Source organism: Amphibalanus amphitrite, unplaced genomic scaffold, assembly GCF_019059575.1.
Source record: "Amphibalanus amphitrite isolate SeventyFive unplaced genomic scaffold, NRLGWU_Aamphi_draft 001045F_arrow, whole genome shotgun sequence".
Lineage (NCBI taxonomy): Eukaryota > Metazoa > Arthropoda > Thecostraca > Balanomorpha > Balanidae > Amphibalanus > Amphibalanus amphitrite.
Window position 1 is genome coordinate 1 of NW_024882539.1, and position 56,557 is coordinate 56,557.

General features: G+C 46.9%; 1 protein-coding gene and 1 long non-coding RNA gene across 4 annotated transcripts in view; both read right to left on the reverse strand.

The window, feature by feature from the left end:
* Positions 1-1,416: 1,416 nt before the first annotated feature.
* On the reverse strand, positions 1,417-8,356 carry LOC122369517. Of its 3 annotated transcripts, XR_006254416.1 has the most exons (6): positions 8,051-8,068; positions 7,752-7,938; positions 5,288-5,350; positions 3,337-3,393; positions 2,580-2,662; positions 1,417-1,605 (listed from the first exon to the last, which is right to left on the reverse strand). It is a non-coding gene; the product is annotated as an uncharacterized LOC122369517 (long non-coding RNA). The 3 variants fall into 3 exon arrangements; XR_006254414.1 differs by having other exon boundaries at positions 1,427-1,605; positions 7,752-8,356; XR_006254415.1 differs by lacking the exon at positions 1,417-1,605 and adding an exon at positions 1,667-1,769 and having other exon boundaries at positions 7,752-8,356.
* Positions 8,357-53,766: 45,410 nt separating this feature from the next.
* The window catches only part of LOC122369523 (GTP-binding protein SAR1b-like), a 20,993-nt gene continuing 18,202 nt past the window's right edge, over positions 53,767-56,557 (reverse strand). Inside the window, exon 6 of the mRNA XM_043344319.1 lies at positions 53,767-55,484. Within this exon, the coding sequence (XP_043200254.1) occupies positions 55,368-55,484 (117 nt within the window). The 3' untranslated portion in view covers positions 53,767-55,367. The remainder of the gene's footprint in view (positions 55,485-56,557) is intronic.

The following is a 56,557-nucleotide window of genomic DNA, read 5'->3' on the forward strand; positions in this document are numbered from 1 at the left end:
GCGCCTAGCTCCTTTAACCAGCGCCCCGCTGGGGATCCTGGATTTCTACGCCCTGCTGGGGGGGGGGGGGGGTTGAACACCCCATTCTAACTCGGCTCCTGGACCACGTTAGTGATACGCGGAAGGCGCGTTCGAAAGCGCGCCAAAAATAATGAGAAAATCACTTCATCACTTTTTGGTCAGGTCAAAGGTCAGGTCAAGGTCAGGTCACCAGAGTCATTTGAAGTCAAAATGTTCGCCGATTTTCAGGTCGATGTCGACAATTTCCAAATGCCAAAGCATAACTCGGGAAGCAATAGAGCGCCGCGGAAAGCGCATTCGATAGCCCTATGAGCGCCATTTCTGAGTAATTCTCAGATTGACTAGCTAGCGTCAACGGTTTTGCCTGCAGGGGCAAAAACTGCCAAATAGCCTATTTTTTTCGGAACAGTTTTTCTGTAATACTTTGCCCAAGCTTGCACTAGCTTACTTTTACCGGCATCGTGTTCCTCTCGTCAAGCGCATCGAATGAACCATAATTTGACCTTGGAAGGTCAACTTGAAAATTTGACCTCAGGTCAAGGTCATGACCTGACCGGAAAGGGTCATGTTGCATATCAGTCGATCCGTATCGTCGAGCTGAACACATCTAAGGCGTTTTCATCGCCCTATCATGCTTCTATCAAAAGTTATTCGCGAAAAACTGTTAGATACCATTCGTGACCTGAGATGACCTCAAGGGCATAAACAGGGGTCATGGATACCATTTTAATGCTCAGTGTGTCTAAGTTCCTTGTAATTCAGTGTTCGGTAGTGTTTATAATGGCTTTCGTCCAAAAGAGGCGCCTTTCAATTTTTCTCCCATTGACTTATGATGGGGAGGTCGCAAAATTGACCTGACCTTAGGTCACCGATATCAAAATTCCGAGATATACATTTTATACATACTACTGATCTTAGGAATCGCTGAAAGTTTCAAAGCGATGGGTCACTCGGTGTAGCTGTGGCAGACATTGAAACTTTTTATGAGGTGAGGTCACTTCAAGTGATTTGGTGACCTGACCTTGAACGACCTTGGTCTGAAATTTTTACATGTGTAGAATTGATGTATGATAAGGTGTGCCAAAAACGGCGGCGATGTTCGCGAAAAACCACAGGGGGGAGGGGTGTTCAAACACCCCCCTTGTACATACACAATCACAAGGCACAAATATAGGTACACAGTACACACACGGCAATTAATGATTTTGGTTTTAGGGGCACCCGACTGCCACATCATTTGGCTCATATGACACGCAATGGGCAGACCAGTCACACGCCCTGGGGAAACCACCCACTGACTTTCGCAGCGTTCAAGAAAACAAATCGCATCATAAATTGATGTAGAAAGCTCTTATAAAGGATGGAGTCCATCAAAAACCAAACATGGGATAAAGCACAACAAAACAAGCAACGACTGAAAAATTAAACGCTCTTTTAAGTCACAATTGCATGCACCTAAACCCAATAAAAAACACAAGCCGTAGATTTGTTTAGCTAACTGGAATGCATAATGTATGGCTCTTACCGTGGTACTTTTGAAGGATCACAGGATTCAGGTTCTGCGCTGGCTCCCACGTAGGCATCCTTTGGAAAAGGAAAGGATGTCAGAAGGCCAGCTTAACAAAAAAACAAAAAAAAACAATCAAGTAGAAGTGGATTATCTTTGGAAGCTAGATGGCTTCTTTCTCGCGGCGTCGCACCGTAAATGTTCCATGTCACCGGTATCTCGGGATCTTTAGCCCCATTCCCTGCGAGTGGGGAAAGATTCCGTCATCCTCAGGTTTTCAATGGAATCCTCCATGGCAAGACCCCTAGCACAAATGCAAAACACAACCTTCGGCCCGCGACACCCAAACAAGGCGTCGCCCTTAGGTAGTTGAATTATGTCGCGAGTGTGTGCGTGAAATAAAATAATGTGAGTGAATTATTTCAATTCTAAACCCATAAATTTCGACCAGTTAACATGCTAAAGAATGTCTTTTATTCACTACTGGTTAGGCAGAATGCAGTTTCTGTAGTTTTAAAAGGAACCTAATCAATAAAATAACTGATTTAACGTAAAAGCATATCAATGTCCTTTTCACAATGACGTTTCCAACGGGTTCAGAGGCCTATTCGGTGATTCCCAAACCAAGGAATGAATGACCCTAGCCATCAGACCGATCAATGAATCGTTTTCTTTTTTAACCCTAGTGCACACAAAGTGTCGAGGCTACCCGCATCGACACAATATACTGCATATGTTGAAACAGGGGCCAAGAAAGACCATGCTATTACTGCGATAACCACCAGGACATTCCAGCAGGATGACGCAACCAAACGCCCACTTTGAACAACCATGGAAAGAACCAGAAGGCCTGGTCCCTTTATCTCAAGAGCCAGCGGTCCCACCGCATTCCCGGGAATAGATACAAGTACATGATACGATGAAGTCTGCACACCAACGGAATTCATGAGAAAATATGCAAAAACAAAATTGTTTGTCCAATCGGTCACTAAGATATTGAAGGTGTCCCACTTCTCCCGCGTCCCAGTTATCCCCACTCTCCAACGCTTACCTGAAACCTTGCCACTTGATGAGGTACATCATGTTGCCGTCTTTCCACTGGTGGGCTAATATTCTTTCCACAAAATAGAGATCCTGAAAAAATCGATTCCGTCAATTACCTTTTCTTCAATTTAGCTTAACTAATTGGTAAGTTCGCCCCCCCCCCCTCCACGTGTTCCTAATGCACTGTTAGCTTTAGTGTTCAGCCTGCAAAAAGAGGCTGATGATAGGTAATAGTGGCGCGTCGTCTTATCGATATCAGCTATATAAAAGAGAAGTTAAAAACTAATCTTTCAAAATCCGAAATTAAATCGTAATTGTTGATGAAACATTTTGCCTTATTTTGCTCAAGGCAACATTTGGCCATCAATCATAACTTGGCCGTTTTATCTGTAACTTGGCTCATTACTAATTGCTTAGATTATAACCGATTAAGAGCAAGTACGCAGGAGAAATTAAACATTACGTTCAATACAATTTTAGCGTCTCTTTAAATTAATACCACAAGAGATAGTCCCGACCAGACACACAAGTAGGTGCAAGTGAGGCGCCATTGCATATTGTGTAGGCGCTACCTGGCTGCTTCCGCGGGACTTATCCCTTTAATAATGCCCTCAGTAAAAGTTGTATCAGCAAACCAGGTTTGACCCACAGTAAACCTTCATGAAATTGTCTGCTAGCTAAGCATTAACAAAATGAGAAACAATTGTGGTGCTTACGAAATATGAATAATGTCTTTCGCATATGGATACTGAACGAACACTTACCTGAACAGTTTTCGCCACTTTCCTCCTTCGTCCAGAAGTAACAGCTGCTGGTCGCTTCTAAAAAAAAAAGAAATATTACCTCACTTCAATTGACACACCATGATTTAAAAAAAAATAGAAGGGTTATCATGGTAACACGCAATTCATCATTCATAATTCGGGTAGAAAGGAATGATTAATTCATTTACATGCGCCCCCTTAACCTGCGCCCTGCTGGGGGGGGGGGTGTTTGAACACCCCCCTTATGGTTTTTCGCAAATATCTCAAAAACGGCGCTCGTTTTTTGTACGCCTTATCACACATCAATTCTACACATGTTGTGAAAATTTCAGACCAAGGTCATTCAAGGTCAGGTCACCAGGTCACTTGAAGTGACCTCACCTCATAGTTTCAATGTCTGTCATAGCTACACCGAGTGACCGATCGCTTTGAAACTTTCAGAGATTGCTAAGAGCAATAGCATGTACAAAATGCATATTTCAGAATTTTGATATCGATGACCTAAGGTCAGGTCAATTTTGCGACCTCCCCATTATAAGTCAATGGGAGAAAATTGAAATGCGCCTCTTTTGGACGAAAGACATTATAAACACTCCCAAACACTGAATTACAAGTAATTTATACACACTGAACATGAAAATGGTGTCCATGACCCCTGTTTATGCCCTGAGGTCATCTTAGGTCACGAATGGCATCAACAGTTTTTCGCAAATTACTTTTGATAGAGGCATGCTAGAGCGATAAAAACGCCTTAGATGTGTTCAGCTCGACGATACGGATCAACTGATATGCAACATGACACTTTCCGGTCAGGTCATGACCTTGACCTGATGTCAAATTTTCAAGTTGACCTTTCAAGGTCAAGTTATAGTTCATTCGATGCGTCTTGACGAGAGGAACACGATGTCGGTAAAAGTAAGCTCGTACAAGGCTTGGGTAAAAAATCATTGCAGAAAAACTGTTTCCGAAAAAATCGGCTATTTTGCAGTTTTTGCCCCCTGCATGCAAAACCGTTGACGTTAGGTCAAATCTGAGAGAATTATTCAGAAAGGGCGTTAATAGGGCTATCGAATGCGCTTTTCCGCGGCGCTTTACCTCTATTGGTTCCCGAGTTATGCGTTGGCTTCATGGAAATTGTCGACATTCGACCTGGAAATCGGCGAAATTTTGCCTTCAATGACCTCTGGTGACCTGACCTTTGATTTGACCAAAAAATTGACCGTAGTGATTTCGTCATTATTTTTGGCGCTCTTTCGAACGCCGCCTTCCGCGTATCGCTACGTGGCCCAGGAGCCGAGTTAGAAGGGGAGGGGTGTTCAAACACCCCCCCCCCCCCCCAGCAGGGCGTGGAAATCCAGGACCCCCAGCCGGGCGCGGGTTAATGTAACTCACTCACTCACTCACTCACTCATTCACTCCCACTAATCCGCGCCGAGCCGGGAAGGGGCGTCTGGACCAGTCTGGACGGCCAACCCGTATTTTTTCTGAGCTGAGCGGAAAATTACCGTGCGTAGCGCCGCCAAACTTTGCCTACGTTTTCGGCCGTTCCTCTCAACAAAAGTTAGTTTTACTATCCTGTGTTAGTTAGTTTGTTAGTGTTGGTTACCCTGTGATGATCTACTCGCATCACCTTGAATTTAAAAATCAATTTTCTGTCCTTCACATACGTCTCGAAAGGGAAGGGAAATAATTAACAGCTCAAAGAACAATGGGTCTTTTATACGCGCAACGAAGGAGAATGATGGTTAACCCTACTTCCCCATTCCCACTTTAATTTAAGGACATATTTCTAACTTTTGAGGCAGTGAAACTGCCTCTCACGATTCACAGGCACGGCAGAAGTAACTCAATACAGAATGGTTCTTTCGAAATAAATATTACTTTATTTATTTGGATATGGAGATTGTTAAATGCAGACACATAAAACAGATTGGATGACCCCACATCTTACCTTGCGTACATTAGTACCAGACAGCATCTTGGACTATCAAAGTGGCCTGAACATCCAAGCTACCTGAAAAGAAAGCCTGCATGTAAGATAGCTAACAAGTCACCTGGAAAGAAAGCCTGTATGGTGAGATTTTTCTGTAAGCATTTATCTTTCTTTAGCCGCTTTTAGTAACTAAGGCAGAAAGAAGACAATCTGTATGGCCAACGGGCATGCAGCAGGTGACTCATAATTTTTGTTGCCACTGCAATTTTCCAACAACGAATTGAATTAAAAGGTCAAGAAAAATAGACTTTCAAACAAGGTATTAACGGTTCCTAGTACAATGCACTCTAGAGCTGGCCTTTACTCCTCACTTGAAAACCTTACATTGTTGACCTTCTCAACAACACACTTAGGTATATAGGTACCATTATATTTTATGAGGCAACTGGCATTATGCCTTCAATCGCTACATTTAAATGGCTGAGATGTGTGCAATTTGCAGTGTTATACACAAATGATGCTAAAAGGTCAGTTGTATGGTTGAGTACGGCATGTTGGGCAACTTAAAAAATAAAAAAAACTGGGCAAAGGACACCGCTGTATACAGTATACACCCTTAAACCATATTCCGGGCGGGCTCTGAAAGGTAAGATTCCGGGCAGGCAGGGCAGGCTTATCAGCCCCCCGTTATTTCTCGAAAACCACGCATCGACGCAGCAAACGGCGTTTGATAGGTCGGTCAAAGAGCTACAACTTTTAAATAAAAATGCGTCAGGTCAATATTGAGGTCACCAGAGGTCATAAAAATAAAATGTTATTGAAATAGTAACCTAAGTATAGTAGATAAAACTTTTGAATAAAGACATAAAATTGACACCATTGTGCTTCTCTTGTCGAGGCGATTCGAAACAAATACTTGATGACCTTCATTAAGGCCAATTTAAAACTTGACCTCTGGTGGGGGAGAGGTCATGACCCAATAGGGGCGGGGTTGATACGTCACGTTGTATAGCAAACGACGCGTGACTTGGCAAGGCAAGCAGTTTGGTGCCACTTACATGTCTTTAGCGCCAATTTATCATGGTTTATTGACAAGCAACTATTGATGACCTCGCACGAACTCAGATGACCTTTTCCTGTCTCTGTCAGTAAATGATACCTGGATCGTCATAGATGATTCAATATGTCAAAATCCTGAAAGACTTGAGTGGTTTTGACTCGTTTCCACAAAGCGGTGCGCATTTCAAATTTATCCATAGGCTTGTAATGTAAAGATAATGAATCTGACCTGACCTTACCTCAGGTCATAGATATACAAATTCTGAGATATACAAAATGGACATAACGGTAGGTCATTGGGGGACCCACCCATAAGTTAAGGTCATAAGGCCAAAGTGGGTCTTAATTTCATTAAAGGTGACCCATAAGATAACAAAATGCTAAAACTGAGCTGAAAACCATTTGGGATTGAGAGACTCTTCAAGCTTTGGCCTATTGACAATACACTAAGAGGTCATGACCATAAAATGTCTTTGAATGACCTAGTTAGGCGCGGGAACCGGGGGGGCTAGCGGGGGCTGAGCCCCTCCAACTTTTCGGCTGGGGGGCTCATTATGTATTTGAGCCCCCCCCCCCTCCTCACAGCTGGAGGAATCAAAATCGGAAATCTACCAACATAATTTCATAGATTCATACAGAGGCACAGGAACCGGGGGAGGGGGCAGTGAGGGAAGCTTGCCCCCACAACTCTGGGGCCGTGGGAGCAGTGCCCCACAACTTTTCATGAGACCAGGAACTATTAGGGCAGCTTGTCCTCCCCAAATTAGGGGTAAAGTTAGAAGGGCTCAGCCCCCGCTAGCCCCCGGTTCCCGCGCCCGGCGCCACTGCCCAAAACCTACACTTATAAACATGGTGTTTTCCCCTAAACTGGATTCAGATTGGGATCCTGAACACAAGTACATACTTCAAACAGGTTAGTGCACAATGTAGGGCAGCCCTGCATTTTGTTGAATTGATCCGGAGCCAGAGTACCTACATCATTAATTGACCCCGAGGCCTGAGATCTTGTAAAGAAATAGCAAGTAGCGGCTAGCCACATTTCAAGGGTAGTCGTAAAGCAGGCGTAACACTTCTTTTAGCAACCAAGGAGAGGTGCTGTAGGTTAGGTTGTAGGTTGTAGGTTTTAGGTGGTAGGTTTTAGGTTTTAGGTTGTAGGTTTTAGGTTGTAGGTTTTAGGTTGTAGGTTTTAGGTTGTAGGTTGTACTGGTTAGGTCAGGTTTGGTTAGGTTTGGTTAGGTCTATTTTGGTTTGGTTTGATTAGAAAGCATCTCTGGGTATAGTGACCATCCGGCCCCGCTCCTTGGTTGCAAAAAGAAGTTGAAGTGTGACGCCTGCAAGTCCGGCCCAAACAATCGCATGGCAAATCGGTACTCTGCAATACCAGTATCCAACAAATAGATGTCTACAAATAATTTCCACTTACCTCACAGACTTCAAAAAGCTCCCAGCACAAAAAAAAACACAAATTAGTACCACCCAAAGCTTTATCTCTTCCAAATCCCAACACTGACACCGCCACGTGGTGAGCCGTGCCGCGCCGATAACACCGCAACAAAAAACAGTGTTGTTGCAACTACACAAAACTTCATCATACTCTAATTCACGGGTTTCTAAGATACATAATATAATTAATTTATTTTTACACTTTTTTAAAAATAAAACAAACGTCTATTTTGATCGCTTCACATTCCACAGACCACACTATAAATCATATCATGTTACGTTTTTGCTGCATGCCCGCGCTAGCCCGCGCTGATCAAGGCGTGCGTTTCCGAGCTTCAACACAGAGCCAGCCGATGGTGGCGCCGTCTGTGGCAGATATTGGAACTACGAACCATCAAATTTTTTAGTTTAGAGATAGATGGCGCCTAAGGTGGACAATTTTTGAGTCCACCGAAACAGACTTGTTCTTTCGGATACGTTTACGTCCAGCTAAAAGGTGTTCTGTGCGTTTATTTTTACGTGGACTTTTTGGGTCCACCAAAACAGAATGTCCACAGTAAATCAGAAAAAAATCTTGAAAAGTCCACCTAAACCAGAATTTGGAAAGCACACAAATGCCAACAAAGTAATTTCCAAAAACAATTGGATTGAAATAGTTACCAAACACCAAGTTGGTATCGGTTCGGAATCGGTACCTATATACTTTCCCATGGTTTTGGTTGCTACTTGTTTGGGTATCGGTTTCCCAATTATCTATATTTGACATCACTATCAGTAGGTAGGTACTGTGCCGTGTGGAATGGGTACTGCACAGTGTGTGTGTGGGGGGGGGGGGGTCACTGTGCAGATTGGAGTGGGCACTGTACAGTGTGTGTGGGGGGGGGACTGTGCAGTGGGGGGAGGGTCCTGTTCACTGCAGCCCACCCCGCCCCGCCCCGCCCCGCCCCGCCCGCCGCCGGCTCCGCGTCGATACCGTGCACTATATCAGTGCTCAGCTAAGACGAGAGACTATTCAGGCTGGCTGCAGAGCGGGCCAGAGGGCAAGGTCGGGCCACGCAGCGGCCACAGCCGGGCCGGCGACCCGGCAGGGCGCAGCGAACACGAGCACATGAGCTGAGTGGAGGAACCCAAACAGATGGAAAATGGATAATGAGCGAGCGTATTGAATGTGCCAAACACGCTGGAAGTGGAAACTACCTGACACAGTACCGGTAGTGTGCTTGAAATACATATCTCGATCACAGCAGATTCTTTTTTTAAGATGTGTGCTAAAAATCGGATGCTAATTTGGGCAGCAGCAAGACTTGCATGCCTGCATCATCCTTTTTAAAACTTCCATTATTCTACCCACACCCTTGCCAAACATACGTATCTTCCTAATTTAGCTCATTCAGCTCCAAGTTGAGAAGGGTTAACCCGCGCCCCAGTGGCGGTCTCAGCCAACTTCGCCCTAGTGGGGGGGCATATGTTACCACCCACCTCTAGCTCAAAAACTTAAGAGGGCTAGAAAGACGCGGTAAATAGCAATCGATAGCTCTCAATGCGTACGTTTGAAAGTATTTCGGTCATTTTTCGTCTCAGAACAATATTGGGGTCACTGGAGGTCATCACAGGTCAACATTTGCCAAATGTCATTATAATTTTCCGAAAACATGCATTTATCTCAGAAACTATGATAGCTAGAAAAGCACATGGAAAAGCAATCGATAGCTCTTGAACTCTTCTTTCGATAAGGACATTATCAGAATTGACCTCAGGTCAACGGTTTAGCCTCCAAAGGGCAAAAACTCCAAAAATAGCAGTTTTTACGAAAAGTGTTTTTCGCCAATAACTTTTGACTAAAAAAAAAGCCACGACATTTCTATTGCCAGAATCGTGTTCCTCTCGCTGAGACGCATCGAATGAACTATGATTTGACCTTGCAAGGTCAACTTGAAAATTTGACCTCAGGTCAAGGTCATGACCTGTCCGGAAAAGGTCATGTTGCATATCAGTCGATGCGTCTCGGCAAGACAAACACAATGAGACCATCCCCAGCGTTCTATCTCTTTCCAATCGAGAGTTATTGACAAAAATCTGTTTGTAGCCTCAAATGACCTTGGATGACCTTTCTAGAGGCTATCAGCAAAAACGCCACCTTGGTCGTCACGGATGGTCCAAATCATTGTGATTCTGAAATATTTGGACTGTTCCTATGCGTACACACGGATCTAGAGGCATTTTCATTTTTCTCCATTGACTTATAAATTATAATGGTAAGGTCACGCCACTGACCTGACCTTAGGTCACGGATATAAAAAAAAATCCGAGATATAGGTACAAATTGTAGGCGCCCATAACATCATGCAATCCACAAAGTTTAAAACCATTCTGACTAACACTGCAGGCTGGACAGTGGACATGATTGCAAACTTTTTTAGGCTTGGTCAGTTAAAGGTAGTGTGCCAGCTTTCCTGGACCGTATGGAGTTAACCCGCGCACCGACGGGGGTCTGCGCCAACTTAGTACCGACGGGGGGGGCGGATGACCGCCCCCCCCCTGAGATCTCGAGAACGAAGCAAGATAGCGACAAGCGGTAAACGGCATCGGATACGCACGGTCAAGATCTACAATTTTTACTAAGGTCATTTTCAGGTCAGGTCAAAGATGACGTCACAGGGGTCGAAAAAGTCAAAATGGCGGCGCTAAATATGGAGAGAGTTTTTCTCGAATAACTTTCGAACTAGTCAAGATAAGAACAAACTAAGGGCATCATCGTGATCCTCTCGTCAATCCGCATCGAATGATATATATGTTGACCTCAAAAGGTCAAGGTCAAAGGTTGACCTCAGGTCACGTGACCTTGAGGTCATCATGTATATCATTCGATGCGTCTTGACGAGCTGAACACAATGAGACCATCCACGCGTCTGTATCTTGTTCCTGTACGGAGTTATTGGCCAAAAACCTTTGGTGACCTTTGATGACGTCACATGACCTCACAGCTGCCCAACAGCAAAACAGACCTCAAGGTAGTGAAGGTTGATCGTATATGAAGTCATGTATGGTATATGGGGCCATTCCGACCCGTTTTAGTGGTAAAAACAGGGAGTTGATTTTTCCCCCATTGACTTATAATGGGGAGGTCGCGAAATTGACCTGACCTTAGGTCACCGATATCAAAATTCCGAGATATACAAATTGTAGCTACTAATGACCTAATAACATCCTGCGACTTTCAAAGGCCTCCGACATCTACTGTAGCTCTGGCACGGTGACAAAGTTGCAAAAAAGTGACTTGAGGTTGGGTCATTCAAAGTGACCTGGTGACCTGACCTTGAAAGGTAGGATGTTCAAACTTGCACACCATGTGTAAAATTGATAAAGGAATAGTCATACCAAATTTCGCGGCGCTACGCGCCGCGGTTTTCCCGCTATTCGCGAAAAACCTCAGGGGGGGGCGGATATCCGCCCCCCCCGTCGGTGCGCGGGTTAATGGCCCAGATAAGGAGAACCGGATTTTTAGAACTTATCCATACCTTCAAAACTCATGGAAACGTCTTAAATTCTTCAAATTTTGAGTACCCCAGTGCGAAATTCGCCCCGACGGGTTGTCGGTCGTACCCCAACCACATTTCACACCACTATGAACAATAAATGCACTCACTGAAATCGCTATTACCGATATGCTCATCCAATCAAGTTTCGATAAACCCGTTCATCATCAGCTCCTGCGGTTTCGAACACGCCTGTTAGGTGGTGCGGTAGACCGCGCCCAAAGCCAGGGCCCCGGTAACGTGAGGTAGCCGAGTCAGGGCAGCGTGCGCTGACCCAAGCCGGAGCCGCGCGTCCTCCCGGTGTCATGTGATAGCCCGGGGCTGCCCGCGGGGATGCGGTAGACCGCGCCCAAAGCTGCGGCCCCGGCTTGGGTCAGCGCACGCTGCCCCGACTCGGCTACCTCACGTTACCGGGGCCCTGGCTTTGGGCGCGGCTTCTGCTCATACTTTGTGGTGCGGTGGTGGTGCGTCGGGCTGCGCGCTCTGACTTCGGCCAAGAAAAATGCGTCAGCTGATCATTGTCATTACTGCCACTTGCGTGTGGTGAACTGGGGTCATAACTTATGAGACGGCTTTTTCATATCAATTATTTTACATAAAACCATATTTCAAACCATAAATAATGTTCGACAGCCAAATAAAAGAAACAATACCAATACAGGCTTACAGTTTAAGGCTCGACATTGTGTTGTCTACGATTAGACAGCTGATAACTCATTCCCGTACGTCGTAACACTATAATGACATTTGCTTATTGTCACATGTGCGCCGCATTCGCGATTGTTGGCGACGCCTGTTTGCAGGTGAGCCCACTACAGTTGTTATACATATCGAAAAACCGATAAACTTTTAGGCGAAAAAGGCACTATTCCAGGCCCATTTTTGATTTTTTTGCGATATTAGGTAAAAACAGAAGCTTCTTATCCTAGGAAAAATAAAATGGGAAATCTTTCAAAGGTGGCACACTACCTTTAACTTGACCTGGTGACCTGACCTGACATGACCTGGGGTCAAAAATTTCACACATTGTCCAAAATTCGCTACGCGCCGCGGTTTTTTATTCACACGCGAAAAACGCGACAGGGTGGTAACATATGCCCCCCCCCCCCACTGGGGCGAAGGTTTTAACCCGCGCCCGCTGGGCTATTCAGCCATACGCGCCCTGCTGGGGGGGGGGCAGATTCTGCCCCCCTGTCTAACTTCCGAACCGATGGTCGTAGAAAGACGGGGAAAACGGCAATCGAAAGCTCTCAACAAAGCGGATCTTAAAAGCCCAATTTTTTTTGCTTACGTAGGTCAGAGGTCAGGTCAAGGTCAGGTCAAGGGTGCAAAATGCAAGTGTCTACAGTATCGGCCTTGCACCGTAGTTGCCGAAGAATGGACAGAGACTGATTGCCCAAAACGTGTTCTTAGGCTACCAAGATAATATTCGTTGCATACAATATCATGCAAAGGTCAAGGTCAAGGCCAGGTCAGGTCACCAAAAACGAAATATAGAAAAGGGCATTTGCGACACACGTTATATGGGTCATTTTATTCATAGAATTCAATAGGCACACTCAATAAGTGATATGGACCACATCTGGATGAATTTCAGGTCGAGGTCAGGTCAAGGTCAGGTCAAGTGAGGTCAGACACCTATTTTTCACCTATTTTACACGCAAATTTTCAGGAAAAGTCTTAATTGATGTATTATAAGGTACTAAAAGTTTGACGTCGCTGGCGTAACGCGTTTAGAAGTTATTGGCGAAGAACGGGAGGGCGCAGATTCCCCCCCCCCCCAACGGGGTGCGGGTTAAGAGTGCATTTGCAGGCTTCGTGTATGCAAAACATTTCCAGTTTTAAGCCTATTCGGTGCCTACCTATAATAGGCACATTGTGAACAGCGAGACAGCAATATGCCCCCGGAGGTTCTTTCTATCTCTATTCACAACACTCGAGCTCGGGTAAAGTACCGCTGTCCCATTTCCCAGGTCTGACAAAAACTGCCCAATGTCGCGGGCTCAGTACCGCCCCTCCCGGTCCGCTCACAGCAGATCGGCCGCCGCCCCGGGGCTATCTAATCACCCCCGCCGCAGTAGGGGAGGGGGGGGGGTGACCTCAGCGGCCAGATAGGGCCGGTGTCGGTCTGACGATAGAGTGTGATCGTCCCAATCCGGTCGGAGACGGTCCCGATACGGCCGGACACGGTCCCGATACGGCCGGTGTCGGTCTGACGATAGAGTGTGACGATAGGTCCTCCCCCCCCCCCCCCCCCGATACGGCCGCTGATCAGGGATTACTGGCCGTCAGGCCGGCTCAGGTCAGAGATCCGCCCTTTGTCCGCGCTACGCCACCGCTCCTTTAGCGGCCGGACGAGGACCGGGGCCCGCCGCTGCAGAGTGCACCTATCGGCCGGCAGATAGCCCCCATTGACGGCCGACAAATAGCGTCTATCGCAGCCCGTGCCACTGATATACCTACTCGGCCACCGAATACTGGCCGATCAGCTAGTCCTGTGGCTGCAATCAGTGCTACATTCAAATGAAGATATGTCGGAACAGTCGGCAGTCAATGCTAATTGATAATTATTACATGACCTATTGACGTACATATAAATTACAGCCAATCACACAAATGCCACGAACAATAAGCCTTCCATGACGATGCCCAAATAAACATCAATCGCGCCGTTACAGTACCTACTTTCATTGTTAGCCCGCGTCCCAAATGATATCTGATTTCAACTGATTTCTGATTTTCAGCTGACAACTGAGTAACTAATTTCTGATTTCGGATCCCGGATTTCCACGCCTTGCTTGGGGGGAGGTTTTTGAACACACACGGCTCCTGGGCCACGTAGCGATACGCGGAAGGCGGCGCTGAAGAGCGCCAAAGATAATGACGACATCGCTTAAAGGGACAGTATCACCGAAAAAAATCAATGTATGGAGCTGATTTTTTTTTACTACCACTTCTTATTTTTCTGAATCAGAAAAACATAGTTTGAGGACCGAACTCGGTGAAAAATATTTTTTCATGAGCGAGTCATTTTCATGAGCGAACCACCACTACAAGCATAGCCGCCACTTTGGAAGCCTGCGAAATTACTACAGAACTGGCGCAGATAATACATTATTGACGCTACACTTACGCGGCCGCTCTTCTGATTGAGTTGTCGTTAGGGAAAGGCAGCATTAGGTATTGCCCAGAAGATATCACGTGACAAGCTGAAGGAATTCCTTCAAGCTGAAGGAATTCCTTTGTTGAGCCGCTAGAATCCGAAGGAAACAGCGGAAATTGCCTACGACTAATTAAAGGGATTATCAGGGTTTAAAAATTGAAAGGAATCGGCATAAATTTGCAATCAATGAACTCCCCAGACTCTGCCGATTCTAAAGATATGCATAAAATGTAAATCGGTACCAAAATTTGCGAGATATAGCCGTTTCAAAATTGACAAAATTGTACTTACTCACGCCAAACAAGTACTTGGGCGGCCAAGTTGGCCCATCGCTAAAATGTAAACAAAGAGCAGCCTTGGGAAATTTCGCCAAGGCCGTCGCACCGCACTGGCGATTTCCACAAGACGACGGGCCTTGTCTGTTTTGTTTTTGTCTGTTGTTTTTAGGGCCTTGCAACAAGATTTCAGTGCTTGGCATTGGATTTGGATATGAACAAATTGAAGATTTGCTTTTCAATAAGACAGCAAGAGCTATCAACATTGCCAAAGTTATTATATGGGTGTGATTTGAATAGCTTGTTTGCTGATCATCAAAATCTTGATGTTAATATCATTTAAATGTCAACAATTTTCAAGGGTAAATTTGAGTGTTTTATTTCAATAAATTGAAATGTAAGTGCATCAGGCACAAGAGCTAAGTTTCAATCTGATTATTTTGTCAAGAGTGGTGAATCTAATGTAACGTCTTGCGAGAAAGCTTACCTAAGTGACTCAGACTGAAGAAAGCGCTACAGTTTTTCAAGATCTATGTTGATCTGTTTTTTTTTCGAACAACAGGTCGTACAACATGATGTTGTGACATGACCTCTGTGCCCTGTACGTCTTCCCTGCTGCTGCAGCAGAGCCCCGGCTTCAACTATAGTTTGTTATGGGTGGGCTCTCCGTGAACGTCTTTGTGCGTTTCTACACATTGTTGCTGTGAAAGGACGGTACATGAAAAAATATGTAACTTGTATGTTTTTTATTGCCCTGGTACCTACTTAACCCTCGCATGTGTGCGGCGTTTGCCAGCTTCTAATGTGTAGGGGGGGGGGGGGTCGGTTGGACCCCCCCCTTGCCGTTTGGCCCCTGATCGAGCTAGAGCTTCGCGGAAAAAACGAGCGTGTTGCCCGTGACGAGAGGAAGCCGATGATACCCAATTTTAAGGTCCTAGGTCATTGGTTGACCTTCCAGGTCAGGTCAATGACCCAAAGTCGGGAAAATCGGGACCTGTTATAAAGTCGTAAAGTGTGACTGCTAAGGGGTTTTTCGGGGTGCTGATCACGAATATCGTGTTAGTTTTGATCACAGATGATGTCTTGAAGCATTTAGACCAGGTCGGGTCAGGTCAGGTCAGGTCAACCAGTAGGCGTCGTGACGGGTATTCGTAGTACGTGTCAACCGCCTCTGACAGCTTCGTAACATGTTACGAAGGCACCAAAACTACTTCGTAAATGTTCAAATGGTTGCTAAATTCGAATTCAGCTCCAAACACTAGCCTAGAAACATGTAAAACTCGAAAAAGTGAACCGAGGTCACCCGAGGTCACCAAAGGTCAATGACCTGACCTGACCTTCAGGTGACCTTGACACACACGGGAGTAACATCATATCACATGTTTGAACGTTTGAAACCACGAAAAGCTTGCAAACACGCGGCTAGTGCGAGCCGACATACGCGAAATCGCGATTCCGGCCAAACATGGTCTCGGAAAAGAGGTCACAGGTCAAAGGTCATTTGGGTCAGGGTCATGAAATTTTCAGGGTAGGTGTCAAATTGATCAATGCGAGGGTACTGAAAGTTTCGTCGCGATCGGCCGCTTTTTACGCGAGTTATTCGCGAAAAACCATGGGGGGGGGGTCCATCCGACCCCCCCCCTACACATGCGAGGGTTAATATATATTTTTGTTGTTTATGAGTGATAAATGAATATATTTTGAGGAAAATTGAGGCATTTCAATTTTAGTTTGTGGAACAGAACAGAAGAAGCTGCTGAGTGCGGATCATGCTTCAATTGAGAGAATCATCTTCAGTTATCTACATATAAGCATGCTTTGTAAGCTCCTTGCATTTTGCCAGCTTCTACTTGCTAGTCAAAGTTGTAAGAAGGGTTAGGGAGAACAATGGGTACGCATGCCACCATGTGCAATCACCAAACGAATGAACGTGAGGGCCAAGTCCTTCACACAGCATGGATACTTATAGGTACTGCGCTAATGTATAATGTTAATTATGTTCATATTAGCAACTCACCCAGGCAGCCTGCCTTGTGGTATTTCTGAGTTTAACCCTCGCCCGTAAACGGCGATCTGCCACCTTCGCCCATGCAGGGGGGGGGGGTTGGTGCGACCCCCCCTTGGCGTTTGAAAACGGAGCGTCGTAGAGCTTAGCGGAAAAGACCAACGGATTGCTCTCGCCGAGATCTCGCGATTGGTGGTATATTTTTTGGTCCTAGGTCAACATTTGACCTACTTTTGACCGGTCAAAGGTCAAATTTTCGGAAAAATAGACTTTTTTTCAACTTTCCGCGGCGATTGCGGCAAAACGGTCGGAGATATCGACTTAAAACCTTCACTATCGTGTTCCTTGATCAATTCTCTATCGTTTGGTATGTATTTCGTTTCCCTAGCTCTAAAAATGGCGCGTTGGGAGCGCCGGAAGTCGGCAAGTTCACAGTCGGCGGCAGAAATTCGAAAAATCAAAATTTAAATTTTTGAAATCTGATTGTATTTTTGGATTTGGAAGGTCCATTTGCTCCCTATAGAAGCTAATATTGCTGCATATTTCCATTGAGGTGACAAGAATTAGCAAAATAGTGGTTCGGGCGCTTTTCAAAAATAGTACCGGACGCTGTTCCTCTTGTGACGTCATAGCTCCGTGACCTGACCTGACCCGGTCAAGTTTCTTATACCATATGATAGCCAATACTTGCCCCAACATGCATGGGAAGTTTCATCACGATCCATCAACCGATGTCCGTACCACCGGCAGGAAACCTCGGGCGTTGGCACTCAGTTTGTGAAAATCCGGCCGGAGGCTGTTCCCTTTGTGACGTCATAACTCCGTGACCTGACATGACCCGGTCAATTTTTTTTATCAAAAGATGCGCAAGGTTTGCCCCATAAGGTACCCAAAGTTTGGCGGCGCTGCGCGCCGCCGTTTTTGCACTATTTCCGAAAAACCTCAGGGGGGGGTTGCACCAACCCCCCCCCCCTACATGGGCGAGGGTTAAGATTTTGTAAGACTCACACTAATCAATAAGGTAAATTATATTGATATGTATGGATGAACAATGTGCAAAGGGGTCGCACGTGCCTGCTCAGTGCTCAGCCATGGATGCACGTGCCTTCTCAACAATGGGCGTGCTGGGACGAACAATGTGCAAAGGGGGGGGGGCGTGACTCCGCGGCCGCCTGTTGGCTCAGCCCCTGCTGCTGCTTGGCGCCGCTGCTGAGCGCTGTCGGAGACGCCGCTCGCTGCCGGAGCTGCCGGAACAGTCACCGGAGCTGCCGCCCGCTGCCGGAGCTGCGGGAGCCGGGCCCGCCGCCAATCTGTCAGGACCGCCGACGGCAGCACGCCCGTCTGTCAGGGTCTGTCAGTGCCGGCAGTGGACGCGCGCGGGTGCGGGCCGGGACCGGGTACGGATGCGCGCGGGTGCGCGCCAGGTACGGGTGCGCGCCGGCTATGGACGCGCGCGCGCTTGCGTGCCGACGATGGGCGCGCGCGCGTGTATGCCGCCCGCTGCCGGAGCTGCGGGAGCCGGGCCCGCCGCCCATCTGTCAGGACCGCCGACGGCAGCACGCCCGTCGGTCAGGGTCTGTCAGTGCCGGCTGTGGACGCGCGCGGGTGCGCGCCGGTGCGTGCCGGGTACGAACTCGCTTGGGTGCGCCCCGGCTGTGGACGCGCGCGGGTGCGCGCCGGTTACGGACGCGGCGTGCGCGCCGGGTACGGACGCGGCGCGCGCGCTTGCGTGTCGACCAGGGACGCGCGCGCGTGCGTGCCGACGCACACTGGGCCGATCGCCAGGTCTAGCACGACATGGGTAAAAAAATCAAACTTTGTAGATGTGCAATGATACCTATACCAATTTGTTCAAAAATGATCATACTACATTGCTGTGGTCTTTGTTTTCCAACACAATTGCTATTTCATGGCGAAAACTCAGCTTAAACACGAACTTCGGAATCGTTTGGACAATACAATACAATACAATACATTTATTTTTCAAGAATAGAAGCAGAACACAGGATACAAACGCATAATCAGATTGGTGCAAAAGAATAAAATTCTTAAATTAAAGCACCTCTCTGCAGAAACGATAGCCAATACTTAACATGAATGCAACATAAACAACGAAATAAAATAACACTTTACAATGTCAAACCGCCGCCGCGGCGCACCACACCCGTCACCCGCCCACCGGGTCACTCATAGCCTGCCGCCCCCAGGGGGCGCCACGCACCGCCCGGTCCGTCGTCCGCCGCTGGGCGCAGTTTGGTGGAATCGTTTTGTATTGATAAGGAAATTTTGAAAAAGAGAAGCTATTTGGATGCCGTCTTTCAAACTTAGATCGGTACCTTTGAGAAGAATGTCAAGCTTCTTTGAGTTGTTTGCTTGCTGGAACTTTGAGGTTATGTAAGAGATTTGACGAAAGAGTTCAGACCGCAGCATGTTGAAATAGGGACAATTTAGTACGAAATGTGCTACGGTCTCTTTTGGGCTCCCGCAATCACAGTAAGGAGAAGAGGCTTTTTGAATTTGGAAAAGATTATCGTTTAGAGTTGATGCATTGAGTCGTAAACGTGTGTGCAAAGTGTTGCCAACTTTACAGCCAGCGCTGTTAAATTTGGATGCAGGCTCTGTGCCGAATAGGGAAAATATCGCTCTCTTAAAGGATTTCAGGTTAGGTTCGGTTGTTATTGTTGCTGGGAGGTTGTTCCAATCCCTTGTAGTTTGGGGAATAAATGATTTTTGAAAAAGGGTTGTTCTGTTGTTAGGGAGGGAAAGTGTGTCAGCATTGCGAAGTGCAAGTCCTGTATTTTCATGTCTTGTGTGAGGTAAGATGTCTTTTATGTATTGAGGAATGTCTGCAGATGGGTTTAAAAGTTTGTGATAAAAAATAAGTCGCTGTTTAAAACGTCTTGTCTCTAGAGTCTCCCATCCCAATTCTGCTAAGAGTTTCTTGTGTGCCGTAGGAAATAATGTGCCAGTCACTAGCCTTGCTCCTCGCATCTGAAGCTGTTCAAGTCTCAATTTGTCTCTAGTTGTTATCAAACCGTCATAAACGATACCTCCATAGTCGAAAATTGGTAAAATATATGTGTTGTATAATTGTAAGAGTATGTCACGAGGTAAATACTTAGCAATAGGGTATAGGGGACTGAGTGCGATGTTGACTTTCTTGATAACGATGTTTATGTGGTCATGGAATCTTAGATCGGTTGACAGTGTAAGACCTAGATGGGTGTGACTTTTAGTAGGCGGCACTGGGCGTTTGTTGAAGAACATGATAGGTGATTGTGATGTTGTCGCGTGGGTAAAAGTGATTTGCTTGGTCTTGTCCGCACTGAAGTTAATATGCCAACTTGTTCCAAAATCTGAGATAATGTTCAAGTCATTTTGTAATGATTTGCATGCTGTGTTAAAATCTTGCTGGTGCATAGCTTGCTGTGGAGGCTTGGTAATGGATTGTCTCGAGTATGAAGTGTATAGTGAAGTGTCATCGGCATAAAAGAGTGAATCGTTATGAGTCTTGCCAGCTAGGTCATTTAAATAAATTAGTGCGAGTAATGGGCCTAAAACACTACCCTGCGGGCATCCTGCGTTGATGAGTAGCGGTCTAGAGGTACTGTTTTCCACACATACTTTAATACTTCGATCAGTTAGATAAGATTCAAGCCAGCTGTGGAGTGATCCGGTTATCCCGAAAAGAATTTTGCATTTATGTAAAAGTCCAACGTGCCAGATTTTGTCAAAATATTTGCTTATGTCTAAAAATATTGCAGTGAAGTCATTTCCAATGTCGAGTGATTTGTACAGATTGTGAGTTAGGTAAAACAGCTGGAGTTGAGTGCTATGGTTCGGTCTATACCCGCTCTGTTTGTCGGTTAAAAGATTGTTTTCAGTAATGTGACTATAGATGTGGTTGAATATTATCTTTTCGAATATTTTGGAAACGCAGGGAAGGAGACTAATAGGCCGATAATTAGAGGGGTCAGAGGCAGATCCTTTTCTTTTGAAAATTGCGTGTACTTTTGCTTCCTTCCATGTTAAGGGGAATTTACCGAGACTTAGTGATTTATTAAATAATTTTGTTAAGGGCGAAACTATTAAAATTGCCGTAAGTCGTAATATTTTCGGCGGGAGATTGTCTGGGCCGCACGACTTATGGATGTCAAGAGAATTAAGAAGTTTTAAAACTTCTCGCTCCGTTATTACAATTTTGTCTAATTTTGGTACAATGTTGCTTGGTGGCTATACAGGGTGTCCGGAAAGTCCTGGCGCTTCTTTTGGACGCCGTGTAACGCGCGCTGTGATTATTGGACATTCAGCCAATCATCACAGACATGACCCCTCGTTGATTGCTCAGCCAGGGGTCGTGTAAATATGACCTTGAAATCGTTTTCAGTGATGGGTAGATGGGCGAAGATGCGCCTTGTCGCTGAATGCCTGCGCGCGGCGGCCGGGTGCGACTTGAACGAGGCGCGAGTTGCAGCGCGATGCGGCGTTTTTCGATGAATGGTTTAGCAGGTAAAGGTTTATTTCGACTCGGGAATTCCTTAAAAAATATCCTCAGACCGTTTCGAACGCGATATGGGAACGGAGCAGCATTTCAACGCGACAATCGAAGAAAGTGCGGGGGTCTGATGGACAAAAATGTCCCATCATCTTCGTCAATGTCGAATAAATGAATAACAGGCTGGCCCACGAGGGGTTCCTGGACAGCCACATCAACCCGAGGGTCAAGACGACATGCCCTAAGGGTCACTTCGCATTTCAACAGCACAGAGCACCCTCCAACAACGCCGCCGCCATTCAAGCTAAACTGACAGAGGAGCTTGCCGGGCCAGATCACCGTGGCGAAATGAGATTAGGCCGCCTTATTCTCCTAACCTGACCCGCTCGACTAAGGCGTGCTACGCGTTTTGTAGAACAGGATCTAGGCCATTTCTCACCCCAACCTGGAGTCGCTGAAGACTCGCATCATGACAGCATGGGAGGACCTGGAAATGCCCCGCATCGTCAAAACCCGCAGACGCTTCCTCCCCTACGTCGAGGCCGTCGTCGGCGCCGACGGTGGTTACATTGAATGAGCACGTAGCGGAAGCATGTGGCTTGGTGTCCCTGGTCATTGTTTTGATCCATTGATTAGTATCTATGAACCAATGGCATTTGTTTTAGAAAATGTTGAAAAGCGCCAGAACTATCCGGACACCCTGTATATCGGGCGCCCCTCTGTTTCCTGTGTTGAGTCTCGACTGATTTGCAAAGTGGTCGTTAAGTAAGTTCGCTTTGGCATGTTCGTCGGTAACAGTTTCACCGTCTGGTTTGATGAGTGGAGGTAATGCTTTGAGTTTTGGTTTTCCCTGTCATACTTCTTAAAATTTGATGGTATTTGTGTGGGTCATTTTTAGAAGATAAAAGTTTTTGCACCTCGTTTGTTCTGTACTTGTCTTTGAGATATTTATTGAGCTCGGTTGTTTTGTTTCTTTGGTGTTTCCAGCGTGTCCAACTCACTTCTGTTTGTTGTCTGAGCGCTATTCTAAAATACCTGTCTCGTTTGCGTGCCTCCCGTTTGATTTCGTTCGTGTACCATGGCTTGTCATTGTGCCTGGATCGTATCGTTCGGGTAGGTATTGCTTTGTCAGCTGCGTTAAGAATGGCGTCAGTAAAATCTATCGTGGCTTGATCTTTTGCCGGTCCCGTAGCTCAGTTGGTTAGAGCGTTGGACTCCGCGTGGTGAGAGCACGCGTTCCCGGTTATAACAGTCCGGGTTCGAAGCGCGACGGGCGCTCGGCATTTATGGGCCTCCTGACAGGTATGGTTGCGGTTGGTGGCAGGCCGTAGCCAGGCGAAGTCAGCGAGGGGACCGGCCGTGCGCGGCTTTGTGCGCACGTTAAACTTTGGACTCTAAATTCTGCCATAGAATCGGAATTGCGCGATCGGAGGGTAGAGGGCAGGGTCATCGCAACAAGCTTCGCTTAGCGGTGGCTCTGTCCTTGTGAATCCTTCCCATCAAAAAGGTTCGGACAAAATTTATAAAAAAAAAATCTATGTCCTGATTAACCCTCGCGGGCCCGGGGGGGGGGGGCGTTTTTCGCCCCCCCTGGCGAATATTTGCGATAACTCCCGAACGCTTAGGGATAGGAAGGCGAAACTTTCAGTACCTTTTCTCCCATCAATTTGACATCTTCTGAAGTAAAAAATTTGGACCTAGCCCCCTTGATGACGTCACAAGGTCCATTTTTCTAGACCCCTGCACGGCAAACTTCGGCGTCACAGACGCAAACTTCAAATAGCTGCTAAAAATAGAGTTTTAGAGATAAAGACAAATTACGAACACGGCTGTGTAGAGTTTGACCTAGAGAAAAATAGAAAAATAGTTTTGGTGACCTGAGGTCAGAGGTCAGGTCAACGACCCCGAAATGTGGTTTTAGTTTTTCGCAAATAACTTCGACAAAAATGGTCCTAGAGCTACGGCAGTGGTACCATCGCATTCGCCTTGTCAAGCCGCGTCGAATGATATATATTTTGTTCGGAAAAGGTCAAGTTTCATGTTGACCTCATGTGACCTCGAATGACCTCTGGTTGACCTTGACACATGAAAGGTCGTTTATGATGGATTTGTACCCGCTGATCACGAATCTGGCATCTATTTTGCTCTAAGCCTTCATTTAGAGCTTCCGGATGGCAAAATTGTCTTATTTATTATTACTAACTTGAATCAGTGAAATAGCCTCTAGCAGGGATACTCTTCTGTGATCTTGACCTTTGAGCAGCCTTGTATCGTAAGATGAACCACAAATAGGGAACTGATAAGCCTCAAAACATTTCAAAACATCTTGGAAGTTAGCACGCAAGATGTGCGAAAAAGTGCCAAGTTTGAGGTCAATTTTGAGCGTGACCTTGACCTTGACCTTTAATTTGGAGCACATTTTCAGAATCCTAAGATTCTCTTCTTTCGTGTGACACCCAATTTTGCCGGTTTGATGCAGCCTGCCGTCCTCTAGAAGGCTTACTTTGAGATCACTACACATGTGCCGGTTTTGGCCTTTGACCTTGACCTCTGACCTTGAAAATTGACCTGAGGTCAAAAATTTTAGGTGCATTAGAATCGTCTCGTAAGGACCTTTCGTTTGGTATCACTTTTGTTTCCGTAGCTCCCTTATTTACGGAGTTAGACAGGGGGGGGGCGAAAAACGCCCCCCCCCCGGGCTGCGGTGGTTGGGATTACCCCCCGGGCCCGACCGGGTTAAGAATGGAGTCCCAGTCAGTTTGAGTTGGTCGGTGAGTCGGTCTGCGTCTAAAAGATGATAATCGCGTATGGTCTTAAAACTAGTTGTCTTCGTTGTTGGTTTTCCGATGTTAATAGTTAAATAAACTGGGTAGTGGTCAAGTTGAGAGAAGGGAGAGGCTATGCCTTTGTCAGTCACTAGATCAAGGTCAGATACGTAAACTAAATCTCTTAGGTTGGCAGTATTGGCGTTTGGTCTGGTTGGTTGGTCAATTAGTTGAGTGAGCCCAAGAGTAGATGTTGTGTTGTCTAATTGTTGGTCAAATTGTGTTATTCCACTGTGATTCTGAAATTTTTCGTCGAGATAAATATTGCCAGCGTTGAAGTCCCCAAGTAATACAATTAGTGAAGGATTGAACACCCGCGCAAGCATTGCACTTTCGGCGAGCAAATCAGTAAATTCGATTAGTTTCTCTTGAGGTGAGTTTGGTGGAATGTATACGCAACATACTATCATAGTTTTGTTCTTAATTTTTGTTAGTGTCCAGATCCATTCGATGCTACCAGTTTCTAGTTCGGGTAACCGTTTTGCTGCTAAAGTTGATTTGAAATAAACTGCAACGCCTCCCCCGTGCCTTGAGCGATTTTTAATATAGGGTTCGTGATAGTTGTGTAATTTATATAGGCTGGGGTGTACGGTGTCGTCGAGTTTCGTTTCAGTAAGTGTGAGAATGTCGATGTCAGAGCTCTCAGCGAAGTCTGATAGCTCGTCAAGTCTGTACGAAGATGTGATGCTATTTATATTGATATGTGTGATTTTTAGGTTCTGGTTATATATAACGGGTCCCCGATTTTGTTCTACCCCCTCTCTTAAAAGTAGGATGCTGATGTCCCAAAAAATGTTAAGTTTCCACCACTGAATATATGATTTAGGATTGAAGGATGGGCGCTTAGGATGGGATTATCTGACTGGGATGGAGACAGTAGGAGAGCGATATTTACCCGAGACAGCATGACCAATGTAGGAGATGCACTTGTAGTGGTCAGTTGCGTTGAGAGTTGCCGATTTAGGGAGCCCAAGAAGTTTTATAGCGCCTGGAGAGTTTGTCAAGTCGCACCAGCTGGTGAAGTCTGGACGGGCGGCGGCGAACGCAAACGCACCTGAGGGCAGCGAGGCGTACAAAGTTAGTGGATGTGACGTGGGTCCGGGTACGATACGCGTGCGGCGACCGGAGTGCACAGCAGTGAGTTGGTATTGAATTAACCAAGGCTAAGGCAATTAAGAAAGCTGATTCGATACGTAAAACGAAACATAATGATAAACCGAAAGTGACGTTGGCTAGAAATGAGTATAAATATAGTTATGCAGACACGAAAGCAAAAGTGCAGCAATTACAAAAGATTACCGGCGAAGCCAGCGCTGAGATAAAGCTGCAAATTGCAGATAGGCTCATCTAGAAACCACCTGTCTGCGTCAGACAGAGACAAAGACAGGGAAATTGACAGAGACCATGAGAAATAAACAAAGCGTAACTGAACACAATATGATTAAACACGGTAAAAATGACGCGTGTCCCAATGCCCACTCCCGATCACTCCCAGTGCCCCAGTGCCCCAGGACCGAACTCGTCCCCCGCACTCTTCGACAACGTATCTTTGATCCACGAAAACAATCACAATTTGAGGAGGAATTCCGCATTTATGTACATCAAACGATAGCTCCGGGTCTGCAGAACACACATAACCACATGAAAATGGCGAACTCGTACTTGGTTATGATGTATTGGCACCGCAAAGATTTAAAGACGAAAATATAATTTCACATAATTGATGTCACAGACAAATAGACTTTTAAAAAAAAGTACCGCGGAGTACCGCTTCGAAAATCTCGCTACATGTCAATGATTCATTGCACTACAAGATCCAACAGTCATTTTTTGCGAATTTATGCGACTTTGGATGTCGCAGCCAAACATCAACCCGCGCCGGACCGGTGCCCGGCGTCAAACGCGCCGGGCCGGGAGATGTTGATTGAACACTCCCCTTCTAACTCGGCTCTTGGGCCACATAGCGACACGAAGTAAGTGGCATTCGAAAGAGCGCCCGAAATTCCAGATGGAGTAATTAGTCATTTCTAGGTCAGGTCAAAGGTCACGTCACCAGAGGTCATCAAAGGTAAAATGTTGCATATATCAACATTTCTCGAAAACCGGCCCTTACCTCGGGGACCAATAGAGCTACATCGTCGCGGAAAAGTGCATTCAATTGCTCTTTTACCGGTCTTTCTGAAATAAGCCCTCAGATTTGGCTTAACCCTCGCCCCTAGAAGTGTTTTTCCAGCCGCGAACGTATAGAAGGGGTCCGTTGGACGCCCCCCCCCCGCCGTTTCGCCCCTGATCGAGCTAGAGCTTCGCGGAAAAGACGAGCGTGTTGCCCGTGACAAGAGGAAGCTGATGAAACCCAATTGTAAGGTCCTAGGTCATCGGTTGACCTTCCAGGTCAGGTCAATGACCCAAAAGTCGGGAAAATCGGGACCTGTTAGAACGTTGTAAAGGGTGGCTGCTATGGGTTTTTTGGGTGCTGATCACGAATATAATGTTATTTACGATCATAGATGATGTCTTCATACATTTAGGCCAGGTCGGGTCAGGTCAGGTCAGGTCAACCAGTAAGGGTTTTGCCGGATATTTGCAGTAGGTGGCAACCGCCTCTGACAGCTTTGTAACATGTTACGAAGGCACCAAAGCTACATAGTAAATGTTCAAATGGTTGCTAGATTCGAATTCAGCTTCAAAAACTAGCCTAGAAACATGTAAAACTCGAAAAGTGAACCAAGGTTATTAAAGGTCAATGACCTTACCTGACCTTCTGGTGACCTTGACGACCACCCTAATGCATGGGAGCAACATAATATCCCATGTTTGAACGCTTTAAACCAAGAAAGGATTGCAAACCCGCGGCTAATGCGAGCCGACATACGCTGAATCGCGATTCCGGCCAAAAATAGGGTCTCGAAAGAAGGTCACAGGTCAAAGATCATTAAGGTCAGGGTCATGAAATTTTCAGGTTAGCTGTAAAAGTAGTTACCGCGAGGGTACTGAAAGTTTCGTGCGAGCGGCCGCTTTTTACGCGAATTACTCGCGAAAAACCAAGGGTTCCGTTCGAAGATTCAGGCCCCGTCGCGCTAGAATGGCATATCGGCCCACTGTGCGACGATGGGCGCGCGCGCGTGCATGCCGGCCATGGCCGCTCGCGTGCGCCCCAGCCATGGACGCGCGCTAATGCGCGCCGGCGATGGGCACGCACGTGCCTGCTCGGCAATGGATGAGCGACGAGCGTGCCTTCTCGGAAGTCGGAAATGAGTATACATGCAGACATCTTCATGGATGGACGCTTTCAATATGTTCAATGTGTTGAGACGGACCTGAGTAAATTGGAGAGAAACTAGGATAGTTTTAGTCCTGCTCAACTGGTTCTGCCAATAAGTACCAACACCACCCTGCTGCCAACTGCTTACCAAATACCGCATCTGTTGTACCCTTGCATGATGCATATGTACATACAGAAAAAATTACAGTCTGTTGAAATCTGAAAACATGCACTGCTGAGCACTGTGGATGAATCTGTATGAACCGTGTGGCCCAGCGAAACCTTCTGGCCCAGGTTATAATTGACAGTGAATTAGGAATCAATCCTTGCGAAGAGAAAATAGATGATTGTGCTTTAGATGAGCATAATGAAGAAGCGTTCCTGAAGTTGAGTTAGTGGCTTTCCATCATCCATGCCAGATGGTCAAAACACACCATTTCAATACTGTCCCAAAAATATATTTCAAAACACTTATTGCATGGCTATACACACCAGCTTACTCGGTCACCACACTCAAACCAAGGCCATATAATGGTAGTAGTATAGCAGGCGTCACACTTGTTTTTTTTTTACAACCATGAACGAACGGAGAGAGGCGCTGTAGGTTAGGTTGTAGGTAAGGTTAGGTTTGGTTCGGTAGGGTTGGATGAGAAAGCATCTCTGGGTATAGCGCTTCTCCTTGGTTGCAAAAAGAAGTGTGACGCCTGCTTTATGACTACCCATATAAGTAGACTCAAACACAATCTACTGATACAAACGCCACTGGTCTCAAGTCTGTGCTCAATGCACCAGCTGTACACTACTCACTGCAATACCTATGTAAGGACTCAATGTCAGCCACCAATTTTCTACATCAAATTCACATCAGGTTTTCAAAGTAACAATGTATGTGCCACTTCTGTACTATGTGCTACAAATACAGAATAAATGATATCAGTCAGCAATGCATTGCTCATTGTCAGCCAGTCTGCAAAGTCAGTCCGCAGGCTTTGCAAGTAAGTGCAAAGTCTGCGGAGATCAGTTGCTTTACACACCACCAATATCATGCTGCAATGTGCTCAAAATATGCCCATACACCAACAACAAAGCACAACCATGAAGCACCACTGATAACACTTAACCTCAAAGCACACAACATGATAATTTATTTATTTTGAGTACCTACAGAAACAGAATGTCTCAAGGCCACTCGTGCTCACTCCGAAATCTGCCAGTCGCTCAGCCTTGAACATTGACATTATTTCATCTGAAATCTATTTTCTTCACTTGATCAAAGTTGATCTGCGTCATACATCTTACAACGGATGTCTCGAATTATTGGTAACGTTCAGCGCTTAGCATTAACATTACAAATGAATAGGTAACTTTGATTCAACGTTCCATCCAAGCTTCTTCATTGCTGGAGCTATATCACTTTCAAGTTTAATTGCTTGAACTAAGACATTCTTGAATTACACTCGGGGTGAGCTTAGTTTGAAAGCACACAACATATTTTTTTAATTATTTTGATAACCCACAGGATATCTAGAAGCTACACGCACTGGCTACAAAGCCCACATGTCTTGAACATTCAAATATGAATAGGAACAGCTTTGTTTCGCACAGATTTCGCACATGGCGGGATGGCGCCATTCCGTCCAACTCATGCAGCCTCAGAAATTACAACAACACACTCAACTTACGGAATATCCGTCAAACAAATCTTATTTACGACGACACGAGCCAGCTAACATCCCTTGCCAGTTGCGCTAGAGATATTGGAGTGGAGACGTCAGAGAAAAAAGTCTTTAGATTTCTCCCATTTCCCCACGTAACGTTGAACGGCCGTTGCGGCCTTATCTGGTATGCGACGGCCTTATCTGGCATAAAAATATCTCTAGAAGTCTCTAGCTAGTGTTAAGCCTATGGACTTATAGGGAAATGTATCCGAGTACTTGGTACTGCCTCCTCCAGGTACTGGCTGGCAGACGGATCAACTTTGGAGGCCCACCATTTGGAAATTAGGCAATTCTGAGACGAATGACTTCGGATTGGGGCCTCAGCCACCTTCTTCTACACGTTTCACTGAGTAACTCCGAAATTTCGGAAAAAAAAACCCTGATAATACCTTTAATGAATTTGACGGTGATGAATAAGTGCGAAAAACGTTTTGGCTTTATAAAATTTGATGAAATGACCAGGGTGAAAGTTTTATTACTGGCGGTCAATTCAAAACGGCGCAAACATTTAAACAGTGAAGAAAGTGAAGCACGATTCAAAGTGTAGTACACCTTTCGTACTTTGAGCGGCGATAGCGGGATAACGGTGTGGAGCTTCGAGGATCGGTCTTCAGTTCCCGGACCAGAAAGGTGGGGCCTATGCAATGTCAAATTTCATCAAAATGGTGATACTGTCCCTTTAACCAGCGCCCCGTAGAGGGAGGGGGGGCGAAACGGTCCCCCTGTCCTTTTCCGTGGATATCTCCTAAACGGCTGCAGATATCGCCACCAAACTTTCAGGACCCCTCGGGGTATCAATTTTACACATTATGACCAAATATTTCCAGAGGCTATTATAGGCTGGCCAAAAATACCGTCAGAGTGAGGTCATGTTCTGCCATTTTCGACCAAAAAAAGGTTTTGCGAGAAGAGCTGTCAGGCCTACAGCTTTGAATCTACAAAAAAAAACATCACATTTTAACCTGCGCCCGGCTGGGGGTCCTGGATTTCCACGCCCTACTGGGGGGGGGTGTTTGAACACCCCCTTCTAACTCGGCTCCTGGGCCACCTAGCGATACGTGGAAGGCGGCTTCGAAAGAGCGTCAAAAATAATGACGAAGTCACTTCAGTCAATTTTTTGGTCAGGTCAAAGGTCAGGTCACCAGAGGTCATTGAAGGCAAAATTTCACTGATTTCCAGGTCGAATGTTGACAATTTCCAAGAAGCCAACGAATAAATCGGGAACCAATAGAGCTACAGCGCCACGGAAAAGCGCATTCGATAGCCCTAACGCCCCTACTGAACAATTTTCTCAGATTTGACCTAACGTCAACGGTTTTGCCTGCAGGGGGCAAAAACTGCAAAAATAGCCGATTTTTTCGGAAACAGTTTTTCTGCAATAAATTTTGACCCAAGCCTTTCAACTTGAAAATTTGACCTAAGGTTAACCCGCGCCCTGATGGGGGGGGGGGGATTTTGGCCATTCCTGTGGTTTGTCTTAAATAGCGAGAAAATGAATTTTGGGTACCTTACCGGGCATCAATTTGACACCTTCACACAAAATTTCAAGTCACAGGTCACCTCAGGTCAGGAGTTATTGAGGTCAAACTGAGGTCATGTTCGAGTAAAAATGAGCAAAAAACATGACATCTTGAAACGCTCACCAATTCTACAGTTAACGGCGATTGTCAATATAACAAGCAATTTTAAAGTTCTTTATGTGGTTGTGTAGAAAAAAACGGCGCTACAAAATTGCCATCTCGGATTTTCGAAATTTTGGGATTTTGACCCCCCCCCCAAAAAAAAAGATTTTTTAAGAAAAACTAAAAAAAATCCATTTTTTTTCGAATTTCGAAAAAAGGAATATATGTGATAGTCCCTGCGCTTTTCGATATACACACCAAATTTTAGATCGATACCTCTTTTTTGGCCAAGTTATAGCAAAAAAACTGTTAAAAATTGATGACGTCAAATATTTGAACTCAATTTTTAGCAATTGTAGATATTATAGCGCAAAGCCGAGACCACCATTGAACTCCCCTTGACGAGCTGCATCGAATCGATACCCATTTTATGCAAAAATATCAACTTTGAAATTTGACCTAATTTGACCTGACCTTGACCTGACCTTGACCTGACCTTGACCTGACCTTGACCTGACCTTGACCAAAACGTGACCTAAGCTGGCCCAAAAGTCTGCCTGACCCACATAATCGCATTTGACATGTAAAATGGACCATGAAACATGTATCACACGACACTTTCATATTGTGACCCCCCCGTGACCTGACCTCTGTGACCTCCATTCCATTCCATTCCAGAATGTTTATTGCGCATCGACAACGTATAAGTAAAACGATCGGAAAATGAACATGAATAACAGAGATAAAGCAAAATAATATAAGAGTGGTGCAAAAGCACATTGTGCTTGACTCTAGGCACCACCTCTTGTAACATAATCAGATAGACATCATAAACATAAAACAACATGAACATAGCCTTCAGATCAACGTCGAATATAACATAAACATACAACGTAATGAAGGTAACGTAGCGTAATGAAACAAAACTACCACTGCCGCCGCCACGACAGGCCACCGACCCAACCCGCGCTGACGTCACTCAGCCCACCGGGGACGCCGTCCACAAAACTGAATGAGGTAGGTAAATTAATAGGTAAATCTGTGCGAACGAAGCAAGAAATTTTGGAAATGCTGAGCCACCGCACGACAGTCCCCGCCGCCAAGATCGTCGCCATGCAAAAGAATACGTAATAACCGTGTAGTTGACATTTGACCCAAATTTTTGCCAAAAATTTGCAACATGTCCCGGTAAAGTTCCTCTCTCTGCAAATTATAGTTGGGACACGCGAGAATGAAGTGATGAATATTTTCTGTTTCAAAACCACATGCACATTCAGGTGTATCGTGCCTTTGTATTTGAAATAAATGTGAATTTAGTTGTGACATTTGCATTCGTAGCCTAGAATGAAAAATATTGCCCATTTTAGTGCCAATTTTGTAAAAGGGAGAAGGCCCAGGCACCCCCAGTCGCCTCGAGATCTCTCGTTGAAAGGAACGAGGAGGAAGGGATCGGATGGATTCGGGAAGCTGGTTCCAGGATTTGCCTGTTGAAAGGAAAAAGGACTTCTGGAAGGATGTGGTTCGGTTGGGAGGCATGGTGTGTGTGTTGGAGTTCCGTAGTGTTCTGCTGGTGTTTTCTGCACGTGTTTCTGGCATGATCATCGTGATATAATTTGGCGTTTGGTGTCTTGGATTAGTGAATGTATGATATAAAGTGAGTTTGTGTATTTGTCGTCTTACAGTCAGTTTGTCCCAGCCCAAGTCTTGTAGAAGTTTTTCGGTTGACGTCCTGAACATAGCCCCCGTCACAAGTCTCCCTGCTCTGTTTTGTAGCGTGTCAAGTCGGGCAGCGTCTTGTATTGTTATGTGTCCGTCATATATTGTGTCACAGTAGTCAAAGTAAGGTCTTATGTACGTCTTGTAAATTTGGTCGAGAATGGGCCTTGGTATGTAACGTGCAATGGAGTAGAGTGGACTGAGTGATTTGTGTACCTTGTTGCATATTGCATTGACGTGTTGGTGGAAGCGTAGGTCCTTAGAAAGTGTCAAGCCAAGGTGAGTATGAGTTTCATGAATGGGTACGTTTGCGCCCTCGAAAGTGAGCTTTGGTGGTGTGTACTGATGTCTGTGTGAAAATGTTTCTTGGATGGTCTTCGTAGCGTTGAATGTAATTGCCCATTCTCGACCATATTTGTGGATTTCGTTGAGGTCTTGTTGTAGTGATAGCTGTACGGCGTCAATGTCTGCTGTCGTGTGCGAGGCGTAGCTAGATGTGTCGTCAGCGACCTGACCTGGTATCAGTGACCTCAAATAGCAAAATATGTGTTTGAAGAACATTTCCCCATCGATGATTTTCAATGAAATGCATTTTACTCGATTTTACAACGCATTTCTTGAAATGCCTGTAAACGGTGAAAATTCGACCTTTGACCTGACCTGTGACGTCATCGGTTTGACCGAGGTCAATGAAATTGGATCACAAGGTAGTTCCTCATTGGGGCTATCCAACGCCGTTTACCGCTTGTCGCTATGTTGCGTGGTTCTCGAGATCTTAGGAGGGGGCCAAAAGGCCCCCCCCCCCCATCAGACCGCGTTGCTCGGCAGACCCCATCAGGGCGCGGGTTGATGTCATGACCTGACTGAAAAGGGTCATGTTGCATGTCAGTCGATCCGTATCGTCGAGCTGAACACATCTAAGGCGTTTTCATCGCTCTAGCATGTCTCTATCAAAAGTTATTTGGCGAAAAACTGTTAGATACCATTCGTGACCTAAGATGACCTTGGGGGTATAAACAGGGGTCACGGACACCATTTTCATGTTCAGTGTGTCGAAACCACTTGTAGTTCAGTGTTTGGGAGTGCTTATAATGCCTTTCGTCCAAAAGAGGCGCATTTCAATTTTCTCCCAATGACTTAAAATGGGGAGGTCGCAAAATTGACCTGACCTTAGGTCATCGATATCAAAATTATGAGATGAACATTTTTTTTATATCTTATTGCTTTTCTCTTAGCAATCCCTGAAAGTTTCAAAGCGATCGGTCACTCGGTGTAGCTATGGCAGACATTGAAACTTTTTATGAGGTGAGGTCACTTCAAGAGACCTGGTGACCTGACCTTGAATGACCTTGGTCTGAAATTTTCACAACATGTGTAGAATTGATTTATGATAAGGTGTACCGCGCCGCCGTTTTTGAGATATTCGCGAAAAACCACAGGGAGGGTGTTCAAACACTCCCCTCCCCAGCAGGGCGTGGGTTACCCGCGCCGCGCCGGTGCACTATGGTTGGAAACGGCCTCACGGATGGCCGGGGGTCAACGCGAAAAAATGTTTTGCCCATAACTTGTTAATGCGTAGACCGACTGCGATGAAACTTTGCATAGGTATACCAGTGTCTTTCGTGCATCATACAGTAACTCAGAAATGACGAGGTCACGTCACGTCACGCGTGTGTGACGACATCATTGCAAGTATGTTATAAGTCGCCTATGTCTCTCGTTATGTTATCGATATCGCGAGGCATTTTGAACATGTTTTTAATACTGCTTTTACTGAATGGATATTGTTGTTATGCTTTAGGGCGAGAAATATCAACGTAGTGACGCACAGTGTCTTACTATTGGTCATAAAGGGTAAAAAATTCGTAGCAAGAGTATTTATGTTTTTTTTTTTTTTTAGATTGGGAAAAAAAATAAGAAATAAAATGACGATCAAATGACAAAACATGCGTCAGATTAACCCGGCAGTTGCTGGGGTATTTCCCCATCCGCCGTTTGCCGGGGGGGGGGGGGCGTTCAACGCCCCCAGCCGATAACTCGCGAACAAATAGGCGCAGCGAAACGCACGAGGCGCGGCAAACGAAAGAAGAACGCGACGAGACGATTCACATGAATACTTTAAAGCTGAATTTCGAGGTCACAGGTCAGGTCAAGGTCAGGTCAAACACTTGAAATCGGGCTTTTAGTAGCATGGACTTTAGAACCTCGCAATCGGTGCCTCGCGTTTCGCGTTTCGATTATATCGTCATCAGTTGGTCCTAAATAAATTCAGTCATCAGTTGGTCCTAAGCAATCTGTCACAACTGTCACAATTGTCACAACCCTTCATATAAGTGCTAAAAGAGTGTCACATCAATGTAGGGGTCAGTCAAACACAGGCCACTGGCCAGGGTCAAAGTCAGGTCAATCAGGTAAGCATATAACCCCGAAAATTAAAACTGGTACCTATTCGCAGCCCATGCATGACACATGTTTTATGGGTACTTTTGGGCGTAGAACACGATGGTGACATTCATTTTATCATACGAGTACGTGGCTGGTTGAAAAAAAGATCAATTTCAGAAATGCATGCATCATGGTCGTGAAGTAGTCACGAGAAATTGTCAACATTCAGTTCAAGATTTTGGAAAATGTAGAACGATGATCAAAATTCAAAAACCATCTATATTACTATTTGAGGAAGGCGTAGTTTCTGTCTATTACGAAGGTCGCGACATGGTGCTACGTAGCGCGGGTTACAGGTCACACCGTTGCACCTACCGCGCTGAAATTTGCGCAAGTTATAGAACAAGGATGGACAACGTGCCTTTGAGCGGTCTCGGCTCGATCGGATCGATAGCGAGCGCGTGGCGCGTGCCCAAAAAGTGCAAATTCGCGTCATAGACTTTACATGTATAAATCGGCTGGCAAAAACGGGCGAAAATGGCTAAATTTGCCCGACACGGGTCCGTTCCCCGTGCAATATCTCGGTAGCCGTGCGCCCGATCGGCACGGGGAAAACAGCATCGTGTAGAGAATCGAACGGGCAATCGAATAGTGTGCGGTGCAGGGGTGGCACGCGCCACGTGCAAGTGTGAGGGCAATTTCATTTCAAAAAGTGCCATTTCAAACGGATTTTGGATTTTATTTTATTTTCCCGTGACCATCAGACTGAGAGAGTTGAAACAACGTCAATTGCCAAGAGAAATGTACCGCCTCTCATGGAAAAATTGTGGACAGCTAATTGATCAAAAACAATGTGGAAAAATCGCTGAATTAAAATGGTATTTGTCCATAATGTGCCACTAAAAAGATACACGGGATTTGCTGCTTAACCTGATACGCTTGATAATTGAAAATGCTATCATTAGAAAGAGCATTCAATTCTCTCCAAGATCCAATCATCACGTTTGCATGACAAGCAACAGTATTCTTAAAAATATAAATGTTTTAAACCTCTGCAAAACGATTTTTAGCGAAAATTATCTACGCCTTTCATTTGTCTTAAAACTACGCACCTCAATTATAAAGCACATTTGACAGATTCTGAAGTGGAAAGCATGCTTATCAGACACGGGCACCTCGATGCGGTGGATATTTTTTCCACAAACCAAAACGTTTAGCCGTCAAAAAGCAATCGACCGAAATGGATAGATAACCCAACCGACACAAGAACAACCGAACACCCGCCGATCGAAAATATCCCTTTTCGCGTTGCGGAGCACGCGGGTCACCCTAGTAGATAGCCATTTGATTTGCCATGGTATTGGCAGTGTAATGGCGTTTACAGCATGTCTGTATGTCTGCTCTGTCGGTGGATATCCATATCCATACTCCAGGATATCCATACACGTTTGCACGATATCCATACTCCAGGTGCAGGGGCGAGCAGTTACTTCTTACGAGAGGTGCGGAGTCGAAGTCAGAGTCGGAGTCAGAGTCGGAGTCGGAGTCAGAGTCGCCCAGAGTCGTGGCAACGAGTCAGGAGTCGGAGTCGGAGTCGGGGTCGGTCAGGAGCCCGCAGTGGAAGTCGGAGTCGGTCCGAATCGGAACAGCTCCATCACGACTCCGAACCACTGGCAGGGGTCCGGAGTCGGAGACAGAGTCGGCCGGAGTCATGGCAACGAGTCAGGAGTCGGAGTCGTAGTCGGAGTCGGATTTGGCGCCACCACGACTCCACAACCCTGCTTCTTACCATCATTTATAAGGATAAGCGATTGCAAGACTGACGAGCCGACCTGGTGCTAACGAAGCGACGGGTAGGTACGCCTCGGGAGATGAAGTTTCACGGACGATTTTGCGCACAAGTGCGCAGTCTGCTTTTACGTTCCCCTTACGCAGAATTGAACAGAGATTTATTCTGCCAAAAAGCTCAATGGAGGTCGATGGAGAACTTTTTGTATGTCCAATGAAACATAAACATAATTTTGCAAATATTGCTGTGGTGAAACTGCAAACAGAATGCAATGCCGTTCCTGATTTTGAACACGCATGGGAAAAAGAGTCACTCCACTAGATAGCCAACATAACAAGGATTATTTTGATATATAATAATCCAGTTTTACAACGTCATGGAGGTACTCCACATGCTATCACCAGCGCGGTTGTTTAAACCTCTGACGGTGCACCAAAAAGCCACTATCAGAAACTCCCGATTCCACGTACAATAATGGAGACTAAATGCGCAACTAAATAATTTTTTCTGCCCAATTCAAAACATTTCATCAATTTCCAACAGAATGACACCCCAAATATACATATATTCCGAAATTGCCCACGGCCATCCATGAGGCCGTTTCCAACCATAGTGCGGTGCAGTGCTCCGAGATTCCGCGCCGGGCGTGTCTGAACACCCCCCCCCCCCTTCCAACTCGGCTCCTGGGCCACGTAGCGACACGCGGTATAAAGCGACAATCGAAAGAACGTCCAAAATAAGGACGAAAACACTTAGGCCATTTTTTGGGTCAGGTCAAAGGTCAGATCACCAAAGATCACCAAGGGTAAAATGTTGACTATTTAAACATTTTGGAAACTGCCGACGGCTATCTCGGGAACCGATAGAGCTACAGCACCGCAGAAAAGCGCGTTCGATAGCCCTTTTACAGACCTTTCTAGATAAGGCTCTCAGATTTGACCTCAGGTATACGGTTTAGCCTCCAGAGGGCAAAAACTTCAAAAATAGCCGTTTTTTTACGAAAAACGTTTTTTTCGGCAATTTCTTTTGACTCAAAAGAGCCATACCATTACTTTTGCAGCATTGTGTTCCTCTCGTCGAGACGCGTCGAATAAACTATAATTTGACCTTGTAAGGTCAACTTGAAAATTTGATCTCAGGTCAAGGCCATGACCTGACCAGAAAAGTTCATGTTGCATATCAGTCGATCCGCAACGTCGAGCCAAACACATCTAAGACGTTTTCAGCGCTCTAGCACGCCTCTATCAGAAGTTATTAGCGAAAAACTGTTAGATTCTGTTCGTGACCTTAGATGACCTCGGGGACATAACGAGGGGTCACAGTTGCCATTTTCCGGTTCAGTGTGTCAATTTTACCTACATCTCGATGTTTGAGAGTGTCTAGAATAGCGTTCGTGCAAAAATAGCCAGGAATAGGGTTAACTTCGAAATAATGATTTATTACAGAAAACTTAAATATGGTGATGAAATTGACCAATAACATGGCAGTGAGATGTATTTTTACATAACAAAATAAGGCCGAAAATATAGAACGAGCTTTCGTCTTACGACATCATCGGGTTCTGGTCTAGCCGAGGCAATCACATTTGAAAAATTGAAACGGAACCAAATATTCACACGTGCACATTGGCCCAGATGGCTTTTGGAGGTCATGTAGCAACGCGCATTGCGCAATTGATGCGTACACTTAACAAAACTAATACAAATATAGGTACAAATAGATACAATATTTAAACAAGAGCAGACCGCAGCACGCTCGCCATCACATTCCACTATACATCACACACCACACACACATATACCAATATTTGTCCATACAGATATGTGGACTGAGGTCATATAGGCTACACAAGTATCCTTACAGTTTTCATAGTAGGTATACTACATCGTATACCAGTGGTCATCTAGAACTAGACTACACAAGTGTGTGTGTGGGGGGGGGGGGGCCTGTGTGTTTGTGTTGGTTGCTTGCATGTTAAAACCTAGTGTGTTAATTAAAGGCCAAGAGCTTTGCATTGTGTTCAGGCTGGGCCGAAGGTTTCTTATGTGGATTGATTCTATTATCTTTACTTCTGCGCAATCTTTACCGCTTGTTTGCAACATATTTGTAAAGAAACAACGGAAATAGCTTTGACTCGTGCGCTATCCTACATAGTACATTTTTCGTAGAAAACTTCGTCCAACCTTATGTTTTAGGGCCTTGATTTCAGATGGAGAAGTTTCTTTCCCTTTTTGGAAGAAAGCCCTAGGACACCAACGATGAGAGGCATGCCGAAGACACATAAATCGGGCACTCCAATGCGGCCGATAACATCCGGTATCGGCAGCGCCCCTCATCGGCTCGCTAAGGTCTTGGCTAAGCCGTTATCTGACCTTCTTGGCACTATAAGCTCAGCTCATCTCAAGAACTCAGGTGATCTCTTGAGGCGCATCAGAGATCTCCGCGTAACCGGCAAAAATATGGTGAGCTTTGATGTCAAAGCCCTATTTACGAACGTTCCAGTAGACGGGGCTTTAGATGCCGTAGGCAGGGCGCTATCTAACGTGAATGATGAGGATCTTCCGGTCTCAAAGGCAGACTTCATGGCATTAATTCGGCTCTGTGTCAACTTCAACCCCTTTACCTTCGATGACAAGGAATTCATACAAGTTAGTGGATTAGCAATGGGTTCCCCTCTAAGTGCCGTTTTAGCGTGCTTATATATGGAGAAAATGGAGGAAGACCAGTTCAAACGTATAGTGGGGGAGCATAACTTGTGGGTTAGATACGTCGATGATGTACTGGCATGTATCCCATCAGAAACTAATATCACAAACCTCCTCCATGAACTAAACGCAGTAGATCCCGCTATACAATTCACAGTGGAGGAGGAAGAGAACGACAGGCTTCCTTTCTTAGATACGCTATTGATCAGAACCGAAAGCCAACAAACAAGGATGACCTTATACACTACTTTTCAGGGCACAGTCAGAGAGTTAAATCCGGGTTCGTTATTGGTTTCTTTTTGCGCGCCTTCAGAATATGTTCCGAAGACTTTTTACGTGACGAGATCGATTATGTGGTTCAAACGTTCATGAAACTTCAATTCCCTTTAATCATGCTTTTATCTCTGAGAGACAAAGCAAAGAAGATATGGTCCCGATCTGTCACCTCAGATAACCAGCCCTCAGCTGTAGCTAGTCAGCCTGTGGCAGAAACCAAACCAATGGTAGTAGCTCCGCATTCTCCCTTGAATGAAACGGTTCAGAAACTGATAGGTCCTGCGCTGCGCATAGTCTCTGTAGGGGGGCAGAAGATAGGTGGGATAATGCGTAAAAAAAGGAAACAGCCTCGCAACAGTGACAGCGTAGTTTACAAAATTCCATGTGGTGGGTGCCCGCGGGTGTACTACGGGGAAACTGGTAGGGGTCTCAAAACACGGGTCCGTGAACACAGGGGGGATTTACGTAATCACAGACTTTCTAATGCATTTGTTATTCACGCTGAGAAAGAAGGGCATTTACCTGATTGGACGCGGGCTACACATGTGGATCAAAACTTTTCTAAAACCCAACGGAGAATTATGGAAGCGGCGTTTATTGCGAAAGGTGATGTTTTGAACACTTCGAGTGGATTCTTCAGACTAGCTTCGGTGTCTGCTCTGTTGGCTAGGAAAGACGTTAATTTGTAGTATGTGTGTATGTATGTATATGTCAATATGTCATGCAAGGCAGAGGAAATTTGTGAAAAAGTGCCCGCGCTATATTCGAACGAAACCGAAAAAACGTACTTTACTCTGTAGGTAAAATGTGTCATATCACCCTTGAAAAAGTGAATAACACGAAACGTTGGGTGGTTTTGGTGTTTTTATCTTACATCATATACGAATTAATTTGTCCAATTCAAACAATCAAGGTTAGATATGTCAAGTTTCAGTTCTCTATCGCCGGTGTGTTCCGATCTATCGCAGGGAAACCTATGGGGAGGGAGTCGCACCCGCCCCTCTCGGCCGGAGAGCCACAAAATAGGCGTCTCAAGGCCTGAAAGCAAGGAAAATACCCCAAAACTTATCCAAATCGCTATGATCTTAGCTCCGTCCGCCTGTAAATAGCGCAAAACGCATTTAATGCGTCGGCCGCCATAGCCACTACCGAGACCGGCGTGTCTGGATCGCTCGTGCTGCCACCTGTCGGCCGGGCTATATTGAGATATCCCCATTGCCAATTGCATTAAGCATTAAATGACGAGAATATGTTCCCCCCCCCCCCCCACCGCCTCAGGCAAGCACGCGCCGTCGCCCACCTGGACAGGACTGCCATTATCCCGTTTCACCGCCGCATGCTGTGCCGTCCGCCCGTCAGCATTGCGGCACAGCATCACTTCAGGCGCCTACTTCTACTGCCATCTATGGGCGGCGACTGGAACTACTGCCCGGGCGCCGGCGCGGCGCCCCGCAGCGCTGCGGCCTAGGCGCCGGCAAATTAAATGCAAACGGATCAGGATTCAGAAATAAGGATATAGGGTTTTACAAATCACAGTTTAACCCATTTACGCCCTTCGTTGCGTTTTCGCAACACAAGCAAGCGTCGACGTGATCAAATCTTGAGAAGTGTGTAATGGCGTCTCACCGATGAGACAACTTTCAGCGCGTTTAGCATGGTTGTGCGCATGATGCTACGCAGTTTCAAGTCTGTGCGGCCGGTAACTTACCGTCCAGAGCTCCCAGAGGGAAGTCGAAGGTCCCGTCAGTGATGACGTCACGAAAACCAAAATAAGTAGATTAAGTGATTAATTATATCGTAATGAATAATGTGTGAACATATTCTGCAGAGTCCCTACAATAGCTAGAATATGCATTTTATTAACAAATTATGCTGCAAATAGGGTTTGTGACTATTTTCAAATATGACTACAGTCGTGTTGCGGTAACGCAACGTTGGGCACATCGGAAAGACAGGGGTGTTGCGAAAACGCAACGAGGGGCAAATTGGCAGTGCAGCGGAAGTATAGGAACATCAAATAGACTTCACTTGTGGTACGCTGTGGGTTCTTTCCTTCTCTCCCCAATCTTCCTCCCTCTCTTCCACGCTTCCCCAACTCTCTCTCCTTCCCTCCCTCTCTCCCTCCCTCCCCCCCCTCTCTCTCTCTCTCTCTCTCTCTCTCTCTCTCTCTCTCTCTCTCTCTCTCTCTCTCTCTCTCTCTCTCTCTCTCTCTCTCTCGTTTTGTAGTCGTGAGGGACGTGTAGGTATGTAAAGTGCAAGGTGCATTTGCACGTGAATGTTGCGACACGTTTCACATTAACTCACTTAAACAGCTATCAAACACTCATTTCTTTTTCTCTCGCAGATTATCGGGCTGTTCACTAACTGCAATGGGTTTTCGAGCATCTGAAAATCGCATGGTAGGAAAAGGACCTGCATCAAACGGTCGGCGATGCTAACGGAGCTGAGAGATAGCGAGGTACTTTGAAAATTGGATCTACTATGTACTAAATAATGGGGACGTAGTCTGGTATCAGACGACAGATAGGCATTGTCATTCTCTGGATACAATCCGCTGACCCTTACGTTAGAAAAGATAACTCCCAGAGTCGGCAAATGTGGGATATGCCCCCTTGGGGGGGGGGGGGCAACAGACCCCTTCGGCAGGGGTGATGAGGGCATCTGGGAAAATAATAGTTTATTTTTAGAATTCATGGTTTGCACGGATTGATAAGGTGGTTGATGTGAAGCGTTGCTTGTTGTTTACGGAGGGTAGGCCTGTCTAATCAGACCATTTTAGAGCTAGAAGCATTATTGGAATTAGGGAAAACATTGGTCTGAGCGGGCATGGTGAATCGTCGAGGCTGAGCCCATCCATCCAGGCCACCCATGAACCAGCCCCACCCCCTTCCCAAGCACTTACTGCGTCCGGCTACAGACCTGTGCTCCTATGGGAGCTGCTCGAATGCGATATAGTTGCCCGTCCAGCTGGAAACAGGGGTTGAGGCATGGAGGAGAAGGATTCTACTATCCTGAAGATGGAAAGGACGGATTAACGGAACACTTGGAAAGTGTGAACTCCGTCGAATCACTGGTCTGCCCTGGCATTGTCTCGAGAGAGAGGTTACAAGTGAAGGTCGCTGAGAGTGGGACAATGACAATTTTGTATTAGGTGTAAAAGTGATAAAATGGGTCCTGGTAGACACTTTAAGCCGAGTTGTTATGAAGCGCTACGCCTTACGCGGGTAATTTGTGAAAGCCGGATAGGTTTTTTTTTTTTTTGCTAAGAGTAGGCATGACTACCCTGCATTTGAATTTAACTTTACTCCTAGGAGGGTGGTTAACAATGGTATTGCGGATAGGCGCTTAGGCTAGGCACAGGTTTACTCCCAATCCTTGGTTAAATTGTTTTCTGTTTGGGGTTCTCATATGAGAGGGTAATGGGCTAATGGCTCTGTCTAGCTTCCAAAAAGAAAGCACCGCCCAGGGTACGTGCCAACCACTAGGTACTTTAAATGGACAATTGTTGTTGATAATGACCGTTTGTTGCCATCTCCCCGTTCGCGAACCCTTAAGTTATGCTCCCTCATTCAGGCTCTTAGGCGGGTAATAAAGCATGAGGGATGTGGGTTCCGCATTCTCCAGCAATATTTGTCAACAGTTGGTGAATTATATGTTAAAACAAACTAGCATATACGGCGGTTTAGTATACTTTATGTCCGCCTGATGTGCCCGTCGTTGCGTTTTCGCAACGCTGATGGCGCCCGGTGTGCCCTTCGTTGCGATTTCGCAACGCACGTTTTTTACGTTTTTCTCGAAAAACTTTTGCTGCCGGCAAAAATTATTTTCGATTCCATGCAAGGCCCTGGTAGAAGCGTAACATATCTTGATTTCATCGATTTTCATGATGGTCAATATTCCTGGGCATAAATGGGTTAAAATGTATGCTGTATTCAGGCTTAAGGGTGCGTTTCACGCGTAACGCTATGAGAAACGTTTTTCGTAAATATCTAGAGCATCGCTGCTTCGATTGCCTTTGTTTTTGGATATGTTATGAAGGACGTTAACCTCGTCATCACAGAGTGGTTACCGTTGTTCTGCAATCCACATATACTGAGCAATTTAGACAAACATATTGCAAAATCAAAATTTCAAACGAATAGAACTCAATAACGGATTGTCGAATTCCCATCCGGTTGCTGAGAAAAATACATGTAGATTGTAGAGGCATAGAAACTTACTGTTTGCCAGCTACCGAACATTAGGAAGTGAGTATTCCGAACAACACATGAGGTAAAACGCCCCTTGGGGCTTTTTGCCCCGCGAGCTACTGGGACGTTTTACCCCATCACGTAGTTCGGTAGGAGAAAACGCCTTGCGCTCCAGCAAGACCAAATTTTGATGTATAACCCTAGAACGCCTAGGGGGGGGGGTTGTATCAACCCCCCCCCCCTGAGGTTTTTTCGAAGTGCACGCTAAACGGCTTGTCGTAGCGGGCTGAAATTTTCAATACCCTCTGGGGCAACCTTTGCGCATCTTTTGCCGAAAAAAAATTGATCGGGTCATGTCAGGTCACGGAGTTATGACGTCATAAGAGGTACAGCCTCCGGCCGGATTTTCACAAACTGAGTGCCAACGCCCGAGGTTTCCTGCCGGTGGTATGGACATCGGTTGATGGATCGTGATGAAACTTCCCATGCATGTTGGGGCAAGTATTGGCTATCATATGGTATAAGAAATTTGACCGGGTCAGGTCAGGTCACGGAGCTATGACGTCACAAGAGGAACAGCGTCCGATACTATTTTTGAAAAGCGCCCGAACCACTATTTTGCTAATTCTTGTCACCTCAATGGGAATATGCAGCAATATTAGCTTCTATAGGGAGCAAATGGACCTCCCAAATCCAAAAATACAATCAGATTTCAAAAATCTAAATTTTGATTTTTCGAATTTCTGCCGCCGACTGTGACCTTGCCGACTTCCGGCGCTCCCAACGCGCCATTTTTAGAGCTAGGGAAACGAAATACATACCAAACGATAGAGAATTGATCAAGGAACGCGATAGTGAAGGTTTCAAGTCGATATCTCCCACCGTTTTGCCGCAATCGCCGCCGAAAGTTGAAAAAAGTCTATTTTTCCGAAAATTTGACCTTTGACCGGTCAAAAGTAGGTCAAATGTTGACCTAGGACCAAAAAATATACCACCAATCGCGAGATCTCGTTGAGAGCAATCCGTTGGTTTTTTCCGCTAAGCTCTACGACCTTCCGTTTCGAAACGCCAGGGGGGGGGGGGGTCGTAACAACCCCCCCCTGGTCGTTCGTGTTATGAGAAATGGCCTGGTCGTGCGAGGGATAATTATGTATATTTTTGTATAATTGTATGTATAATTGTATGTAATTGCATGTAATATGTATAATTTTTGTCATTTGTATGAAATAGACGCACGCTAGCGGCGTTTGAAGTTGCGGGTACCTGACAGTCATTTTACGACATAGAAAATGTCACGACTTCTGACAATCATACACGAGGCCGGTTTTGACAAAAACATGAAAATCATGTTTTTTCAGACACCCCAAACATTTGCCTGACTGGCCATATTACGATTTATTCAATTAGGTGAACTTGAAATTTGGGCCTTTTCGGTATTTATGGCCACTCGTGAGCCCCATTTGCATCACTGTGGTTGGGTAGGATAGAAAAAAAAATCGACAAAAATTGTCAGAACCTAATTTAACCTGACCTAACCTGACCTACTGATTTTTGCCTACCTGGGGATAAGGAAACAGTTGCTCGCATGAATAGATTGCAAGCAATGGTAAGTCAAATATTTTTAGGTTAAGTGGTTGTGCATCAGGCCTCAGGCCGAAGGCCTGAGGCCAGATACACAACCCAAGGCCATCTATAGAAGGTACAGTCACTCTCCCGCCGACCAATCAGAGACAGATCCTGAGTGACGTCACCCCTGATGCTCGCAAGGGGTGCTCCATTCCTTTACAACGTAAAAATGACTAACTTCATTTGAAGATTGTTGGTGACAGTCTACACATATCGCTCAACCGTTGATGTCATTGGAAAGTCCAAATAATTTTCTAGCGATAAAAAGAGCAGCAATATGTCAAGAAATGGCCGGTTTTGAAGTTATAGACGATTTAAAAATCCTCTGCAGTTGCAGGAAAGCAACGTAAAAACGCAGCGAGCTTATATTTTTACTATGAATAAATCATTCTTCAGTAAGTTTTTAGATATGGTATCGATTTAATCAACAACTTTATTACAATATTTTTATTACTTGTAATATTATTTCAAAATAATATTTTCAAAAATGGCAACTGTTGGCAAGTAGCTTTGAAGCGATTGTGGCGCACCGCGCCATTATTGTCCTGAGGCCCCCTTATGATGTCATCAAAAGTGGAGTGACATGGGCCTGACACAACCACTTAACCTAAAGGTCTAGCTACACTATGTGGGACCCTACGTCCGTGATCTGCGAGTTTGCGGGTTTTGCAGAAAATCGGTACGCAGGTCAAGTTCAGCTGATAGGAAATACACAGGGTCGGCTACACTGGGGTCACGCAGATTCAGTCAAGGAAATCCCGGACGTTCAGTAGGGGAGAGTGGGGTAATTTGGCCGCTTTTTTTAGAAAACGATATAACTTAAAATTGACGACACATTTCTGCATTTTCTCAACGCTGGCAGGTGTCGCATTCATTTTACTTTACTGGACAGTGAACTTGAAATGATAGAGTAATTACTTATATTGAAATTGTGACGTATTACAAAGGTCTGCAAGGCGGCCAAATTGCCCCACTAGCAGGGTTATTTGGCCGGGGGTGTGGGGCAATTTGGCCGGTGTTAGTTTGCGGTCGGGATTTTCTGTTATATTGCGAGTCAGCTTCAGATTCAGCAATGACGTGTGTCCTATGACGCATTTGCCGCATTTTGGAGGCTGGCTCAGGGGTCACAGGGGTCAAAATAGCCAAATTAGCGGCTCTAGATGCGATCACAGTTTTTTACGAATAACTTTTGAAGTAATCAAGCTAGGCCATAACTTCGAGTACCATCGTAATTCTCTCGTCAGTCCGCATCGAAAGATATATGTGTTGACCTTGAGAAGTCAAGGTCAAAGGTTGAACTCAAGTCACGTTGCATCAGGTCGCTTGACCTCAAGGTCACGTGATTTCAAGGTCATCATGCATATCATTCGATGCGCCTTGGCGAGCTGAACAGAATGAGACCATTTGTGCGGCTGTACCATTTTTATGTGAGGATTTATTAGCAAAAAACGTTTGATAACCTTTGATGACGTCACGTGCTCTTACAGTTGGCCAATCGGAAGTAAGGCATCAAAGTAGTCAAAGTTGGTCATGAATCATGTCATTTATGGTACAATTGACCATGAAAACTCGGCCGTCCCAGCATAGTGACCATGAGCGCACCGGCCAAGTTGCCCCGCTAGTCCCGGCCAAATTACCCCATATTGCCATTCTGAAAATTTTTGTCTATAAGGTCATCACGGCTTTACGGAATTAGATAAAATTGCTCTTGGAACCGCTGAACACCACTAAGAATGGCGCTATAAGGTCTGAAATCGTTTTTAGCCCAAATACTACATGTTATACAACTTTGTAAACAGAAGTAAAAGTTGCCATTTTCTAATGAAATTAACGTTTTATTAATTTTGAATAACACTACGAGGGGCAAAGTTTTGACATTTGTCCTCCAGTTATTTCTACCCATGACAAATAAATAGAGCCTAGAGTTATTTCACTCACTTTTATTAGACATCGTACAGGTGGGGGCGGCCAATTTACACCACCGGCCAAATTACCCCACTCTCCCCTACCTACAGGAAATGCCGGATAGTCAGGACGGTCAGGTCAGGATGTTCCGTACCGATATAAAGTTCAGAGCTACGAACTTTTTTGCAGAATCTGCGAGATTGCGTGATATGAGACAGTTGTTGGCGCACTTGGTGGCGCACCGTATGAATCTAAGTGACGTAATTAATAATTGTTTCTTTAATTTTCATGTGTTTTTGATGTTTTATTAACAAAATAAACTAATTATCAATAAAATAGTATAGAACATAGCAAAATTGAGCGTTTGTTGCGAAACCATTCATTAGTTGTTATTATTACGTCAGCATACAATAATTCACGGAAATTCTGGAAAATCGCAGAGACCGATGTCAAGGGAGTCTTGCAATCACGGATCTGCAGATCGCGCACGTAATTTCCTGGACGGTCACGCATAGTGTAGCTCAGCCTTAAAAATATTTGACTTACCATTGCCTGTAATCTCTCCTAAGGCATTGCCTTCGGCACTGCACTCCTTCGCCACGACCATTTTCATGACGTCACTTTCATAATGAGATTGAATAGCGTAATGTTTTCACTCAACCTTGGAGTTTATCCATTCCATCCATCTCACGTGGCGCAAACGGTTGGTGGAGTGCGTTGACGGCGAGTGTCGTGGGATGGTGGCCGGCGGCGTCGGTAAATATTGCGCAGTTGCTTTAACCCTCGCCGGCCGAGGGGGGGGGCGGGTGCCGCCCCCCCCCCCCCCATAGGGTTTTTTCGCGATAGCTCCAAACACGCTGGCGATAGAGAGCTGAAACTTGGCATACCTGACCTTTGATCCAAGCCGGATCTATTGACACCAACCGCATTTTTGGGTCAGGTCAGGTCACTGACCCATGACGTCATAAGTGAACCTCTGCACGGTCTTCAGATGTCGCAACTTCGCAACGCCCTCACTGCCAGAGGAGATGTCACAGGGAAATGAAACTTGCAGGATCTAGTATCCATTATGAGTCCCACAACTTGTATATCTCGGATTTTTCCTAAAGGTCATATGAGGTCAGGTCATTTTCGTGACCTCACCATTATAAGTCAATGGGGAAAAATTCAAACTGCTATTCTGGCGCCGGGAACGATCTCCAACTATCTCAAGCACACAGAATCGTGATTTGATGCACTCCTTGCAAGGTTAGATGCGTCACTTTTGCAATGTTGACCTTGCGTGACGTCATTTATGACGTCATCAAGGTCAAATTAGTTTTGCGTCAATAACTCTTGATCAAATTGAGCTAGCGAGTCGGGAAAGGCACCAATGGACTCAGGAAGGCCTGCCGAATCGAATGATATGCGACATGACCTCTTTCGACCAACTTCGTGACCTGGGGGTGCTGACCTGACCTTGACCTGAGGTCAACACCCTAAGTTGACCTGACCCGGACAAAAAGTATATCATTCGACGCGCCGGAGCGAGGCGAACACGATGCTGCCAAAATCGGCGCTCTGCGGCCGTTTTTTGCGAAGATATTCACCAAAAACTGAACCGTACCCTGAGGCACTTGACCTGACCTCAGAGGTCACCGGATGACCTAGGACCTTAAAATCGGGTACCAATCTCTGCGTCTCGTAACGGCGCACACGCTCGTTTTTTCCGCGACGCGCTAGCTCCACCAGGGGCGAAACGGCGAGGGGGGGGTCGTACCCACCCACCCCCCCCCCCTCGGCCGGCGCGTATGTAGAAAACCAATAGGTCCGGCGAGGGTTAAAACTTGGTTGCGCCATGAATAACTATCAGATATGGAATCAGGAGCTCAAAATACATTGAGTGGTGTGGTTTTTATAATCACCTTGTTGATCGGACCTTATGTATATAAATACCAGGACCCCTCGCGCGTAAAACTAAATAAAATGCTTTTTTTTATAAATTTAGTCCGAACCTTTTGATAGGAAGGATTCACAAGGACAGAGCCACCGCTAAGGGAAGCTTGTTGCGGTTACCCTGCCCTCTACCCTCCGATCGCGCAATTCCAGTTCTATGGCAGAATTTAGAGTCCAAAGTTTAACGTGCGCATATAGCCGCGCACGGCCGGTCCCCTCACTGACTTCGCCTGGCTACGGCCTGCCACCAACCGCAACCATACCTGTCAGGAGGCCCATAAATGTCGAGCGCCCGTCGCGCTTCGAACCCGGACTGTTATAACCGGGAACGCGTGCTCTCACCACGCGGAGTCCAACGCTCTACCAACTGAGCTACGGGACCGGCTACTGAGCTACGGGACCGGCTGACTGAGCTACGGGACCGGCTAATAAAATAACTAAATAAACTAAATAAATAACTAAATAAACTAAATAAAATAAAACTAAATAAAACTAGTGCCTCCTCAAATACGTTTTGAAAAAGCGCCGCAGAAGTCCCCCACAGACGAAACCGTCCCGCCCAAACTACACATATCCGCAGACCACCCGCTCACCACCACACACTTGCCCAATATATCTACATTACCTCAGTTTGTTGTTGTCTCTCCTTGGAGCACAAATCAACATGATCCGAGTCCTCAACACTGACGCAATGCGGGTGGCCGCTTCGCGCGGGCCACCGGGCCAGTCTCCGGGGCTGCAGCGATGTATCAGCGCTGGAGTGGCGTGTAGCCAAGCCCGCGCAGCTGCTGCAGGGAGTTGACTCTCGTTCCCACACCGTGCTGCTTCTCCTTGAAGAAGACCTGGCCACCGCGAGTGTAGACTGTAAAAATCTTCTTTTCTCGCTTGGCGGCCAGGAGAGACTGGAAGATGCTGCTCCGCAGCTTGGTCGTTGATGAACAAGTCCCTCCCCCGCAACTCGAGACGCCGGCTCATCACTACGTCGCGCACACTACCTTGTCCCGACTGCACAAAACGCACGATGACGCGATTGCTCGGGCCCGGAAGCCGATGCGCTCGGTCGATGTCTTTTAAAAGTTCATGCAGAGTCTGGGCATGCACTGGTTCAATGTCGACACTACGAGCGCGTTCACGTCCTCTCTGTCTCCCCACGTGTCACCGCGAGCCGAGGACCGGTCACGCGTGTCACGCCGCTCGCCACCAGCACCGGCCGCACACTGACCGGCTCCGCCCTCCTCGCCGGCCCGGCGGTCAGCTGATCGTGACTCCACCGCGCGTCCCGGGTCAGGTCCCGGCCAAGATAACTTTACTGGTCCCGGCTGCCCGGCCGGCACCGCCGCGGGCGAGCCGCCCGGCGAGGCGCCATGGCTGGGCCGGAGAGCACGAGACAGGGCAAGCGAGATTTGATTTCAGTCGGGGAAACTATGGTAAAATCTGCTATTTTTAGCAGTCTGCTATTTTTAACAGAAATCTGCTAAAAATGGGTACGCATGTGACGTCATCGTACCCAAATATAGCAGATTTGGGTACGGCCCCATACAAAAGCAGATCTGCACCCTAATTGAAGAAAATGCGCATCAAATGCATGGCAGATTCATGATTAGAATAGTGCTGAGAATGTCCTCTAATATTTTTGTTCAGATCCGACTATTTTAAAATAATGAATTTGAAAATAGTCGGATCTGAACAAAAATAGCAGAGATCACTCTCAGCACTATTCTCATCATGAATATGCCAGGCATTTGATGCGCATTTGCTTCAATTAGGGTGTAGATCTGCTTTTGTATGGGGCCGTACCCAAATCTGCTATATTTGGGTACGATGACGTCACATGCGTACCCATTTTTAGCAGATTTCTGTTAAAAATAGCAGATTGCTAAAAATAGCAGATTTTACCATAGTTTCCCCGACTGATTTCGGCATCCTCGACGCGCGCTTGTACCTAGAACCGAAATCTCCTGTCTTGACTGGCGAAGGTCGTCCGATAGCCGATCTATAATGTTGTCCCGTTCCTCGACGTGATGCTCGAGATCCTGAACGCGACCGAGAAGCTTCTCGATCTGAGCCGACATCCTCTCGCGGAACTCGTGGAGGTCTCTGGAGAGGGATGTGGTGACACGCTGCTCCAGATCCTCCACTGCGGCGTCCAGCTCATCCCTGAAACTCCTGCCTCCCTTACTGCTCAGGCTGGACGGGCTTCGCGTGGGCTCGCCGCTGCACTCTCGGGCGCCACGCTTGCCCGCCGGGGCCTGGTCGCCCGATTCTGAGCGGTCACGCTTTTGGCCGTCGACTGGTGCGTCGCCGTAAGCCCTCACGAGCTGACTCACGGACTGTCGTTCGCCGGCGCCAGTCGGCTGGTCCGTGCTGGTTGAGTTGTCAAGGGCCTCAGACTCGGCGCCGACCGCACGGGACGCAGCATGGCTCGCGCGCCACGTCACTGGGTCAGTCGCGACACAGAGGAAAAAACACTCGACTCGAGAAACTGCGAGTTCCGTTCCCAAAGTGAGCTTAGAAAGTAAGCATGAAGCTTGCGCTCACTGATCAAAAAAGCCGCCGGCACTGTTGGTCGCACACCGCGCTCTGTATCGGTAGTCTGTACCACTCGGTGGAGAGAGGTGGCGCGCGCGTCCGAACCCGACCGCCAGCACCGGCCGACTGAAAATAATAAACAAAATTTTGCTAGGATAATCATGAATGGGTATTTAGGGGACAAAATATACCTGAATAGAGGGATACGACAGGGAGATCCAGTGTCCGGTCATCTTTTTATCTTAGCGGTACTGATATTAGAAAGACAGATAAACAACTCTAGAATGTTAACAGGCATTCGTTTGAACAGAAACACAGAAGGTGTTTTTGACCTGTATGTTTTCACTTGTTTCTGAAATAAAAGTGTCAGCGGAAAAAAAAATATTGAAAAAAACTTTAAACCCCGTTCATATGACAGCCCTTTTAGTTAGGATATTTACCCTAATTAGTCTTATTGTCATGTCAGTTATGGATGTTCCGTAATTTTGTGTTAACCCTCGCCGGCACAGGCCATTTTGCGTCCTTCGACGGCACAAGGGGGCGTCCAGCGCATCCCTGATGGTAGGTACGGGGCAGTTGCTACTGTACAGCGACCCTGAGTAAATTGTCCCAGCACCAGCACCTTCACAGGAAACAACGATAAACTGTCAGAGGGCACTCACAGGAAACCTCAGCTGCTCTTGTACAGGGACCGGCAGTCGATATCAATGTTATCAGTTGTTACTGGACAGGACAGACGGCTGGAGTTGGGGTTCGTATACAGAAGCAACTGCGGGTCCCCGTACGACCCCCCCCCTCGCGTTTCGCCCCTGATCGAGCTAGAGCTTCGCGGAAAAAAACGAGCGTGTTGCCCGTCACGAGAGGAAGCCGATGATACCCAATTTAAGGTCCTAAGTCATCGGATGACCTTCCAGGTCAGGTCAATGACCCGAAAACCGGGAAAATCGGGACCTGTTAGAAAGTCGTAGTGTGGCTGCTATGTGGTTTTCCGGGGTGCTGATCACGAATATCGTGTTAATTTTGACCAGAGATGATGTCTTTAAGCATTTAGACCAGGTCGGGTCAGGTCAGGTCAGGTCAACCGGTAGGGGTTGTGACGGGTATTCGTAATACGTGTCAACCGCCTGACAGCTTCGTAACATGTTACGAAGGCACCAAAACTACTTCTTAAATGTTCAAATGGTTGCTAAATTCGAATTCAGCTCCAAAAACTAGCCTAGAAACATGTAAAACTCGAAAAAGTGAACCGAGGTCACCCGAGGTCACCAAAGGTCAATGACCTGACCTGACCTTCAGGTGACCTTGACACCCACCCTAATGTATGGGAGCAACATCAAATCACATGTTTGAACGTTTGAAACCACGAAAAATTTGCAAACGCGCGGCTAATGCGAGCCGACATACGCCGAATCGCGATTCCGGCCAAACATGGTCTCGGAAAAGAGGTCACAGGTCAAAGGTCATTTGGGTCAGGGTCATGAAATTTTGAGGGTGGGTGTAAAATTGATCAATGCGAGGGTACTGAAAGTTTCGTCGGTATCGGCCGCTTTTTACGCGTTATTCGCGAAAAACCTTAGGGGGGGGATGGGTTGCATCAACCCCCCCCCCCCCCTGTGCCGGCGAGGGTTAATCCTACTATGTTCAAATTGCCCCACCTGTTCAAGTCACCCTTCCCTACCCTGTCGAATGCGCTTTCCGCGGCGCTGTACTCTGTGGGCTTCCGTGGGTACTCTGTGGGCTCTGTACCTATTGGCTTCAGAGTTCAGCGACGATCCGTCAAACATCGTAAACTAGGTAAATTTGAACTTTGATGACCCCTTGTGACTCTGACTTTAGGGCTCAGGAGCAGAGTTGGACGGGGCGTGAATACGCCTCCCCCTCCCCCCAGCACTGCATGGAAAACTCGGACCACCAGCAGGGCTTATGTCCTAAACAGCGCTTCATTTTCTGTCCATTATTTACCGTTGTATTTTCGTCAAAACCTCCAGCTTGAGTCCGACCCAAACCGGATAAAAGCCAATCGCGGATAAAAGCCGACCACGAAGACAGAGGTGTATTGAGAGCCCGGACACCGGCACGGCCGCGTGACGTCATCAGTACACCGCGTGACGTCACCGGAGGCCGACAGGCCCGCACAGCGGCGGCGCCCACGCGCGCACGGGGCCGGTGGGTGTTCACAGAGGAGAGTTTTGATTGCTGGACAGATGACCGATCGGTAAAGTCCGGAGAGGTTTACAGACGCCTGCACAGTCACTGGGGGCTGAGTACAGTGGATTTGGGAGGTGCAGCAGAAAATAGCCCCACAGTGCAGCTGTATCAGCTGCACGGTCCCACACCAGTCCCCGTGCGTCACACTTAGCAATAACTTAACCAGACGCTATCAGATACGGTACGCAATTTCCTAGCCGCGCCGTGGGGTAAACTTAAACAGAATATGGGTATATTTCACTATACATATCACGCCTAAACCAGAACCGCGGACAATAACGATAAAACGCGCCGGCGCGCCGCATTACCACCTGGCGGGCGGGTCGGAATTCTCCCCGCTGTCCCGGCGGGTGCATGTCACCGGTACACGCTGACCGGGGGAGTGGCGGCCATTGACAATTTGACGGCGAACGGGGCGTCATGGATGCCGGGTCAGACCGTCCGCCCCCCCCCCCCCCCGCCCCCGGGGCGACCCTGGGAGGGCAGCCCGGCGGCCCCTGTAAAAATAACGACAACAGAGTCGGCACAGTGGAGCGGTGATTTACCCCCGGGGAGCGGCGACTGAGAGCGCACAGTGGACCGGTGATTTACCGCGGGGAGCGGCGACCGGTCCGCGCCGCAGTCGGACAGAGCAGCCACCACCACCGGCGTCCGGTCGGCTCACCGGCGTCCCGGTCACTGCACCAGCGCTGGCCAGTCGAGTGGCCGCTGATCAGCTCAGCGCTGGCCCAAGCGCTGGACAGTCGGACAGACGGCTCTGCAGCAGCAGCCAGCAGAGGCCGACGGACGGCCCGCCACAGCTGAACACGGCCCTAGTTAGCGGACCGCGGCCCCGTCAACGAGCAGCAGCCTAGTCAGAAGGCAGAGACCCCGGTCAACTAGCTAACCTAGTCAGTCGACCAATATCTCAGTCACCCTACTAGCCTAGTCAGTCGACCAATATCTCAGTCACCCTACTAGCCTAGTCAGTCGACCAATATCTCAGTCAGATTACCAGCCAATCAGAGAACAGGGACCCTGCTGATGAGCCTAGCCAGAATACAAAGGATCTGGTCAACTGATTAGCCTAGTCAATGAACCACGACCATCGCCGCCTCACCAGCCGACTCAGACACCACGACCATCCAGTCCCCGGACCGGCGCCTCTCACCGCGTTCCCAGTCCGCTGACTGACGGCCCCCTGCTGCTCCCTCACACACACTCAGTCCCCTGCCCTCACCAGTCCTAACCCAGCCCGGCGCCGGTCCGCGGGCAGCTGCCGGCCGGCCGCACCTCCGGCTGCTCCGGGCCCGGCTCCGGCCGCTCCGGCCCGGCTCCGGCCCGCGGCAGCTGCCGGCACCTCCGGCCGCTCCGGGCCCGGCTCCGGCCGCTCCGGCCCGGCTCCGGCCGCTCCGGCCCGACTCCGGGGGAGGGAGCGGCCGCTCCGGGGTCTCAGTCGATGTACTGTGCCAGCCAGCGGAACCCCTCGCCGTATCCCTGCCGCTTCAGCACCGAGCACATGAACAACTCCAGCGGCCGGCCGGGCAGGTCGCTGCGCGGGATCTTCATCTGCGGGGACGGGGGGGGGGGCACAGGTCACTGCGGGGTCAGGGTAGGTCACTGCGCGGGATCTTCATCTGGGGGACGGGGGGGGGGGGCACAGGTCACTGCGGAGGTCAGGGTAGGTCACTACAACAGGTCCTTCAGTCTCCCGTCTCCCATCAGATTCTGATGGGAGACGGGAGACAAGTCACTGCGAGGAGACCGGCCAAGTCACTTCAGGGGTCAGGCCAGGTCAGTGCGGGGTAAAACAAAGCATAAGGGTGCCAAAGTTGACCCCTTTCTAGGCATCCATTTAGTATAGGAACATATGCCAGCGTTGGAAGCTGGACAAGTTTGACTGTGTCTGGTTAGTTCAAATGAACACAAGAGCCGAATAAGCGCAAATGCATGGTAGACGATGTAAAGCAAATAAGGGAAGTCGTGCTGCATCACGCCGCAACCTGCGAGGTACGGACATCATGACTACCGCCGTGGTGACACTGGTGGTGACACTGGTACCACCGTGGTGACACTGGTCCCTCAGCTGCCAGTAGCGTGTGACTGGGGGCGGTTCACAGGCTGGACAGAATTCACTGCCGATCTTATACGGCACTCAATAGGCTGAACGGACGACGCATGCAATATCTTCATCTGTATGACAGTGCGACGGCATGAAAATGACGGAATAGCTCTGCCAGTGATGACAATGGTTATGCTGCGGTATCCACTATCCCGCTGCGTTGTATTGCATTTCATGAATGAAGCGCTGCCCATGGGTAGATCAGCGGCTTCTTTCGGTAGGTGGCAGCTCGATCGGACAATACCGATCGACCGCGTTCACATAGGGTCTGTTGCGAGTCCCTAGCTTCACATTAGATGTTGCAAAACATCTCAGCGGCGCTCTAATGACTTAACCAACCAAAATGATTTCATTCAACGATCTGAAAAAAAATGTGTCGAAATAAAGGGACAATAGAATATGAGCTAGAGACCTGCGAAAAAAAATCATTTGTAGCCAGGCATATTAGTACCTATAGCCATCACTGGAAACCGCTACCTATAGTTTACTCTGTTATCCAAAGACTAGGTCCGTACTATTC